This window comes from Lissotriton vulgaris, chromosome 11 (assembly GCF_964263255.1).
Source record: "Lissotriton vulgaris chromosome 11, aLisVul1.2, whole genome shotgun sequence".
Lineage (NCBI taxonomy): Eukaryota > Metazoa > Chordata > Amphibia > Caudata > Salamandridae > Lissotriton > Lissotriton vulgaris.
In genome coordinates, this window is record NC_141699.1 from 459,412,759 (window position 1) to 459,484,847 (window position 72,089).

The following is a 72,089-nucleotide window of genomic DNA, read 5'->3' on the forward strand; positions in this document are numbered from 1 at the left end:
TATATATATATATATATATATATATATATATATATATATATATATATATATATATATATATATATATATATCCGTTCCAACTCCTACTCCTCGGCAAAGGTACCGACTCCTTGATGTGCGCTTATTTTCAATTCAAGGGTGGTTTATTGTTCTTCTGTCCCCAGCATGACGCGTTTCGGCTGCAACACGGCAGCCTTGATCACATGACTTAAAAGAACCAATAAGTGTGCTTATATACTGTGAATGTCCCCTTTGAGACTCAAGTACAACATGAACATGGAAAAAATACTTCGTAAACGGAGCTGCTCTCTAAATCCCATTAACAATGTACAATGGTCCATGTGCAAAAGGCAAGTTCATTTTACATTCATATATACAAATGTAAACACTTAATAAGGCAAATTGATATATTTACACATTATCTACAAATAAATAAATCATTTCATACTGATGCCTATGGAATAAAGTGCATTGCCCATCAAATTCATGATTTACTCCAAATGCTGTATACAAAGATTCAAATTGCAACAGGAAGTCTCAAAATTAGGGAACGTGCAAAATATGCTATTAAAAAAGTGCAAAATAGTGCTAATGTGCAAAATTGTGCTTATTAAAACCGAGTGTCATACTCAAATGTTCTTGGGGAGTACATTGGTGGTGGCACGTTGATTGGATCTCTATTAATGAAGAGTTACATGCCACCCCCTAACAGAAGTAAATGTGAGTAACAGTCATAGTAACGCTAAAAACCAATTTTAGACACCGCTAGTAATGTGGCACAACGGGAACATCATGGCATAGTGCCCAATACATGAAAAAAACTCGCTACGGGAGGTACGGGGATGAACAGGGGTAAAAACTCCGGTAAATATTGTGGCATAGTGCCCTTTTCAATGCTACGTGGACAGCTTGAAAGAGTGAGGTTCTTTACAGGGGTACCCACCATAAGTAAGACAGAATAGCCATTCTTGTCCCCTTGGTGTAAGATATAACAAAAAGCTTCTACCCCTGGCTTTATCCAAACGGATACATAATCGTAGGTGCTTTGACAGAATGCCTAACAAAGCTCACTATGCTACATCCTCTAGAGGAAGCAGTAAAGGTCCTCCCCCGTATTTAATCCGTTTGGGATTCTGGTATCTAGTAATACGATGTACTTACTCTCAAGCTGCCTTAACGCTCTCTCCCTGTTCCCCCCTCTGATGTTTTTTGGCACCGCATCAATGATGAAATATCTTAATTCGTTTAGATTTTTGTTGTGGACCAATTCGAAATGCCGGGCTACCGGATAATTGCCATCCGAATTGACCACAGCTCGTAGGTGTTGCAAAATGCGGTTAAAAGCCTGCAGTTTTGTGCTTTTGTATACTGTGAAGTCCGTGCGGCAGGTGAAATGATCCCTAATCTTGATAGGATTAGGGTCAAAAGCAGAGCAATACTCACTGGTGTTTACACCAAACTTGCAGGCCCTGCAAGATATACATTTGAAAAAACCGCATTTGTTAGAGATTCGATAAGGTTTCATTACTACCTCCGGACTGGATTTAACCAGCATGTCCCTCATGGACGGAGCTCTTCTAAACACCACCCCTGGTTCAGCTGGTATGAGGGGGGCTAGAGTGATATCTGTCTTTAACAGGGGCCAATGCTTTTTCAAAATTCCTCTCACTTTTTTGTGATCTTCATTAAATGTGGTTATCAGACTGATGTTATTCATCTGTGTCTCATCCTCCCTTTCAACTGGACTAGAAGTAACATCCACATTAATGGAGGCTAGATAATTGTCCCTGTCCAGTTGGTTGGCTCTGTCTTTCGCCTCTAATAAAAGGGCGACATCATACCCCCGAGCACAAAATCTTTCCAACGCCTCATTCTGACATTTTTCCAAATCCAATGAGGTGCTGCAGATCCTCCGCATATATATATATATCCAAACGGGTCCTCACCAAGGCACTCAGAGCAACGTTCAGCCACGCTACCTTGAAGAAAAACAGCAGGACCAGGTATTCCGTGAGTTGATATTTTTTATTTGGCAACAAACGGCAGCATAACGTTTCGGCCTCTCACAGGCCTTAATCACATACTCAATCTCGTAATGGTCAGTCAGGAGCGAAAACATACATATATATATCACCAAAACACCTCCGTTTAGGAAGCCCCCAACCCTGCAGGGTGGCCTCTTCAAACCGGGCTCGGAGATTCCCGGCAAATTCCACAACATGAAGCACCAAACAAGAGGCCCATTTCAGTTGTCAGAGAGCATTTAATCGAGCATAAGGCACAGCAATCCTGTAGTCCCAACTAGTTTCGGCACAGTTAGCCTTGATCACGGGCAAGGGATAACAGCGATAGTGCATGTGCCTACAGTTTTATAATGTTTTTTGGTCACCTGACAGATAAGGCATCCAGCTCCCAGAATGCATCATGACATACGGGTAAGTATTGGAAAGTTTGTCATGTTTGCTGTTAGTAAAATGCACTGTTCAGCACCCTGATGCATACGTAGTAATGGGAAATATATATATATATATATATATATATATATATATATATATATATATATATATATATATATATATAACCTACTGGCGGTCGCCAGTAGGTAGTTATAGTTAGGATTTTTTTCAATACAAAATTTCAAAATTCTATTTGGAATAACTTTGGCGCCGGTTGACGAATCTGCCTGAAAATTTCTTCAAATTTGCCTCGCGGAGCTCCGGTACTTCCTTTAAAGTTTGGGGGGGATTCGTCAAGAGGGGTCCGAGATAAAAGGGGGGGTCCCAAAACGTGTTTTCCCCATGTTAATTTCCCTAGGGCGGTCGACCTCACTTTTAGCCCGAACGGCTGAATGGATTTCCTCCAAACTTGGCAAAATTGTAGGGACGGGTAGCCCAATGTGTCTTTGCTATGTCTCAAGATATGTGCTCCAGTGGTTTTTGAGTAATTTAGGTTCAAAAAAATATATATATCTATGGCAGCGCCCCGGTACGCGCACCGGGCGCGCCACGCGACTTGCACACGGAAATCTGATTGGCTCTCGGGTGTCTGTAAACATTCCAAACAGTCCGGAGCGGCCGCCATCTTGTGTCTCGGTAAAATCGAGACACAAGAGGTGGCAACAACAAAGGGGGAAATGACCATGAGGGGGCAGAGTGGACTCCCGCTGACCCTCTAGGTTTGATGTGGGGGCCATAAAAGGGCCCCGCGGGAGAAAAATAAAAATATTTTTTTTTCTCGATTTTTCGCGGGGGGAGCGTCCGGTACGCACATCGGGGAGCGTACCGGGGAGCGTACAATGGGGAAAAAAGAATGACAGTTTTTAAAAAAAGTAGCTGTTTTAAAAAATACATTTTTTGGTTGTTTTTTATTTAAGTACCTACATGTAGGTACCAATGTAGAGACTTAAATTTAATGTACACCGTTTCCTCTGTAGATATCTTGCATGTTGTTATAGAAGTTATTGTGGTATATGGAATCCATAACATAGTCTGTCAGGAAAGCAGAAACAGATCCTTAAAGCACTCCCTGAGAAGTCCTAGGGTATCATGGGTAGTCTATCCTGCTCCCTTATAATGAAAAAGAGATGTAAAATACACATTGGAGATAATATAGTGGGAGAAAGGTAGTAACTATGAGTAAACTTAGTATGTAACACAAAAAAAGTTGCACAGTATACTATAAGTCTCATTTTATAATATAATCATTTTGGTACTACTTCATGAATTACATATATAAATGAATAATATCTCAAACAATTTTTAATTATTAAATATAAATGTATTCTTCTGATTCTTTTTCAAAATGTAATAAAACTTCTAACATAATATTGTCCGGAATTTCCTCATAATTATTAGTACATGATTCTATTTGTTGCAAGCATTCTATTAACTGTTGGTCCAAAGATTCATCTATGAAATCAAGTTCTTCTTTTTGTTCTTCTGGATTTTCCACCTTTATTTCGAAAGAAATAACAGTTGATTGTTTTTCTCCTTCCATTTTCTTTCTGAAAATTGCCTAAAAATTAACTATATTAGTAGAGTTAGGGTACTGTTGGGTTTAAGTTCAGACAGGTACTTCTGAGTTTTTAACAGTGAAGTAATTTTTGGGCAGTGTATGGTTTCAGGCAGGAAGTAGAACTATTAAAAAGTGCATGTGATGAAGCCTAAGTAAATTCATAATTATACCAGAGAAGTCTAACTCAATCCATAATTATAACAGAGAAGTCTATCTCAATCTCTAACTCTTACAGAGGGACAGTATGTAACTATCAGAAAACGTTTTCCTAAATTAACTTAAAGTGGGTGTTGGTTTGAAAATAGTGAGGGGAGAGTTTTGATTGGTTGAAAGGAGGCATATCTGTGTAGAATTAGAGGTTTTCTGTGCCAGTCATGGTTGCAATGTGTGGAGTGCATACCTTTTGCTCTGCTAAAGAAAAATTGGTGTGTGTGTGTCTGATATTGTTCTCTATCTCCTAAAGCATTTGTAAAGGTAAGAAATGATTCATTTAATTTAGATAGAGACTTATATGCTCTATGGAGAAGATTTGGAAGCAGATTGTTTTTTTAATGTTGTTTTGTGTCATGTTTTTTGGTAATGCTTGGTTAAAACATTTTAATGCATAGAGGTATTGTATTTTGTGAAATAGTGAAGTTTCAGTAGTGAAATTGAATGCTTGTACATTGGACCTGTGCTGTGTTTCTAAAATGTTATTTAAAAAACGATTTTGGTGTAAATGAATGCCTTTTATATTTTTGAGAAGGAATTATTAGTGTTTGCCTCATTAAAGAAATATATTTGATCCTTTTAAAATGATGTCACCTGCATTACCTCAGATTAGGATGCAGATTGAGCTTCTTTCTGGTTGGTTTGTGTCATGTTTTTGGATAATGCTTGGTAAATAGGTTTTGCAGCATAGGGGAATTGCATTATGTAAAATTGGGAAGTTTCTCTAGTGACATGGAATGCTTGTACATAGGACCTGTGCTGTGTTTCTAAAATGTTATTTAAAAAACGATTTTGGTGTAAATGAATGCCTTTTATATTTTTGAGAAGGAATTATTAGTGTTTGCGTCATTAAATAAATATATTTGAACCTTTTACAATGATGTCACTTGCATTACCTCAGATTAGGATGCAGATTGAGCTTCCTTCTGGTTGGTTTGTGTCATGTTTTTGGATAATGCTTGGTAAATAGGTTTTGCAGTATAGGGGAATTGTATTATGTAAAATTGAGAAGTTTCTCTAGTGACATGGAATGCTTGTACATAGGACCTGTGCTGTGTTTCTAAAATGTTATTTAAAAATCGATTTTGGTGTAAATGAATGCCTTTTATATTTTTGAGAAGGAATTATTAGTGTTTCCCTCATTAAATAAATATATTTGACCCTTTTACAATGATGTCACCTGCATTACCTCAGATTAGGATGCAGATTGAGCTTCTTTCTGGTTGGTTTGTGTCATGTTTTTGGATAATGCTTGGTAAATAGGTTTTGCAGCATAGGGGAATTGCATTATGTAAAATTGAGAAGTTTCTCTAGTGACATGGAATGCTTGTACATAGGACCTGTGCTGTGTTTCTAAAATGTTATTTAAAAAACGATTTTGGTGTAAATGAATGCCTTTTATATTTGAGAAGGAATTATTAGTGTTTGCGTCATTAAATAAATATATTTGAACCTTTTACAATGATGTCACTTGCATTACCTCAGATTAGGATGCAGATTGAGCTTCTTTCTGGTTGGTTTGTGTCATGTTTTTGGATAATGCTTGGTAAATAGGTTTTGCAGCATAGGGGAATTGCATTATGTAAAATTGAGAAGTTTCTCTAGTGACATGGAATGCTTGTACATAGGACCTGTGCTGTGTTTCTAAAATGTTATTTAAAAATCGATTTTGGTGTAAATGAAATCCTTTTATATTTTTGAGAAGAAATTATTAGTGTTTGCCTCATTAAATAAATATATTTGATCCTTTTACAATTATGTCACCTGCATTACCTCAGATTAGGATGCAGATTGAGCTTCTTTCTGGTTGGTTTGTGTCATGTTTTTGGATAATGCTTGCTAAATAGGTTTTGCAGCATAGGGGAATTGCATTATGTAAAATTGAGAAGTTTCTCTAGTGACATGGAATGCTTGTACATAGGACCTGTGCTGTGTTTCTAAAATGTTATTTAAAAATCGATTTTGGTGTAAATGAATGCCTTTTATATTTTTGAGAAGGAATTATTAGTGTTTGCTTCATTAAATAAATATATTTGATCCTTTTACAATTATGTCACCTGCATTACCTCAGATTAGGATGCAGATTGAGCTTCTTTCTGGTTGGTTTGTCTCATGTTTTTGGATTATGCTTGGTAAATAGGTTTTGCAGCATAGGGGAATTTCATTATGTAAAATTGAGAAGTTTCTCTAGTGACATGGAATGCTTGTACATAGGACCTGTGCTGTGTTTCTAAAATGTTATTTAAAATCCATTTTGGTGTAAATGAATGCCTTTTATATTTTGAGAAGGAATTATTAGTGTTTGGCTCATTAAATAAATAGATTTGAACCTTTTACAATGATGTCACCTGCATTACCTCAGATTAGGATGCAGATTGAGCTTCTTTCTGGTTGGTTTGTGGCATGTTGTTTGGAAATACTTGATATCAACATATGCAAGATAGAGGATTTGTGTTTTGTGAAATAGTGAGGTTTCCGTAGTGAAATTGTATGCTTGTACATAGGACCTGTGCTGTGTTTCTTAAATGTGATGCTAAAAACGATGTTGGGGTAAATGAATAGTTTTTACATTTTTGAGAAGGAATAAATAGTGTAGATGAAGTGAGGCCTGTCCAGGGGTATAGATGAGGTGAGGCCTGTCCAGGGGTGAAGATGAGGTAAAGCCTGTTTAGGGTTGTAGATGAGGTGAGGCTTGCACAGGGATGCAGAGGAGGTGAGGCCTGTGCTCAAGAGTGTAGTGGGAGAGAAGTCTGTTCAGGGATGCAAAGGAGGTGAAGTCTGTGATTTAGTATGCAGTGGGGGAGAGGCTTCTTGAAGTCTTGTCTATTGCACACTTCGACACAGGCCTCACCTCCTCTGTTCCCCTGGACAGGCCTCATGTGCACCCTATCACTTTTAATTATACCCAATACATTGAGGTCTGTGAAGGGGGCACATAGGAGGTGAGGCTTGCCCAAGGGTCAGAGAAGGTAAGCCAAGTTCATTGCACTATTGGACACAGTGCTGAACTCCTTTGCACCTCTGGATAGGCCTCACCTCATCTGCTTAATCTGTTTACTAATCTGAGGAAACACAGGTGACATGATTGTGAAATGTGTTAATATATTTATTTAATGAGGCAAACACTATTAATTCTTTCTCAGAAATATAAAAGCCATGCAGTTACCCCAAAATCGTTTTTAAAATAACATTTTTCAAACACAGCACAGGTCCTATGTACAAGCATTCAATTTCACTACTGAAACTTCACTATTTCACAAAAGACAATTCCTCTATGCAGCAAAATGTTTTAACCAAGCATTATCAAAATATCAAAAAACATGACTAATCTGAGGAAACATAGATGACATGATTGTGAAATGTGCTAATATATTTTTTGAATCATGCAGATACTATCTAATCAACCTTTTTCTTTGTAATATTCTCGCCTTGAGTTACTCCCTATTACACCTTTTGTCAGTTTTATACCGTCTCTCTCCCTCTTTATGGTTTTTTTTTCTCTTCCTGTTACACCTACTTCTTGTAACATCCTGTCTCTGATTTAATTCCTCTTACACCCTCTCTCAAACTTACTCTCTATCTCTTTCTTTAGAGGCTCTCTCTGTTTTAGTCTCTTTTACAACCTTTTCCATTCTAACACCCTTTCTCTGTGTTACTTCCTGTTACACCCTCTCTCTGTTTTACACCCTGTTACATCCTTTTTCTGACTTACTTCCTTTTTTTGATTTACTCCCTCTCCCTATTACATCATTTTTCTGTCTTTCAACATATTATACACTCTCTCTGTCGTAGTCTGTTTTACTCCCTCTTCCGGTTTCTTCGGTTGAGTCTCTCTGTGTTTTTGTGTTACTCCCTCTAGCTGTTTTTCTTTGTCTTACTCCTAGTTATATAGTTGCTGTGGTATAAACTTAGATATGTTGCAAATTAGTGTTTATATCATTTGCTTATTGTCATTGCTTTGTTGTTTGCTGATAGTGGTCCATAATGTGTTATTTTTTACTTTACCACAGATTGTGTCGCGTTCTAATCTAGGACCCTGATCAATACTGTGACCTTATGCCCCTATACAGCTATAATCCATTTATTCCCCTATATTGGCATAACCGATCAAATGCAATATTCAGAAACTCGTCTCTGGCCTCACACGATCAGAGCCACTTTTCAGAATCACTTCCTCTGCAGCTTCATTTGCAGCTCATTAGTGCAAATGACACAGCAGAAGCCACTATCTAAGATTCCAAGATTACACTCCGAGTTCTTCAACAAGATAAAACTCAGCAACCTGGGAAAACCCCGCTTGGTATGTTGTGATTAGTAATAGAACTCTAATGAGCACTGAGAGACGATCACTTCTTAGTGACATCTTTATTGACGTCTTATGTCCTAAAACTTACGTCAAACAAGGCACCTTTCAGGTATAAATATTACCAATGTTGCCCTAAGCAAACGCTGCCTCGATACTATCGCTGCCTCGCTGATACTGAAGCTACCGCTGCCTCAACTGCATCAGCGAACGATGGTGTGGTGCACATAGGAGCAGAACAGCTGTCCCCTTCAGAGTCCAGCAGATGCAAGCTGCCCACGGACGCTGCCCCTCCTCTTCCTCGACGCGCTGAGAGAGACGCTGTCTTTTCTCCTGCCGAGAAAATCCAGCTCCGGCGTTTCCAGCCTACTCTTGCGAGTGACTGGGATATCGAGTCCTGGAAGGAGATACAAGACCTCCAACATTCTATTCCAGAGGTATGGTGTTGACTAAACCCTTGGAGAGAATTCTTGAAGCAAACCTTGGCAAAACCAACTTAACTTAAAGCTACTTACTTACTCCCCTCCCAAGTATTATGCTTAGGTCAGGTACACTGGGGTAGGCGTAGTTAGAAGCACCAGTTGAGTATGTTAGCTAATGTATATATGAATGTATATATGTTTTATTCATTTTAAACCATTGTATGGCTAAGAAACCATATCAATGCTATTACAGTATTATTTCGCAATACTCATCTTACTGTACGCACTTTTTATAATATCTAGTCTTGCAATTGTGGCAATTCATTTCTCTTGTATGAGAAGAAAGACTGTTCAATAAATAATACCTTTTTATTGAAAACGCCCGTCTCTCTACTCTCTGCACTTTGGTGAAAGTAATCTGCACAAAACTGACTGAGTAAAATAACTGTCTATTGTTTCACACGACTCTAGAGATTGACTCTTATTCTAAGGAGCAAAGTTGTCATGTTTATGCGGTTGTTGGAAAACTGAATCCCTTCTTGTCTGTACCAGGGAAGCTGATCACTTCCTATTCAGTCAAGAAAGTTTCCAATGACCTCTGAGCTAGTTGATAACAAACCCAATTAAGTTTAGCATAGTCAGTGGAGACCTGGAAGATTAGCACTTCTACGTCCATTCTACTGTTTATGTTATTCCAATGCGCAGGGCCTATTGGGAAAATAGGAACTACACTACATGGCGCCCAACCGTTTGGTAAGGCGATAAACTAACGCAAGACGTTAAAGTAACTCAGTCGTGCATTTTTCACACAGACCCCTTTCTCCCGTAAATACTCCAATAGACGTCTGGAGTGGGTGAAAGGTTAAAATCCGCCCGACCTTAGTAGGAAGAGATTCCTATGTAAAGCTCTAGTTTATTCAACTTTGAAGTGTTCCAAAATATTGTGCACCTAATCTTTGTCTCCTTGGAGACCTGCTCTGCAAAACCTGCATTTATAAAATGTCAGTAGAAAACAACGGAACTGATGCCGCAGTAGATGCGACTCAGCAGGGTCCCGACGGGACTACTGAACCGGGTGCGATAATCGTCCCGGCACATTTACGAAAATCTATAACGTCAAAACTTATAGAAAATGGACTGACCACACAAGGTGGCACAGTCGTCTTCGGGATAGAGGCACACGAATATCGGCAGACAGAGGTATTCTATTCATGGATAAAATTTCCAGCAACACACGAGTTCCACTATTACAAAATAGGGGATCCACCGGAAGAGTACGCTCCTTTCGAGGAGATTGAAATCCCATTAAAATTCCAAGAGCACCTGCTCTGGTTTAAAGGCGCCCTAAAACATAATGATCATATTACCAGGCTCGGTCCACTAGGTAGACCAGGAGCAACGTGGCCGGTTCTAGCCAGCTACACACCACATCCAGACATTGATAAAATGTCAAGTGAAGAACTCATAGTTAAAATAAGAGAATTAACAAAGGCATATAGAGAGTTAGAAAAAATTATTTATTAAAAATAATTCAAACACTCCTAAAAAGAGCTGGGATGGAAATAAACAATCCACTCCGAAGGAAAACGTTGTCCAGTCCAGACCAAGGTCTCCTTGACGGAGGGAAAGAAATCCGACTCGAGAACACCAGTCTCCCCAGAGGGAGCTCTCTGAGAAAATATATAACCTTAGAAATAGGGATAATTTAAAGAAGCCTGATAGATATCAAAGTATTAATACATGTCCCTCTCGATCAGAAATCGGAAAGAAGAGGACGGTCAGACCCAGGAGAGCATACTCAGTCCAAAGACAAGGAACCTGCTCAAAGTAAAAAGTTACAATTTCCGAAAAAAGAAGGTAGCCAGTATTAGAGTAATCGAACATGCCGAGAATACTGAGGACACAGTTGAAAAACGGGGAGTGGACACAGACAGTGCTAGACAGTGCAGCAGAAATCAGTATAGCCCGCAAGATCCTGATGAGTCATCTAGACACAGTGGACACGAATGAATACATTCAGGTTGAAACTGCCGACACCAGAGTTAGCGAGCCCCATAAGATATACGAAATAACACTGCGTATAGAGGGTGATAAGACTAGGAAAATAAGGGGTCTATTTTGGGATAAACTCTCAAAAGACTATGATATTCTGTTAGCTGAAAAAGATTGGCCCCCGGAGTTTGTCAGGGAGTGCCCTCGGGGCGAAGAAATGATTATGCCTGCCTTCTCGAATCACATTCCTATTCACAAAAAATATACTTATGCAAGGAAATGGGAAGTAGCCCAGGCACCAGCATTATATAAAAATCATGTAGGATGGGATGAGGACTCTCCTCCTCACAAAATCCAGTTGAAAAATCAACCAACTGTACAAAGGCAGTATCCCATTAAGCAAGAAGCTAAAAAACAAGTCAGGGAGATTTTAGATCAACTTGAATACCAGGGGGTGATTGAAACATGCACCTCTCAAATGAACAATCCTTTGTTTCCTGTCTCCAAACCAGACAATTCATATCGTCTAGTTTTGGACTACAGACACCTTAACGCATGTTGCAAAACATTTGCAGTACAAAATTCGCATAGTGCTGCACTAATGAATAAGATAGTTAGGAAAAAATATAAAACGACATTAGACATATCTAATGGTTTCTTTTGTCAAAACATTGCACCAGAAAGCAGATACTTGACCGCTTTCTCAGTAATGGGGTCTCAGAAACATTTTTGTAGGCTCCCACAGGGATTCAAGAACAGCCCAGGACTTTTCTTAGCCAGAGTAACAGAGTTACTACAAATATATGATGATGAGGCATTATCTTACATAGATGATATTTATCTCACAGACGACGACTTGGAGACTCACTTTAAAAGAGTGAACACCATTATACTTGGGTTCGCAGCAAAGGTTTACAAATTCAACTTTAAAAAGTCTTGAATTGCCCATCTGACAGTATTATTTTTAGGATACGAATTATCAAGTAAAGGGAAAAGCCTAGCAGACAACTTCTTAGAGAAGTGGGCTCTACTCCAAGCACCGAAAACACTGAAGAACTTACAATCGATTCTAGGCTTTCTGAATTTCGGTAGAACTTACATTCTAAATTCTAAACCTCTCTACGAACTAATTAAACCTGATTTTAAACCAATCAATTGGACTCAAAAACACACAGAAATTTTGAGATCACTGCAAACAGGCATGTTAGCAAAAACAAAATTAGATACACGTGACAACACACGCAATCTTGTAATCCGAGTCATCCCAGGAAGATGCGGATTCACGTACCTGACCTCTAATGAGGGAGAAAAGGTACCAATTTCAATTAAATCTCACTTGTACACACAAGCAGAAAAAACATTCAGTCACACAGAAAATACTGTGAAAGCAGTAGAAACTGCATTAGCGAATGAACGAGAACTAGCACATGGCAAAAGGATCAATATCCTCACAGCGGAATCCGCCTTCGAGGCGCAATTCACCCAGTAAACCTGCCTACAGTGTCACTGGATCCAAAATGGATACAGTGTGTAGATTCTCTTGGAGCGGAAGATGTGAAATACTATTTCACCCCGCAATTAAAAAAACTGAATGATTTAGAATATGAAGAAGAATATCCTCTGCCAATCAAACTTCTGCCTCTCCCACAGTACGCCTGTTTAATCTATACAGATAGATTTGTACAGCATTTCAACGTAGAGAGCAAATCCTATGATGCAGCATACGCGATTGTTAAAGGTCGCTGGCTGTGCGGTAAATTCAGACCGAAAATAACAAAAACTGAATCAGTGAGGTACTGTTCGGCTCAGCGAGCTGAAATCAGATCTTTAAAGATGGCGCTTGAAAATGCAGAATGTGAATTCCCGACACTAATCGTGTGCGATTCTCTTTTTTGCGTCAACTCCTACAATAATAAGTTGCAGAGCTGGATTGAAAATGATTACAAAGATGACACAGGTGCCACAATAAAGCATAAATTGCTCTGGAAACAGGTAGCTCTTTTCCTGAAAGAACTACCAAAGACTCACGTGATACACACTCTCAGTCATCAACGTGATGGAGTTCACGTTGCAGGGAATTCATTGGCTAATACAGCCACAGCGGAAGCAACTAAACCGGCTTCCGTAGCCACAAAAAGGCGTTCAGAAAAATACATAGACGGGGAAACCATGCTGGCAGTCAAAACGTCAGTTAAAGGCGACTGTGCAGCACTACCCGTGAACTATCCACTCAATTATGCATACGTAATTGATGCAAACTCCGTTCCTTTTGCTCAAATCCCTGGAGTGCGGGATAGGGTAATTCCAAACATGAACCGGAGAAAGTTATTAATAGCAGACGCACACATGGGTGAAGGTCCAAGGCACAATGCAATGAGGGAATCTCTGACCGAATTACAGTCAGTGTACTAGTGGCCAGGAATGAGCCTACACCACTACCAATATGTAAAGAACTGCCCGGACTGCGACAGGGATCGCAGCAATGAGTCAAGCGCATTAATGCCATGGTAGGCATAATACTGTCTACATGCCATCCAGCGTCCTATTAATCATTAAGGCTAAACACACTTAAAAAATGTGGCCCCAGCGCTCGGCTGACACCAGAACGGTTATAAAAGATCTGCGAGTCTTTATCGGCACATACGCAATTGCCATGTTCCATTCTGACCAGGGTCCCGCTTTCAGCTCTCGAGCTTATAAGGAGGCCATGGCCAGCATGGGCGTTGGATTGCGGTATTCTTGTCTGTCACACCCCGAAGGGAACAGTGTGGTAGAAAGAAAAAAACGGGACATAAAGCAATCTATAACAGCGAAGGTATTAGGTTCGGGTGCTGGGTGGGTCAAACATTTAATAAGTGTCCAGTTAAGTCTAAACAACTTGCCAAGAAATTCTCTAAAAGGTTTCAGCCCATACGAACTATTGTTCGGAACTAGAATGCGAATTCAGGACTTAGATAGTCAGGTATCAGTGGTACAAGATAAGAAAGCAGACTTTGACATCAAAGATCATTTGGCTGTTTTACAGAACTTGAATGAAACAAGAAAATCCTTAAGCAACATAAAGTTAAAGCAACAGCCAGCTACCACTGACGAGGCACCACCAGCCCCAGCAAGGCCTGTCTGGATTTCAAAGATTGGGGATCTAGTCAGAGAAAAAATAGCGGTGAAGAAGGAATTTGGGCCTTCTTACAGAAAAGCAGTACCTGTCTTAGCAATCAACGAAACAAGATCAGTAGTACTACCGCCCCTTGCTGGTAAAAAGGAGAACAGCGTTCTATCAATCGACCTGGAAAAACCACAAGCATGTGGCCTATAATCAACAGTAGGCCCAGTGGACTCCCGAGAAACAACAGAATACCCAAACTTGCAACAATCCAAGAGGTTCAAACTGAAAGACTAATCACATTCGATCAGCCTGCAGTGCACAGAGAGGGACTACGCAATAATGCCATGGAACTCATGCCTCTTGAAAATCAGATTGAAACAGTTCGTCAAGAAACACCAGTCTACAATGATGTGGCATCTGAATGTGATACCGAAAGACAAATTGAAAGAACAATCCCAACAATTGACAGAACTGCCTCTGGCTACTTCATCAACTTTGATAACTTTTCCGAGGATCAAAGCAACCCCGAAGTGATGCCAGAAACAAAAAAGACTTTTAAAGAAAAAGCAACAGAACTCTTTCATCAACTCAAGGAAATTTACCCTATTTCCCCATGGTTAGAGTTCTGGTTTGGTCTAGGTGTATTTTTTCGCCTGCTTTGGCTCATCATGGTACTTTGTTTGGGAAAATTCATTGAGGGAAAATATAGTACAATGGACACAGCAAGTCAGAACATCAACTTAGTCCTCAAACCACACAGATCATCGCACATGAAGAAAAGAGAACTGTCAACAGTAAATGTCACAGCCATTCCAATACCCGGAGGGGTAGTATGGGAGAAAACTGACTATGAAATATATGGTCCGGTCGAAATCCTGAAGTATCCTCATCAATTCAAGGTTTCCTTAAGTGACTTTGTAAAACCTAGTACATTCTCTGATGATTGGGACTTTGACAGTATTAATAATATGATGTCTGATTTAGTAATGTCAGCTAGATTCACAGATCATGATTATTTACAAGGTTTGTCTAGTTATGAACAGATGTTCTGCTACACACACTATGGTGATCATTACTTGCATAAATCTGCACAGCCTAGAAATGTTTTTAAGTATAACCAATGGGAACATTGTGCTACATCACCTAAAAGAAGTTCTAAAACATTCTATGAGAAATGTCAGTACTTCTCAGGGTTTAACACCAGTGATGCAGAAACGTTTTATTAAAAACTGTTAGATAAAACAGGATTGAAAACAATGCTGACAAATACTAAATTGATATATTCAGAAGCATTTTATGAAAAACTGATGACATTTGGTTTTGATTATTGGAAAAATAACATTGAAACAAAAACAATCTGGGGTACAAAAGATTGGCAGGTACAAGGCCTAGAAGCACTATTTCGAGCCTGCATGATCCCAGAACAAATAATGTTTTTAAATGAAACAATTCAACAAACAACTTGTCTTGGCCTAGCTAAGATCAAAGACCTTAACAAACCGTCTATTCCAAAGCCAATACCTGAAAATGCAACAACAGATATTGAGATAGACGTACCTAAAATTTTACATTTAAACAGAACACATCCTGATTGGAAAAAGTGGTTAATCTGGCCTACTGACACAAACAACTGTCAAGATAGATTCCTGAATAAAACACAGGGGTTAAAAATGACCAGACAAGACCCTAGATACTCCCAGAGACAACATCCAGGGATAGTAACAACATACAATGTAGGGAAGCTGTGCCTTGAATGGCTAGAATCATCCACACTGGCTGAAATTAAGCAACACTTGTCTTTACTTAAAGATGGTGCTGATTTGCGCGATTTCATTATGGGACCACGCAAACAGCGTCAAAAGCGTTTCATGGCGACCAGTATCTATGCGGTATACAACGAGGCTTGGAAAGTCACACAAATTAAAACAGCTGAAAAAATACGAGAAACTGATCGTATTAATTTGGAAAAATCACTTTCTGTAGTGGACAATGGGTTAATGACTCTGTCCTCCAGAATATATTCACTGGACAGCATTGTATCATCTGCCATTGATATAATAGACAAAGACTTGCTAATGTTACAGCATGGTCAGTCGCAATTGCGTTCTATTGTACAGTTAGGCTGGACGCTGCAAAATCTTCGTTCAGGCTACGTGCCTTGGTGTGTAATCAACACAACGTCATTGTTTTCCATCTTTAACCTTACTGATAAACAAATCAGCTTGGCACAGAAAGGAGCAGACTATGCAATTCTGAGCATTGAAAAACTTGAGAGATTACCTTTGACAATGTCAGAAAGTCCTGTCATTGAATGGATAATACACGGGGTTATCACAATGCCTTGAATACATACCTACTGGCTAGTATGACCGATTGGGTAAAGGATACATTAAGTCAACATGGAAATTACCATACACACACACATGCTATAGTGACAGCAACAAAAATGTATTTCTTAGTGGTGAAAATTGTAAACGTTCACTAAGCGGTATACTTTTGTGCCAGGGTATTAATTTACACGGAGCCTGTGAAGGTAATTCTAATAACCTTTCATGCCACCAACATGTCACACCTGCAACGCAGATAGAGCCTTTCTTTATGCAACTCGCAAATGGGAGTTACATTCTAATAACGGATCACAGCTGTTGTGGTCTTTTGCCAGGAAAAGCCTATCTCGTAAGCGTAACATCCATGGTATGCAAGCATTGTTTCCAAACGGCCCTGGAGACACTGAGACTCCCATTTGGCCTAGTTTGAATTTCTCTTCTATACGAATTGATACTTTAAGCAGAATGAAGTCTGTGCTTTTGCAGACAACAGTGCCCATCACGTCATCAAACGAGACGTATGATCTCCTAGTTGCAAGGACGGCTACGGAGATACATGACCTTTTATCAACAAATTGCCCTGTGCATTTCATAGAAATGCTTAGCCAAATTCTTAACATGTCTAGTGCCATAGGCATCCCAAGCGTATTTAAGACCATTTTTACGGGTCTATTATCACCATTCAGAGCAATTCTGGGAATCATTCCCAATTTTGTCCATTCAGTCTTTGGCGGCATACCCCTTATTTTGGGACTTGTAGCAGGGATTTTATTTTTGACCCTCCTGCTCCGATATGGCAAGCCAAAGCTCAGACATGACTCCTACAAGGATGGAAGAAACGATCCTAGCAATCCGCTACCGGGACAGAATAACTAGAGTCCTTGGATTGGCCAGGCTGAGAGATCTAAACATGACCTGGTTTCTTTCATTCAGACCGATATGGCAATCCTGCATCTTACCTGTGCTTCGATGTATGCTATGCGGAGATGAGTGCATGTTAGACATCTGTCTTGCACTTCCATCAGCAGTACCAATGGATATCGATACTTTGCTAAGTCCGATAACGGCTCACGCATTGTGTTGTCCCCAGCGGCTACTAATCCTGATGACGGCATTCGTTGAGACTCCTTTGCTATGACTAGGTGGTGACAGTGGAGCGAGAAATAAAAGCAACATCACCCAGGTACGACCATCTGTGAGCATTGCTGATCCAGACTTTGATGATAGCAATCATTCTCCCACCTGCCAAGTTACAGCACTATTGAACTTGGTAGAACTGTCACCTGATTTTGTAGACCAATTTTTTGAGAGCCTGTCTGATATGATGTTCTCACCCGAACAGAAACAATAATTTTAGAAAAGCATTCCGACACACAGCGTTCCCATGAACTCTGAATTCGGCCTTCAGTTTTGATCAACAAAAACTGCTGAAAAGCGTTGGAACTCTATTCCCCCGTTCAACAAGAATTTTTTTTTTAATTGAACACTTTTTAAATAAATATTTACCTTTTCTGGCACGAAATTTCTTTGCTTAAAGTAGACCTATTCATAGAGAACAGAAGCTTCTACTTCTATTTTTAGATAAATCTAGAGACATAATAACTTTACATCAGCCTCTAGCACATTTTACTGCAATGCATTTATATGTGATGAAATTATCTCGCCTTTCGTTTCTGTATTAAGAGATATTTCACGTGTAATTTTTTCGCAAAATCGTTCATTGATTACATATGCTATAATTTTGAATGATTTCTATGCTTAAAGACGTACAGCACCGAAATTACCACGTATTTCAGATACGCCATTTCAAATGCATATATGTATTTTGGGGTGGGTAATGTTACACATGCATCTTTTGCTACATAGTTTTAGTAAATTGATGGACATAAATTCGTGGAGTGGGTGTCGCGTTCTATTCTAGGACCCTGATCAATACTGTGACCTTATGCCCCTATACGGCTATAATCCATTTATTCCCCTATATTGGCATAACCGATCAAATGCAATATTCAGAAACTCGTGTCTGGCCTCACACGATCAGAGCCACATTTCAGAATCACTTCTTCTGCAGCTTCCTTTGCAGCTCATTAGTGTAAATGACACAGCAGAAGCCACTATCTAAGATTCCTAGATTACACTCCGAGTTCTTCAACAAGATAAAACTCAGCAACCTGGGAAAACCCCGCTTGCTATGTTTTGATTAGTAATAGAACTCTAATGAGCACTGAGAGACGATCACTTCCTAGTGACATCTTTATTGACGTCTTATGTCCAAAAACTTACGTCAAACAAGGCACCTTTCAGGTATAAATATTACCAACGTTGCCTTAAGCAAACGCTGCATCGATACTATCGCTGCCTCGCTGATACTGAAGCTACCGCTGCCCCCTTCAGAGCCCAGCAGATGCAAGCTGCTCACGGACGCTGCCCCTCCTCTCCCTCGAAGCGCTGAGAGAGACGCTGTCTTTTCTCCTGCGGAGAAAATCCAGCTCCGGCGTTTCCAGCCTACTCTTGCGAGTGACTGGGATATCGAGTCCTGGAAGGAGATACAAGACCTCCAACATTCTATTCCAGAGGTATGGTGTTGACTAAACCCTTAGAGAGAATTCTTGAAGCAAACCTTGGCAAAACCAACTTAACTTAAAGCTACTTACTTACTCCCCTCCAAAGTATTATGCTTAGGTCAGGTACACTGGGGTAGGCGTAGTTAGAAGCACCAGTTGAGTACGTTAGCTAATGTATACACGAATGTATATATGTTTTATTCATTTTAAACCATTGTATGGCTAAGAAACCATATCAATGCTTTTACAGTATTATTTCGGAATACTCATCTTACTGTACGCACTTTTTATAATAACTAGTCCTGCAATTGTGGCAATTCATTTCTCTTGTATGAGAAGAAAGACTGTTCAATAAATAATACCTTTTTATTGAAAACGCCAGTCTCTCTACTCTCTGCACTTTGGTGAAAGTAATCTGCACAAAACTGACTGAGTAAAATACCTGTCTATTGCTTCACACGACTCTAGAGATTGACTCTTATTCTAAGGAGCAAAGTTGTCATGTTTATGCGGTTGTTAGAAAACTGAATCCCTTCTTGTCTGTACCAGGGAAGCTGATCACTTCCTATTCAGTCAAGAAAGTTTCCAGTGAACTCTGAGCTAGTTGGTAACAAACCCAATTAAGTTTAGCATAGTCAGTGGAGACCTGGAAGATCCGCACTTCTACGTCCATACTACTGTTTATGTTATTCCAATGCGCAGGGCCTATTGGGAAAATAGGAACTACACTACAATTGAAATCAACATTTCAAAAGTAAGCAAAAATGCAGTGAAGGCAAAGGAGAAGAAAAAATACCATACGGAAAAGAACGAAATCAGCAACAGAATTAAAGGAATCCTCTACAACAAGTAGTTCAAAAAACACCAAAAAAGCTCCTGGTAAGACAAGTAAGTCTTTTTTTCGCAACGTATGTAGAACAAAAACAAATGTTAACGGGAATGTGAAGATCCAGAAGGAGAGAGCAAATTTGAAAAGGAAGGAGAGGCCCTCAAAAAAATGTTCTACTGGAGCAGGAGAGAAGAGTATGGATAGCAATAGAAGGCAAAATCAATTTAGGGACATTCGTAGACGAATGTTTCGCAATAGGGTAGTTTTAAATTTACTAAAAATTGAAAAGAAAGGTAAACAGAGCTGCTTTTTTCAAGAAAAAGAAAAGTGTAGAGAAGATTGTTGATCAGGCTTTTGAAGTTAAGAAAAAATTATTTATTTTAGTAATCAATAGAATTATACTACTTAACAAGGCAATTGATGTTTTCAAATCGAACAGTAGATGGAAAAGAATAATTAATCGGACTAATTTTTGTGAAGTATTTTCTGGAGAATGGATGCATAGTTCAGGTTCTGAGCCATTTTTTAATGAGGAAAGTTACTTTCAGGAAAATGATTTGGTGCATGCAGTTGACACCAGTAGACGAGCATTTGAGGTAAAAGATGGTTGTCCGATGGAAAAAGAGAAACTTGTCTCTAGAGATGCAGAAGAGGTGTTAGCTGATGAAGTTTTAGGGAGACGTACTAAGGGTCCAGTGTACACATGGAAGTGCAGTAGTATTTGTAGTGTGCGACAGGATTCAATCGATTTGCTTCGAAAATTCTTACGTAGATATAGTAAGAAAAGTGTAAAACAGAAAATGAAAATCTTGCAAGAGTTAGATCCTTGCAGAGTGAGAGAAAACACAGGTTTGCATGGGCATTCACTGACTTGTCTTTCTAGAAAAGTATGTCAGAGTGTTTTTCATCATTTTAGGATGTTAGCAGTGCATCTTAATAAGGTGAGGAAATTAGTGAGAAGGTTGTATTATGCAAAAAGTCCAGCACTTAAGCTTAAACAGTTAAACAGTGCTCTTTTGCATGGATCTGAAGTAGATGTGAATACTATTTGTGAAGAAATTGAGTTTTATTATTTTGGGAACAAAGAGGACAGTGTAGAAATGGATATAGTAATGGATGGTAATGTGGAAGATAATGTACAGATTTCAAGTATAGAAAAGTTTGACGAGGAAATTACCAAGTTTAAGGTGAAATCAAGTGAATGGCCTAATTTAACTTGTGTGTGTTGTCGACGGACTCATTATAGGATTCAAACTAGGTTAGTTGATTTATATGCAAAATGTGAATTGGAAAATAATAGTGAATGGAAGGATTTTGTAAGTTATTTGTTGGTGGAGAATTCTTTAAATTAGAGTTTTGAACAGAGTATTTGTAATTATTGTTTGAAAAAATTAAATGAAAATAGAATGCCTGCTAGAGCTGTTCATAATAATCTTCAGTTGATAGATATTCCTTCTGAATTGATGGATTTAAATACTTATGAATCTATTTTGGTTCAATGTGTCCATCCTTTTCAGGCTATTGTTCCATTGGAGCCTGATAGGGAAATTACCTCCTAGAGATTTACAAAGAGGATTAAAGGGAAGATTTGTTTATTTGCCTCTAGATGTCAAGAAAAATATTGATATAATTGGTGTAGAAAGAGTAGAAGAGAATCCTCTGGTTATTCTAGTTAATGGGGTTCCGACAAAGAGTTAAAAAATCTGGCAAGATTTAGTGGATGTTAGGAAAGTCAAAAAGGCAACGTTGTATTTGGTCAAAAACAATGAGTACTACAAAGATGTAAGTGTTGGAGCAGAGGAAGCAGCTACAGAAGAAGACAGTGATTGTTCAGTTGGCCAAATCGAAAAAGTTGATGTGTCTAGAAGTGAAGAAATATATGAACATTATACTGTTCATCCTTTGCATTCCAAAGAAGTAATGGGGAATGCAATTGACTTGTTTCAAATGAAAGCAGCAAAATGAAGTCCTATTAGTGTATGGGAAGAAAGTTTGGAAGCTCCTTGTTTTCCACAGTTATTTCCAACAGGTCGAGGTGGACGATATGACGATCAACCAGTTCAAATTCCTGCAGCTGAATACCGGACTTTAAGATTATATGCTGAAGATCCAAGGTTTCGTCAATGCATTCCGTATTTGTTTCATCTACTGTATGAAAGTGATTTGTCTGGGCTTTCTTATGCAGTTAATCATATACTGAAAAGTGGAGCTGATCTGCAAAATGTTTTGGCGAGGGACTTTATGGAGAAAGTCAATCTGCAAGACAGTTTTTTGGAATCTCAGTTAATCAATCTCATGGCATGTCAGCGTGGAACAAACGAGTATTGGTTCCGTCGTCATGGGGAATTGAAAGGTATGCTAAGAAACTTAGGAAGTCCTACATGGTTCCCTACTCTTAGCTGTGCTGAGTATGCATGGGACGACTTACTTCAATTTCCATGAGAGGCAAATGGAAAGATCCAAAATATAGAATTGAAAACACCTGGAGAACTGTGTTCTTTGGATCCAGTGAATGTTTGCAGATATTTTAATCATAGATTTGAAGCTATGATGTCTTTTATTACCAACAAAAAAAATCCTCCCCTTAGAGAGGTTTTGGATTTCTTTTGGAGGAAGGAGTATCAAGCGAGAGGTGCTCCTCATATACATATGTTGTTATGGATTAAAGATGCACCCAAATTTGGAACTGATTGGGATGACACAGTGATGAGTTTCATTGAAGAATATTCAACATGTGCTGTTCCGAAAACTACTGAAGAAAACAGTTTAACAGTTTACGTTTTCAATCTCATTGTTGTGGAAAGTACTGTCGTCGAAAATTTAAAAACAAGGACAAATCCTACACGAAATGTTGTTTCGCGTTTCCACGACCAGTGATTTCTAAAGGAAGAGTAAATAATTTGATGTCTTCTCTGCGACATACTGTGACAAGGAAATCACCAAAAAATACATACAATTTAAAAAGAAACGAAGAGTCCAAGTATATCGACTACAACCCAGTGATTTTATCCATGTGGAATGCTAACATGGATATTCAGTTTGTTGCTGACATCTCTATTGCTGTGGCTCGATATGTGACGTCTTACATCACAAAAAAATAAAAGACTGAACTGAAGGAAATGTGGGAAGACATTTCACATGAAAAGTATATAAGTAAAAAATTATACAGTTTCAGTCTGAAGATGTTGTCACATCGAGAAATTGGAGCATATGAATGTTCTGATCGGTTATCATCAGCAAGTCTCTATGCCAAATCAAGAACAATCATTTGGGTGAGTCTAGGTATTGCTGCAACACGAAACCGAGTTTTGAAATCTGTACAAGAAATTGAATGTTTGGCGGAGAAAGAACCAAACAGTACAGATATTTTGAAGACAAACATGTTGGATACATACAATCCAAATAGAAGTACTCACCTTGAGAACACTTGTTTATATGAAGTTCTGCAAAACTACAGTTATAAGAGGAACATCACAGAAGATATCAATAATGGAAAATATGCTGTCATTGGGTATGAAGGATCTCTAGTGAAGCAGAGAAAAGGCCAATTGATTAATCATCGAAAATTGAGTTGCGAAGCTCCAGACAAAAGAGAATTTTACTATTTAGCTCTTTTGCAACCCTTTAAGCCATGGCGTACAGAAGAGGAACTACTTGGAGATTTTTTCTGTTATGAAAACTCTTTTAATGCAACCAAGGATACCATAGAATGTCCTGTTTTTCCAAATTATCTACAAATGTTGAACGAAGAAATAGAGCAAGAAACCACGATTGCTGAAGAGATTGCTAGTGACAGTTCTCAAGACAGTCAGAGTTCTACTTCATTGAGTCAGGATCCACTAGGAGGACCAATTATCCAAAATGAAGCTGCAACTGCCATGGATGAGGTAGAAAGAGCTATGGAACAAGCTCAAGAGGATGTAGTTAACTTAAAGGATTTGGTAAAGCAACTAAACGTTGAGCAGAAAAAGATATATGACAAAGTCACAGAACAGATTGAACAAGGATTCGGACATGAGAAAAAAGTGTGCTCATATACATCATTTAAGCCTGTCCGACTGTACGTAAGTGGAGAAGCAGGAACAGGAAAAGGTTTTCTGATTAAAGCCATTGCAACTTATTTGCAGAAAAGGACTGAATCACCACTGTCTTGTGTTGTAACCGCTCCAACTAGACTGGCAGCACATAACATTAAAGGGATTACTCTACATCGTTTACTGATGCTGCCAGTTGAGCATGATAATAAATTGCATTCCAACAAGGTATCTGGAGATGCGTGTTCTGAAGTTTCCAGCGTCCTGAAGAAAATGAAACTTCTTATCATTGATGAAGTAAGCATAGTCTCAAATCTAATGCTTGCTTTTGTGCATTTGAGAATGCAAGAAATTCTTAGAACAGAGTATGATGTGTTATTTGGAGGGAAACACATTATTGTTTTTGGAGATCTACTGCAGTTGACTCCAGTAAAAGGACAACCAGTGTTTAAAATGCTCACGCATGAAGATACCAGGAAGTCCCTTGGAAGCATTGGAAACGTTAATTTATGGTTAAATTTTAAATATGCAGACCTGCTTCAAAATATGCGACAGGCAAAGGATGAAGATTATTAAAAATATTCTACAAGATGTAAGAATCGGAAAAGTAAGTGAGCTTGGGAAAGAAGCTTTACATGCTCGATTAATTTCAAATTTGTATCCAAATGAAAACATTCTTCCAGAGAATATTTTTAAGAAAATTACTGAGAAGAAATCTTGGATATACTTGATGCCAACTCTGCAAGAATGTTCCATTTTCAACAACAAAATGTTATAGTTAGAAAATGAAGAGATTGTGAAACTGGAAGCAATAGATAAAATAGAGCATATGGGTGCAACAATTGTTTTGTCAGAAAATTTGAAAACAAAATTGGATTCATTAGAGAAAATTATATCTAAAACAGCTGCTTTTGAAAAGACTCTGAATGTGTGTTTAAATTGTCATATCATTTTGAGAAGGAATTTCAATGTTGAAAGAGGTCTGGTAAATGGAGCAATGGGTCATGTTGTTGATTTTGTGAATTATAGAAATAGAGATGGAATTGAATTTTTAAAAATAAAATTTGATGGCATTGAGCAAGTACAACAAATCAGTCATTGTTCTGCTAGATTTTTGCTTGTAAAAGACTTATATGCTCGCCGAAAACAGTTTCCTGTTTGTTTGGCATATGCGGTGACAATTCATAAATCTCAAGGTTTAAGTGTAGATAGTGGTTTGGTGAACATTGGAAGTTCTGTGTTTAAAGAGGGTATGGCATATGTGGCATTATCACGAGTCAGAACTTTATCAGGATTGTACTTGATTGAGTGTGATGAGACAAAGATTTGTGCAGATCTAGATTGTGTTAAAGAATACAATAGGTTAAGAAGAGAGTATGTTCCGCATTTGCCTCAATACCCTCTGTTTGAAAAACGTGTGGTAGGCCGAAAAAGAAGAAATGAAAATAATTGCAGTGAGGTAGTGGCAAAACGGCAAAAAGTAGATGAAAATGTAATTGAAAACACAAAGAAAAAGGATTCTGATGAAAATGTTGTTGGAATTCAGTTTGAAAACAGTTCTGGTGTCAACTTCTATGCTAATGTAGTGGTTAATGTTGTTTTTTTTCTTCAAACTTTACAAGAACAGATTGTTGAAAATCGGGATCAAAGATTGTGTGTTTTATTGAATTCTGTGTTTGAGAAATGTAGCAGTGATACAGCAAAAATAGAAAGTGTAACAGAAATTCGAAATATTTTAGACATGTGTTCTGGTCAAGATACATTTACACAGAACATTCAGCAGGATTGTCAGGAATTTTTAATGTATATGTTTGGTGTTTTAGAAGATGAAGCTGTAGATGTAGAAAATCTTTTTAGCCTTTCTTATCAATGGCAGCATGACTGCGACAATTGTAGTTTATCAAGTACTACTAGAATAGACACTGCAAGATTTATATATTTGACTTTACCAGACTGCAAATCAGTGTCATTTAATAATCTAGTTAAAGCAGCTGATCATAATATGGTGTGTACTCAATGTAAGTGTCCAATGTTGTCCACAATATTTATACAAACTTATGGTCAGTATATCATTTTAGTTTTCCAACGATGTAGACCTGATGGAACTAAATTGACAAATTGTATCAAAAATTTTGTGGCTTCTCAGTTATCAATTTCAGGAAGAACCATTACAACTGTAGCTATTATTTATCATGACGGTTCTTCGACAACATCAGGACACTATACATGCTACTTAAAATGTCAAAAAGTTTGGAGTTACTGCAATGATTCTCATTTGACTTTTAAACAATGTTTGCCTTTTGACTTAAATTCTTACCTAGTGTTTTTAGAACCAAAATTTTAGTAAAGGTAATTGGCCTATGAAGACGGGAGCAGTTAATAAAAGTTAGTTACTTAGTTAGTCTAATGTTTAAAATTATTTATCTCATATAGGTACTGTAAGTGGATCTCATAGTAAGTGATATCAGTATTATAGGAAATGTTGAACATGAGTGATCAAAAAAGGGAATATGAATTTTTAAACATTGTGAAAATGTTATATGAGCTTTTCTTTGAAAACTTTGGGTAAACGGTAATTTCAGAGTTTAATTAGAGAAATTGCAAATTATACTCATATATCTGACACTATTTGGCCATAAGGAAAGTTGAAGGTATGAGCAATAAGTTATAACTTAACACAAGGAGGAAAATGAAAACGTTGAGAATTATTTCTGATGTTCATAGAGCTTTTTTTATAGAAAGTCGATGAAATGGAAGTTTTAGAGAACAGCAGAGTATTTTCCAACGAAAAGGACCGTCAGTATCTACTATTTGGCCTCAAGGAAAAGTAAGTGAATCAAAGATTAGTGTACATATATGATTTGTAAGTTTATATGGGTTTTTTAAAACACAATCTTTTAGATTGTGTTTTTTTTCCCGCTGTTATATGATGAAGAGTTTGAACTCACTGTTTTTAGTGAAATTCAATATATTCTGAGAACAGCAAAAATAAACTATCTAACATGTTGTATAAGTTATTCTATAGTTTGCATTGTGTAATTTATATTGTATTCCCATTGTCTCACACTCATTTTCCTTTTTCCACCCTTTTTCAGCTCTCTTTACTCACTTACACTGCCTTTTTTCACTTTGTTTCATCGCTGTTCCTTTAATCCACTTCTTTCACAACCCCTCAATCCAATCTCAACTGTCTGAATTTCCTCTCTCCCTTCCACTACTTTTCCTCTTTCTCACATTCTCTCAGTACCACTGCTTTAGTTCTCTTCCCCACTCTTTCCTTGTTTTGCTCCTTTTCTCTTTTTCCTTTCTTCACTCATTGTACTGCACTTCACTCAGTCCTTCCCTTAGTCTTTCTGTGTACTTACTTCCTCACTCCTTTTTCCTCTATCGTCCTACATTAACCTCATTCCCTTCATCCCTTCACTCTGTGACTCCCCTTCACTCACTCTCAGTCATCTTCCATTCCTCTTTATTGTAAATGGATCCTCATTTAGACTCCTTTCCCTTTCACTCATTCTCCTTTTACTTACTTCTCTTTCCTGATTTCGTTTTGGTATCTCACATTCTTTTAGTATCTTATAACCCTCAGTAATTTACTCTCCTTCTATTTCTTTTTCCCTCTTTTTGTCCTTGTACATTACTTTATTTCCGTTTCTCTATCCTTCACTCTTGTTTTATTTCTTAGTACATTTATTTTTTATTTTTTACCTCTTGACCTGTTTCTTCTATTTTAAAATATATATTTTACTAATTATAACTTTTTTTTTCTTTTGTCTTTCACAGATACAAAGTGTAGTTTAAACATGCAATTAAGTTTACATTAATTTTATGGTAAATGTGGCTAAAAAATGTAGTTTGTCATCACCCTTTGTTTTAACCTCACTACTTTTCTCTCACCCTACCTCACTCCTGTTTCCTTACTCTGCTTCCCTCACTTATTCTTATCCTCCATGTTTACTTCTCTTTTCCTTACTTTCTTACCACATTCAACTTCTTTCAGTGCCCCTGCTCACCCACACTCCCTCACTTACCTTTTTTTTCTGGTTCACTTAGTGCCTTTCTGTCACTCCTTCCTTTACTCTCTCTGTTCATTCTCTCTGTCACTCCCCATGTCTTACCCTTACCACTTTTATCTACCCTCTTTCACCCCTCTTTACTTACACTCACTGCTCTTTTCTTTCCCTCTGTAACCGCTGTTCCTTTTCTCTGGTTCCGTCACTACCCGTCATTCCCCATCCTTTACTTTTCTTCCTTTTACTTTCATCAGCCATTCACATTCTCCCAGAACCTCTGCTTTAGTCTTCTTCCTCTTTCTTCTCTTCTTTTGCTCCCTTATTCATTTTCCTTTTCTCAGTTACTTCCACTTATACCTTTTCTCTGTTTTACTATCTATTACACAGTCCATATGGGTTCTTCCCTCTAGCTTTCTTTCTCTTTACACCACTGTCTCTGTCCCATTTGCTCATGCTCACTCCTTCATTATTTTTTTTTTCTTTATTTTTTTTTGGTACGCTCCCTGGACGCACCATGGTACGCGCACCGGGGCGCGACAATTTACTGCGCACACCGGTGCGCTCACCTGTACGCGCACCGGGAGCGCTCCAGGGTGAAACATAAAAAAAAATGAATATACTTAAAAAAAAAAGTATTATATTAATATACAATATAGGATTCATTTTTAGAAAAAAATACCTTTCTTACCTATAGACATTTGCTAATAAATAACCTTAGAAATTCAATAAAAAACACATAGGTATAAGTCCCTATATAAAGTTAGGAATTAGCATTTAAAAAACCTATGAAATTCACTGAAAAAAACATAGGTTTCACACCAGTTATAGTTAGGAATTAGTATTTAAAAAACCTATTAAATTCATTGAAAAACCATAGGTTTCACACCAGTTATAGTTAACTGGAAATTTTACTGACATAAAACCATTAAAATTCCACGTTATAGTTAGTTGGACTCACTATAACTTGCGCGCCTGCAATGCACTGCTGATGACGTCACATATTACATCACTCATGACATGGTCAGTGACATCACTCATGACATCACTGATGACACCATCCGTGTGACAGAGTGACAGACCCCCTTTCAGTGTAAAGTAACCCTTAAAACACATATTCGCAAATAGAAATTAACATTTTCAAAAAAATGGAGATACCCATACCAGTTACAACAACCAATTCAGTAATTCCACCATCTATATACACATTCTCTCATTCACCAACAGTTCTATATAGTCACTCATACATATACTCACTCATCATATGTAGTGATACACCTATGGAGAAGTGTGGCTCACGGTGTGTGGAGAAGTGTGGCTCACGGTGTAGAGCAGGCAGACCCGGAAGCTGAGGTCAGACCCGGGACCAGGGTTCAATTCCCGACGCGGCAGGGTCTTGAGCTCAAATGTCCACAGACTCGATAATTCTCGCTTCGGTGCCTGCTCTAATCATGGGTTCTCACTCTGCAACTCTGGGCATTAAGCTTGCTTAATCTCCACAACGGCCCCCCTGCGGCGGGATGCCTGGCTTTCACCTTGGGGATGCCCTGTAGGTGCTATCTCACAGGGAAAAGCCAGGACGGGTTCCCAAGGCAAGCGCCGGGAAACCTCCGGGTAGCTGTGCGCTCAATAAATGCAATAATAATAATAATACAACCTGTTACACACCGACAGTCATCCAAAAGTTACTCAGACACATACTCACACATCACAAATAAACTATTGAACATCCATTTATTTGCATATACAACTATACACACACTACCACCTTACTTCTAAGAAAACTTACACATACTTACTCTCTTAAACAATCACTTATAGAAACACATACCTATTTAAACAGGAATTCTTACAATCTCACATATACTCACTTATATACATCAATACTCACATATCCTAGATTAAAACATATGTTGTTACTGATAAATACACTAGTGAGACAGTCATTCACTCACTAACACACACATATACACACTCATCCACCCATACAGTCCTGCACATATGGTGTCTTCAAAACAGATACAAACAGTGAGTCAGTCACTGATGCATCTATGTGCTAAGTAATACCCCCATCAAACCATACAGACACTCATACTGATACTAAAAAACAGCTAATAACCCATATACACACACATGTAGCTACTCACCAACCCATGCAGCCACTTATACACAAAGTGAAACACTGATACATATATTTAAATATTTAAACTTTACTCGCTAATATATGTATTCACTAAGATACACTTAATAAGCCAGTTAACCAATCATTTTTTTTTTTTAAAACATCCATTTAGACACTTACTTAAACATTTATTCTTCCATCGTCTTTTTTCATATACATATATAAAACATATTTATTTTTCAGAAAGACACACATTCACTGGATGGTGTCATCAGTGATGTCATGAATGATGTCACTGACCATGTCATGAGTGATGTAATATGTGACGTCATCAGCAGTGCATTGCAGGAGCGCAAGTTATAGTGAGTCCAACTAACTATAACGTGGAATTTCAATGGTTTTATGTCAGTAAAATTTCCTGTTAACTATAACTGGTGTGAAACCTATGGTTTTTTCAGTGAATTTAATAGGTTTTTTAAATGCTAATTCCTAACTATAACTGGTGTGAAAACTATGGTTTTTTCAGTGAATATATATATACATATATATATATATATTCACTGAAAAAACCATAGGTTATAAACCATATATAGTTAGGAATTAGCATTTACAATACCTTATTTTACTCACACAAAACCATTGAAATTCGCATATATAGTTAGTTGCACTAACTATATATCGCGCACCCGCAATCCACTGCTGATGATGTCACATAATACATCATTCATGACATGGTCAGTGACATCACTGATGGCATCACTGATGACAACATCCAGTGACTGTATGTTTCTGTAAAGTTAAAATATGTCTTACATATTGAAGAATGAGTGGATGTATAAGTGTCTGGATGAAGGATTTAGTAGGTGCATGACTGACTGTATGAGTGAGTGATTAAATGTGTCTCACTGAGTGCATGGGTAAGTGACTAAACTGTCTTAATTTGTGCATCATTATGTCTGTTGTTCTGTAAACTGCTGCATGTGTTGATCAGTAGCTATATGAGTAACTATATGGGTTATTGATTGGTTGCCAAGTATTTGTATGGGAGAGTGAGTGTATGGGGGTGGCTGGGAGGTGTGTGACTCTGTGCATAGATGTGCGAACAGTTGATTCACTAGATGTATGAGTTCAAAAGTGCATGTGGAAACAGCTGTATGGGTGGTTGACTGTGTGCATGAGTGTATTGGTGAGTGAATGGATATCTCAGTGCCATATTTCAAAGTAAGTACATATGTAAAACACAGTACATGTGAGAGTTGACATATATAAATTACTGTGTATAAGAGCCAGTGAATGTGTGAGGGGCTGCATGGATCATTGAAAGAGTGTATCAGTGATTGTTTAAGAGAGTAAATATGTGTTAGAATATGTTTCAATAAGTAAGGTGTGTATAACTGTATAGTTGAGGAAATGGAGGTGTGATTGATTCGTTGCATGACTGACTAGGTGTATAAGTAACTCCATGGATGAGTGACAATCTGTGAGTGTCTATTTACACTGAGTGTATCTAAGGTTATATTAGAGTCTGAAGAGGTTAATTGTATTATCACATGAATGATGTCATCAGTGATGTTGTCAGTGATGTCCTTTGAGTTGTCAACAGTGATGTCATCAGTGATGTCACTGACCATGTCATGAATGATGTAATATGTGACATCATCAGCAGTGGATTGCGGGTGCGCGATATATAGTTAGTGCAATTAACTATATATGCGAATTTCAATGGTTTTGTGTGAGTAAAATAAGGTATTGTAAATGCTAATTCCTAACTATATATGGTTTATAACCTATGGTTTTTTCAGTGAATTTCAATGGTTTTTTAATAGCAAATATCAAAAGTTGTAAAATGTATTTACAAGGACCTTGCATCACCTTTAAAGTCACTTTTAAAATGGGGAAAATGACGTGAATGTGGCTCATAAGCCTTGTAAATATGCCCCCATGTTGACTATGTAACTCTTGCAGAACATATTGTGAAACCTAAATGACTTCAAGAAACGAGTTTTTAAACCAACAAACAAGCAAATTATTCTCCCATATTCATGGTGGGAAGTGAAATATTTATTTAAAAAAAGCAGACACCATGTTGTCCTTCTCATAAATGTAAAAAACATTTTTTGTTTTAAAAAACGATTTTCTGGTCATAATTTGAAAACACAGCACAGCTCCTATGTACAAGCACACCCTGTCAGTACTAATATGGCTGAGATACCCGCCACCCCCTCTCGACACAATCCCCAAGGATGGGAAACCGGAAACGGTTCTGAACTTTTGGAAGGCGGGAGGGAGTGACCCTCCCGGCCGTATTTATTAAAATATGAAACAAAATCAAAACATTAAAATAACCGTTTCATATTATGTACAATTTCATTTCCACATTACGATGTTTGGCTAACCTTAACATATTTCTAATACAAAGGTTCTCCTAGCCGAACTAACATCCTACAAAACATTTAACTTGAAATTGTACATCCTAACTTTTAAGGGCCAACGGCAAGGTCGTAACCGGTGTCAGATCCCTAACCAGAAATACCCCCCCCCACTTGGGAGGGGCGACCGCACAGAGGCGTACCTCAAGTGCATCTACCAATTTCCCTTGACTTGACGGGGGCCCCAATGAACTCGACGCCATTTAAAGGTCGTCCGAGGACTCGTGTGAGGTGTCTAGAAGGTAGCGTAAACCCCCTCCCCACCCCACACAACTTACCACATCTGCCGTCGCAGGTGTCCTGGCCCCGGGAAATTCCCCAGGAGGGGCCCGTAGCCCCTCCTATCCAGGAAGGGGCCTTGACCGCCTTTCCTTTCCTTTCGGCGGCCCATCCTTAGAAGGGACCGCCTCCCCGTTGAGGGGCCAATGGCCACCTCCCCCGAGCGCTCCCATCCGTAATGGGTGACGCCCCCCCATAGGGATCTTCCAATTACTGCTCACCGATCATGACCTTACCGCCCGACCAAAATAAATACGACAATTTAACTAAAATTACTAAATTACTAAACAACCATAACTATTTCACGTATGATTACTGATCAACACTAGTCCAGAATTACTTTATTTGAAAAAACATACTGTAAATGACCATTCTTTATTGCATACTCAAAATAACACGACAATCATCACAACCTGCAAGAAATAGAGTTACCACATCAAAACTTTATTTAAAACAACTGGCTGTCCTCAGGGGCTGGTGGGTGGGTCAAAATTGGCTCTTCGTTCCGTCTCGAGCTCACGTGCAGCGGGGAGGTGCAGCTTCAGAGCACCGGAACAAGAGGATGCTTTCTTGGCTTGTTGCTCCTTTTATCCGTCTTCGGGCGGGCGTAAACCCGCCTCCGCCTGCCTCCGGGGGCGTGGCCAGCCGCGTCAGTGTCTAGGACAACCCACTCCAGGGCGGGAAAAGGCGCGCCCCGGCTACGCCGCTTCGGGCATACCAGCCGAGACTCGCCTCCCGCCCAAGATGGCTTCCCGGGGGGATCGGGGTACTCCACCATACGTTCGGGGGGACCGAATGGTCGCCCCTTCCATATGGCTGAGATACCCGCCACCCCCTCTCGACACAATCCCCAAGGATGGGAAACCGGAAACGGTTCTGAACTTTTGGAAGGCGGGAGGGAGTGACCCTCCCGGCCGTATTTATTAAAATATGAAACAAAATCAAAACATTAAAATAACCGTTTCATATTATGTACAATTTCATTTCCACATTACGATGTTTGGCTAACCTTAACATATTTCTAATACAAAGGTTCTCCTAGCCGAACTAACATCCTACAAAACATTTAACTTGAAATTGTACATCCTAACTTTTAAGGGCCAACGGCAAGGTCGTAACCGGTGTCAGATCCCTAACCAGAAATACCCCCCCCACTTGGGAGGGGCGACCGCACAGAGGCGTACCTCAAGTGCATCTACCAATTTCCCTTGACTTGACGGGGGCCCCAATGAACTCGACGCCATTTAAAGGGCGTCTGAGGACTCGTGTGAGGTGTCTAGAAGGTAGCGTAAACCCCCTCCCCACCCCACACAACTTACCACATCTGCCGTCGCAGGTGTCCTGGCCCCGGAAAATTCCCCAGGAGGGGCCCGTAGCCCCTCCTATCCAGGAAGGGGCCTTGACCGCCTTTCCTTTCCTTTCGGCGGCCCATCCTTAGAAGGGACCGCCTCCCCTTTGAGGGGCCAATGGCCACCTCCCCCGAGCGCTCCCATCCGTAATGGGTGACGCCCCCCCATAGGGATCTTCCAATTACTGCTCACCGATCATGACCTTACCGCCACAGGCCGGATAGTTGACCGGCTATCCGGACCCCCCACAACAACTCCTGCCTAAAGGTCATGTTTTAAGCTCTTTAGCCAAGCTATGAGGTCTCCTATGAGTAACTCATTCCCCACCTGGGACAAATGGACCCCATCTCCCAGATACATACTGTCCCCCTTGATACAACCATGCGGAATAGAATGCAGTGTACTTGAACGAAACAATCTACCCAATTTGTTATTTACTTTCTTCACTGAGTGATTCAGAGCAGAAACCGAATTCGCCCCCCGCCACACTTTCCGTGGAATCATATGGGACCATGCAATTGTGCACCCTGGAACTCTTCTCGCCAACCAACTTACTGTGGAGAGTATTGCCTCGAGAAGAAGTCGTCTACCAGTGGCCACCAAATCGTTGCCCCCAAGATGGACTATGATTATAGACGGCGGTGACCTCGTCCGCCCTAACAAACCCTCGAAAAAGGATTGAAACTGGTCAATACAGAGCCCGCCCCTTCCGTAGAAGGTCACCCTGTACCCGTATTCCCCAGCCATGTGAATCATGTCACCTGCTTTGAATACGTCCGCGGCACGCCTCACGTATGAGTGGCCCACGACCCACACCTCTCTTTCCGCAGCCGGTGATGTCTGACCGCTGGTTCCCAGGTGTCGGGTCGACTGCACAGTGCGCCCCGCCTCGTAAGCTTGCGAAACTGTAAACCAAACAAAAACAAGAAGCGTGAGTACATCATTACAGCTTCACAACATGTGCAACCGCACATACCTTTTGTAACAATTCGAGGACCAACGTACCAAACGTTTCACTTTTTCCACACTCAGACTCCTGGCTGTAGCCTCAGTAGCAGCCCCTATCCGAAAGGAATGGGTCCCGAACTCGCCGGGGTTCAAGCCCGCGGCCGAAATTGACATCGCAAGCACCCGCTGGAACTGAAACCTCGTCAGTGGGGTGGCGTCAGCGTGTCTCAACAAAGTCAAAAATGATGCCACCCTCTGCGCCAAATATTCCTCTACGCAAACAACAGGGCACATGGGAGACCCGGGAATCCTATGTATGACTATGCAGTCCCCAATCGCACCCTGATCGGTCTTGGACCTGACAAACGAGACAGTCATCGTCTCCACCTTAACCTGAATGTGCTCTTGGCACAGTCCCCCCACCGTATCCAGTTGTTCTTCGCCACCAGTTCGCTTACCCGCATAGCCCCATGGAATGCTAGCGCAAAAGCGGCTCGGAATAACACTGTTTCATACTGGGATGAACATGTCGCAGGGAGTACAGAAAATAACAGGGCCAATCTATCCAGACCTATCGGGTGTCTCTCATCTACTCTGCGACCCTCCAGGCGTTGCCACCCACGTAGCGCTTTCTGTACCACGAAAGACGCTGTCGGGTCCTGGATCCCATGAGCCCTTGCCATAAAGGAAATGGCGGCCCGATGCCTCTGGGCCGTAGCTACTGATTTGCCTGCCTGATGTAAAGACAGCAAAAATTTTACGACAAGCTCTTCCTGGCCCCAAAGCTCCCCCCTAGCAGAACCCAAAAAGGACCAATATGAACGAAATGCCCCTTCATATGCCTTCCTTGTCCTGGGTGCTAAACTCTCTCCCACGAGGTTTTGTAGTTCGGGGCACCGAGAGACCAGAGAGCTTCGGGAAAGGGTGCCGCCACCGGGTCCGCTGTGGGCAGAAAACCCCAGAAGGCCTGCATACCGAAACGAGAAAGCGCATCAGCCGCTTGATTCAACACCCCCGGGACATGTCCCGCCCTAAAGAGCACATTCAACTGCATACACAATAACACAATTTCCTTGAGCAGTCTCAGAATCCATTTGCAACGTGCTGCCTGACCATTGATACACTCAAACACGGTCATGTTATCAGACCAAAACATCACAGAGTGATCCCGGAACCCCTCAGGCCATGTTTTCAGGGCCACCAAAATAGGGAAAAGTTCGAGAAAAGCAATGTTACTCGTCAGCCCGCACTCGTGCCACCATGACGGCCATTTTTTAGCCGACCATTGCGTACCGAATATGGCGCCAAAACCTATAATCCCCGCCGAATCTGTCCACAGCCCCAGCTCCTCGGAGGACACCGCCGGTTTGTTCCAGACAATTCGACCATTGAAATCCACCAAGAATGCCAGCCAAATGCGCATGTCCTGGCGAATCTCTGCCGAGAGCCTTGTGCGGTGGTGTCCCTCCTTAAGGCCGACCATGGCTTGTGCAATCGAGCGGGAAAAGGGGTGGGCCATTGGCATTACTCTGAGGGCAAAATTCAACTGGCCCACCGTTTGTTGCAATTGATGCAGGTTTACCTTAGACTCTCGAATACAAGTTTCAAGTGATGCCCTGAATTTTAACACTTTTTCTTTGGGTAACCGAAAACAACCTTCCTCCGAGTCGAGCTCGATCCCCAGAAACTCGAGTGAAGTCGAGGGACCCACAGTCTTACCTGGTGCCAATGGCACACCAAAATGATTCATTAGAACACAAAATTCCTTTAACGCCTGTCCACATTCTGGATCCCCGGCTGCCCCCAGGAAAAGAAAGTCATCGAGATAATGCATAACATGCTGAAAACCCGTCTTTCTTGTGAATACCCATTGTAGAAAACAGCTGAACTTTTCAAAATAAGCACAAGATATAGAGCATCCCATTGGCATAAATCTATCCATGTAATAGCGACCCTGAAACATGAAACCAAGAAGACGCTGATCGTCTGGGTGTACCGGGAGCAACCGGAACACTGACTCGATGTCTGATTTTGCCATCAGCGCCCCGGGCCCCAGGCGATTCAACATGGCGACGGCCTCATCGAAAGATGCGTACCGCACCGAACACACTTCCGGGTCTATCGCATCAGTCACGGAAAGACCTCGTGGGGCTGACAAGTTATGTATTAGCCTAAATTCACCCGGGTCCTTCTTGGGGACCACCCCTAATGGGGAACAAACAAAGTTAGCAACCGGTGGAAAATCGAATGGACCGGCAACACGCCCTCGAGTCACCTCTTTCCCAATCTTTACCTGTACCACCGCCGTATGCTGCAGGACCGACAGTTGGTTCTTACAACTTGCTTCACCCCGAAAATCCCCCACTGGAATGCGGAAACCATATGAAAAACCGTCTCGCAAGCCCCCAGCGGAGACATGATCCGGGTATTCGTTGAGCCAAGGAATCATTGCCATGGTATCAATCGGGGTAGGTAAAGGCGCCCCTCGGACTATTTTAGACCTGTTTGGCGCTTCCCCTACCACCGTTATCACCCGTTTTGGCTCTGCACATGGTCTCAGGATGGGAGGACTGTCCACACCCCCCACATTCATGTCTAAACTTGTATGACCCCTGGGGCCTCGTACATTTTCCCCTGTTAAAATTCCAACAAATCCCCTTTTTACCTGCGTTGCCACTCGACTTCGAATGGTGCTCGTTACCTGTACCCGTCCGAAAGGGTGTCCCAGAGGATTGGCGGGAAGACTCACCCCCGTTACTCCCCGACAATGGTCCTTTTAACATGCCTGAATTCTCCATTTTTTGCCAAGAAATGGAGTCATAACAATCCCATGTTAGAGCTGGGTCGTGCTCCTTAGCCTTCCTAAAAATATTGTTATAACAAAACCACTGATTGCCCTCGTACGCTAGAGAATACTCCATGATACGTGTCTGATAAATAGGCAACTCCGTCAACAACTCAGGCCTTCGCTCACCCATAATGGAGGTAAAAATGCCAAACGCTCTGCCCCAAGTACCTATGTTTTCGTCGACCTTAAAGGCGGCCATTTTTGCGCGCCAAACACTCGGATGCATAAGCTCTTTTTGGCCCTTCACATGCTCCATCTCGTAATGGTCAGTAAGCAAAGAAAACATGTTCACATACTTATCGGCCCAAATCTTTTCCTTAATTTCAAGTGGAACATGCAGGGCCACTTTCTCCCTTCGTGAGGGTACAGACCCCTCCCCCGCAATCGGCAGTAGCCGCTTACCTGAACTAGGTGCTGTACTTGCTGCTGAACTCGCGCCTGCTGCAATCTCAGCCACCGGAACCTGTGGGGGAACAGAAGATGGTGCCTTCGCAGCCTCTCTAGATTCCCGCAGTTGTCTCATTACTGCCCTGGCGTCGTCAGCCGTGGTGCCCTCACTATCTTTTCCCAACCACGCTGCCAGTTGTGCCGCCAACTCGGGAGGCATATCTTCCCCGTTCACGGGGGTGACCACCACGGGGATCGGATGACCCTCCTTCGGAACCGGGGTTGGCTCCTCTATCGGTGTATCGGAACCGGGGCCTCCCCCCCAGGTGCCCCCCTCTTGGACCTCTTGCCTCTCCCGCTAGGGACTACTCCCGGCAATGCTGGTCCGACGATTCGCTTCGGTCCTCCCTCCCCGTTCTTTACCGCCATCTGCACCTTCAAATCGGCTACCTCCTTTATGAGCATGCGGAGCATCTGATCGGTCCCGACCCGCTTTCCGACCTTCTTGCCCGGCATTCTCAAACGAAGATATCTGTAAAACAAAAACAAAATTACAACGCTCAAAATTGGCTCTTCGTTCCGTCTCGAGCTCACGTGCAGCGGGGAGGTGCAGCTTCAGAGCACCGGAACAAGAGGATGCTTTCTTGGCTTGTTGCTCCTTTTATCCGTCTTTGGGCGGGCGTAAACCCGCCTCCGCCTGCCTCCGGGGGCGTGGCCAGCCGCGTCAGTGTCTAGGACAACCCACTCCAGGGCGGGAAAAGGCGCGCCCCGGCTACGCCGCTTCGGGCATACCAGCCGAGACTCGTCTCCCGCCCAAGATGGCTTCCCGGGGGGATCGGGGTACTCCACCATACGTTCGGGGGGACCGAATGGTCGCCCCTTTCCATACTTCACATAATCTCCAATTACAATTTGTCAAATAAGCAAAATCTTTTTTGAAAAGATAATGAAAACACTTGACACAAAACAACATTTTAAATGCACAGCTGGCTTCCTTATTTTCTCCATAAACTATACTAGTCTCTATGTAAATTAAATTAATTTTTTCACACCTTAGCAAATGCTTTTTGAATTTCAAAACAGTCTCAGACACACACCAATTTTTCTTTAGCAGAGCAAAGGGTATGCACTCCAGAGGCTGCAACCAACAAAGGCAGAGAAATGCTGTATTTCATCACACATATCTCTCATGTCACCCAATCAAAACTCTTCCCTCACTTTTTTCAAATCAACAGCCTTCTCCCCTCTGCCCTTTCTGCCCTTCCATAGCAACTACCTCCTGAAAGACCTCTCATGTTTACAAGTTCACACAACAATGTTTCAAATGAACTCTGAACTCTCAGTACACCTGCTAATCCACTGCAATGTTTCTTAAAATCGTTTTTTCTTAACCATTCAAATTACATCTTTCAAAGAACACATCCATGTACCCAAACTTTCTGTTTTCAGAAATGGAAATCCACCAATCGCTGCTAGTGAATCATTAGCACTGAAACTCCACAGTTTTTTTTCTTTACAAACTCTTACTGTTTCAACTGCCATTTCATTCCCACACTTCTTCTGACTGCAGCAGAACCTCTTCTCACCATGTTTTCTGTCTGGATTTTTGGACATAGCTACATCCACTGGGCTCACAGGTATGCTGATAACAGAAATTTACACAACCTCAATTTACAAAATGTGGAAATCAAATGGATTGGCCACAGAGGATTGAGATGTCACAAATTGATACCATTGGTGAAAACCTTTTTGCATTTGCCAAACCCTGACCTCATAATAGTGCACTGTGGAGGAAATGATTTGGGCACTTTGACTGGGGTAGGTCTGGTAATGCTTTTAAAGGACACCTTTGAGCAATTGATGGCACTTTTTCCTCAAACTGCCTTGGTATATTCCAATATATGCCAAAGACAGAAATTGAGGTGGTCCAATCAATTTTGTCCACAAATTGAGAAAGCGAGGAAGCATGTAAATAAGTCTGTTTCAGCTTATATGAGAGACCATGGAATGGGCTCCATCTTCAACAATAACTTGCGTTACTACATGCAAGATATCTACAGAGGAGATGGTGTGCACTTCTCAGATGAGGGAAACAGAGTTTTCATACAAAAATGTAAGACTGTGTATTGGTACCTACTTATAAGTACCTAGAACTTACACAGAACCCAAAAGCTCTTTTCAGAGCTACCTTAACTATAATTACTCTTTTAAAATTTCGAATGTACGTTTTTTCACTAATTTTCACTTATGTTCGCTTCCCGGTTTGCTACCCGGTTCGCGTACCGGCAGCTAACCGCGCGAAAAATTCAAAAATTCATTTTTTTTCCCGACAACTATGAGCCTCCTCAGCCACCCTCAGAAAACCTAGGGGGTCAAGATACGTCTCCCGTGCCCCCTTATACCCATTTCCCACATTGTTTTTCCTCCATCTTGTGATTAAATTCGACCGAAACACAAAATGGCGAACTCCTGTTACGCTACCGGTGAGCTACCCGGTTCGCGTACCGGGTAGCGCTTCTACCGCGAAAAAATTGAATTTTTTATTTTTTATTTTTTGCCCCACGGGACCCTTTAATAGCCCCCACATCATTCCTAGGGGGTCAGGAGGGGTCTACCTTGCCCCCTTTCATTAATTTCCCCCTTCGTTTTTCTCCACCTCTCTTCTCCCGATCCTACCGAGAGACAAGATGGCGGCCGTTCCGGACTGTTTAGAATGTTGACAGACACCGGAGAGCCAATCAGCTTCGCTTCGCGAAGTTCCGTTACGCGTCAGGTACGCGAACCGGGGCGCTAACCGGAGCGCTATCACAGATATATCTGTTTTTTAAAACGTTAATTTCTCAAAATCCACTGGAGCACATATATTGAGACATAGCAAAGGCACGTTGGGCAAACCATATCTACAATTTTGCCAAGTTTTGTGGAAATCCATTCAGCCGTTCGAGCTAAAAGTGATTCCAACCGCCCTATGGAAAAATGAATGGGAAAAACGTGTTTTGGGACCCCCCTTTTTTCTCGGCCCCCCCTTGACAAAACCCCCACAAATTTTAAGGGGCTGCTCAGAAACAAAATGTGCCATTTTTCTGATAATTTCAGCCAATTCCGTCCACAGACGCCAAAGTTATTCTACATAGAATTTTCACAAATCCCATAGGAAAAAAATCCTAACTATATATACCTACTGGCGACCACCAGTAGGTAATACATATATACATAAATCTGTAATATAAATATGAAATTCAAAATAAATATCATAAAAAAAACTAATTTACACTACAATACTATAACAGTAGGTAAAAAGTAGGATAGCGTAGGGGATACAATTTTTTTTTCATGTGTTTTTATTACATTTTCAAATACAAAACATAAGAGAAAAGACATAAACAATACATATCTGGAAAAAATTAGACAAAACAATAAACACTAAAAAACAAACCCACTCCAGAGAGTGCAACAATAGGGAAAGTGTTGGATAATGGAGGGGAATAATTTACTATTCCCACTCCACAGAGTGTAACAGTAGGGAAAGTGTTGGATAGCGGAGGAGTTAAAATTACTATTCCCACTCCAGTAATTGCAACAGTAGGGAAAGTGTTGGATAGCAGGAGGGTAAAAATTACTGTTCCCACTCCAGTGAGTGCACCAGTAGGGAAAGAGTTGGATAGCAGGTGTATAAAAAGTACTATTCCCACTCCAGCAAATGCAATAGTAGGGAAAGTGTTGGATAGTGGGTGGGTAAAAATTACTATTCCCATTCCAGTGAATGCAACATTATGGAAAGTACTGGATAGCGGATAGGTATAAATTAATATTCCCACTACAACAAGTGTAACAGTAGGGAAAGTGTTGGATAGTGTAGTGGTAAAATTTACTATTCCCACTCCAGTGAGTACATTAGTAGGGAAAGTGTTGGATCGTGGGTGGGTAACAATTAGTATTCCCACTCCAGCAAATGCAACAGTAGGGAAAGTGTTGGATAGGGGGTGGGTAAAAATTACTATTCCCACTCCAGTGAGTGTAACAGTAGGGAAAGTGTTGGATAGCTGGGATGTAAAAATGTATATTCCCACTCCAATGAGTGCAACAGTAGGGAAAGTGTTAGATAGTGGGTCGGAATAATTTACTATTCCCACTCCACCAAGTGTAACAGTAGGGAAGGTGTTGGATAGCGTAGGGGAATTTTTTACAATTCGTACTAGAGCAAATGCAACAGTAGGGAAAGTGTTGGATAGCGGAGAGGAATCATTTAGTATTCACACTCCTGCTAAATAATTAACAGTAATTAAGAAATAATTAATTGGTGAAAAATAATTTACCTCCCACCATATTCCCCTATAAACAACACCATCAATATTGTAAAAAATAACACAATGAACAAAGAAATTAATATTTAATGTATTAATTAATTACTATCAATTAATAAGCAATTTAAAAACCATCAAAAATAAATGATATCACACAATTAACACTATAAAGTAACTTTAAATATATATTATATAACAAAATAATAAATTGTTTATTTAAATTGAATTACTTCACGCCCTACTCCCCTATCAACCCACAAGCCACTCCTAAAAAAATTACACAATTAACATATTTACCAATTCATTATTAATTATCAATATCCAAGTAATAAATAGGTAATAACAGAATAACACAATCAATAATATAAAATATTAACTACATAAATATTTAATGACTAAAATTATTAATTAATTATAATTAAATTACTTTCCACCTTACTCCCCTATAAAACCACAACCCGCTCCTAAAACAATAACACAATCAACAAACTTACCAATTAATTATTAATAACCAATTAAAAATTAAATAACAAATTAACACAATATAAATTATTAAAAACATATATATTACTTAATAACATTATTAATAATTGATTTTAATTGAATTACTTCCAACCCTTTTCCACTATAACCCACAACCTGCTACAGAACTAAAACACAATATTTGTCTAGCCTCTTCTATGCTCATGACGAGCTCAGCTCCTCATGAGGCACAGTGCAGCTGCACTCATGAGGAGCTGAGCTCGTCACGGCCGTTGGAACGTTGGAACGTTCGCACGCTGGGATAATTTCCCCGCTGTGCTGAACGTTGAAAAACGGGAGCTGAGCTCATCATGAGTGCAGCTGCACTGTGCCTCATGACGAGCTGAGCTCGTCATGAGCACAGCGGCGCCGCACGCGGCTCCCCTCCCCTCTGGCACAGCTTGGGAAAAACACACTACAGCGAAGGGGTTAAAAAATGAATAACTTCTAAAAAATTATCAATTAATATTATCTAATTAAATTACTTCCCACCCTATTCCCCTATAAGCCCACAACCCGCTACAGAACTAAAATACGCAAAGATGAATTAACATATAATTAATTACTTGTAAAAAATTCATACATACATTACAATAATAAGCTATACTTTTGACACATATACAAGCATACAAAACGCCCCCCCCAAAAATCAATATTATAAACAACTATATTTTTAATTACGATATTACTAACCAATATTAAGTAAAATGATGTTTCTAACCTGCATGTCGATATTCTTGTCGACGATATTCTTACAGGCCGATTTTCTGTCACATCAATCAATCAGAGCATTTGTAGAGCGCACTTAACACCCGTGAGGGTCTCAAGGCACTGGGGTGGGGGGTGTTGCTACTGCTCAAACAGCCAGGTCTTGAGAAGTCTCCTGAAGGTCAGCAGGTCCTGGGCCTGTCGCAGGTGGGTGGGGAGGGTGTTCCATGTCTTGGCAGCGAGGTAGGAGAATAATCTGCCACCGGTGGTCATTCTGTAGATGCGTGCAATGGTGGTGAGGGTGCAGTCAGTGGAGTGAAGCGGGCAGTTTGGGGTTTAGAAGGTATGTAATTTGTTGAGGTATACTTGTCCGGCATTGTGGAGTGCTTTGTGAGCATGGGTGAGGAGCTTGAAGGTGATCCTCTTGTTGACCAGGAGCCAGTGAAAGTCTCTCAGGTGGGCTGTGATGTGGCTGTGGCAGGGGATGTCGAGAATGAGGCATGCAGAGGCGTTCTGCATACGTTGTAGCTTTTCTGGAGTTTGGCCATGATTCCTGTTCAGAGGGCATTGCCGTAATTCAGTCTGCTGCTGACTAAGGCCTGGGTGACTGTCCTACTGGTTCCGGTGGAGCTCCATCTGAAGATCTTGCGAAGCATGCAGAGGGTGTTGAAGCAGGAAGAGGAGACGGTAAATGCCTATACATATTGACTTGTTGGGTTATTGAGAGTGATGAGTCCAGGATGAACCCCAGGTTGCGTGCGTGGTTGGTGGGTGTCGGTGCAGCCACCAATAGTAGTCCCAGGCAGAGGGGGTAGAGCCGAGGATGAGGACCTCTGTCTTGTCCAAGTTCAATTTCAGGCGACTGATCTACTCCCGTTTGGCAACGGCCTTCATTCCATCGTGGAGGTTGGTTTTAGAGGTGGCGGGGGCCTTGGTGAAAGAGGATCAGCTGGGTGTCATCAGCATAAGAGACGATGTTGAGGTTGTGTGATCAGACGATGTTGGAGAGCGGTGCCATGTAGATGTTGAAAAGAGTTGGGCTGAGGGATGATCCCTGGGGTACACCACAGGTGATCTTGGTGGCTTCAGATCGGAATGGAGGGAGGATGACCCTCTGGGTTCTGTCAGTGAGGAAGGAGGTCATCCAGTCCATTGTTTTGTTGCAGATCCCTGCCTCGTGGAGGTGTGTACGTAGGGTGTGGTGGTAGACGTGTAGAAGGCGGCCAAGAGGTCCAGGAGAATGAGGGCAGCAGTTTTGCCGGTGTCCAGCAGGGTCCTGATGTCATCAGTGGCGGCGATAAGGGCAGTTTTGGTGCTGTGGTTGCTGCAGAATACGGATTGGGACAAATCCAGGGTGTTGTTCTCCTCAAGAAAATGGGTCAGTTGCCTGTTGACAATCTTCTTGATGACTTTCGCTGGGAAAGGGAGCAGGGAGATGGGTCGGATGTTCTTGTGGTTCTTTGGGTCTGCCTTGAGTTTCTTGAGTAGGGCGTTGATCTTGGCGTGCTTCGAGCTCTCCAGGAAGGTGGTAGTCTCAAAGGAACTGTTGAAAATCTTCCGGAGTTGGGGAGCGATGATGGAGTTTGCATTGTTGAAGATGTGGTGAGGGCAGGGGTCGGATGGTGAGCCAGAGTGGATGGTGTTCATGATTTTGATGGCGTCATCATCAATGACGTGGGTCCAGGAGAGTAGGAGGCTGGTATGGCTGGGGGTTGGTGATTCTGCGGTATCGGTGGCTGTCGGGAGGGTCTGGGGGTTGAAGCTGTCATGGATGTCTGCGATCTTGTGATAAAAGAAGGTGGCTAGGGAGTCTCAGAGGTCTTCTGACGGTGGGATGTTATTATAGCTGGAGCTGGGGTTAGAGAGTTCCTTCATGATGGTGAAGAGCTCTTTGCTGTTGTGCGCGTTGTTGTCAATACGTTCCTTGAAGGAGGTCCATTTGGTGGTAAATGAGTTGGTGGTGCTTGTGGCTGGGTTCTTGAGGGCTACTTTGTTGTCCAGTGTCTGTTTATGGCACCACTTTTTCTCGAGTCTTTGGCAAGTCGGCTTGGATGCCTGGAGATTGGTGGTGAACCAGATGGCCTTTCTGTCAGTGCGTCTGTTTGAAGGTTTCTTGATCAGGGTGAGAGTGTTGGCGCAGTCGCCGATCCATTGCCTGAGGTTGTGGGCGGCTGTGTGCGTGTCAGTTGGTGGGCCTCGGCGAGGGTGGTGATTAGCTAGTCTTCAGTGACCTTGTTCCAGCTGCTGTGGGGGATTCATTGCGGGTGGTGGTGCATTGTGGGTTTCTCGAAAGTGAAGCGGATGCATCAGTGGTCAGTCCAGTGGAGCTCGGTGGTGTGGCTGAAAGTGACATGGTTGCTGGCTGAAAAGATGGGGTCCAGCATGTGTCCAGCGGAGTGGGTGGGAGTTGTGATGAGCTGTTTGAGTCTGAGGTTGGCGAGGTTTTCGAGCAGGGCAGTGGAGTTGTTGTTGGTGTTCTCGAGGTGAAAGTTCAGGTCTCTGTGTAGGATGTAGTCTGTGGATGCAAGGGCGTGTGTGCTGACAATGTCGGCGATGGAGTCGCTGAACTATGGCCGGGGCCCGGTGGGGGGGTCTGTAGATGAGGGTTTCTCTGATGGTGGTGTTGGGATCGATGTGGATCTGGAAGTGCAGGTGTTCGGCTGCGTTGGAGGTGTCTTCGGTGCTGGTCAAGACCCTGAGGGTATTCCTGTGGACCGCGGTGATTCCTCGTCCTGGTCTGTTGGTGCGGTCCCTTTAGGTGATCTTGTAGCCGTCCGGGATGGCTATGGCGCTGTTGAGCACCAATGAGGGGTTCATCTAGGTCTCCGTTAGGAAGGCAACGTCCCAGGTGGATGAGTTGAGTAGGACCCAGAGTTCAATGCCGTGCTTGTGGATAGACTGGGTGTTGAGTAGTATGCATCTGAGATGGTTGCATCCTGCCATGGTGGGTGGGGCAGGATGTACACGTGTTCGGTGGCTGGTGAAGCTGAAGCTCCGGCATGAGAAGCGTCCGTGGGTGAGCTTCGAGGTGGCCTGGAAGCAGGTAGATGATCGCTTGGCATTGTGTTCATGGAGGATGTTGGCGTTGTTGTGACGTTGGGCGTTGTGGAGGTTGCAGAGGGTCAGGGGGTCAGGCGCTGGGCATGGTCCAGGCATGGACGGGCATAGACGGGTGAGTGAGGGGTGCAGGCCGCAGGGGACGCAAAGGCAGGAAAGAGGAAATCGCATTCCATCGTGGAGGTTGGTTTTAGAAACAAAAGAAGAATGAGGGCAGACACACAGTTCTGATGGCAAGAACTCGTGGCAGTAGCGGGCGGGATACGGGCATAGTCAGGTGGAGCTATGCAGCATGGGAGTGACCTGCCTGGTAGATCAATATGTAAACATCGATATTATGGCATATCGATATTTAAAACACAATATTATATCTGCATACCATGCATTGATATAGTTGAGATATGCAACACCAGTCTATGTGTTTTTGAATTGTAGATTTATTGTAACAAATATAAAGAAATTAATCAGGGTGAAAATGAAAACGCAAACCAAAAAGTGAAGAAGTCAGTCGTGGTGAATGAAACTATAGATGCAGAGCAAAATTGTGAATGGTACCCTCACACTGGAGAAATTAGGATCGAGGTCCTGCCACCCTCACCTCCTGATTATCTGGGTGGATGTTCACTCCTGTGGGTGAGGTGGGGATCCACATTTTCTGGGCCTGGGGTAGCTTTAGGTGGTTCTTCTGGTGGCAGGGCCTCCCTTTCTGTGGCAGATGAAGATGGGCCAGTTGTTGTAGAACCGCAGGAAGGGGTAGATGGTACTGGTAAAGCCATGCACATATGGGTGTAAATGTCCTGCAGCACCCCAGTCCGGGAAACCATTTTGGATTGTGAGCCTCAATCTGATAATTGAGCCCCCTTAGCAACTGCTTCATCTCCCATAGTTCAGGGAGTACCTGGACAATCATCTCTTGAGACTGATGATAGGTTACTAAGACTTGGTTTCCAAGACTTGGTTAATGGTGGTCTGGGTGAGAGTGACCACAGTGGCCTAACTATGCTGGCCAGCAGAATCCACCCACGATTCCTAACCCTACTACTCTGTGCCCTTGGCCCAGTGTACCTCATCCAACTTGGTCCTGGGTGAGATGGTGCTGGTGGTGCAGTGGTCTCAACATTACCCAGGTCTAGGGGGCAAACGATCAGTATTACAGTGGCAGAAACACAGACAGTGGAGGCTTCGGTTAGCTGAGTTGTTACAGCTGGGGTGGTGGGTGTAGATGTGGGCTCAATAACACTCACTGGAGCCATCTTCTCATGTTGATCAGATAGACCAAGATCCATATTGCCATCCAGATTACTAAGAGTGTTGTTCTCACTGAAGGCTTTTTGCCTGGGCTAGAGTAAAGTACCCTTCAGTGGCAGATTCCTAGCAATGTGCTCTGGGAGTTGAATCTTTTGAGAAACTGAGAAAAATTATATTACTAAAATTGTGTATTATACCTCCACATCTTTTGAGACAAACAATGTAGATACCTAGACAAAAAAAGGTAGAGATTATTATGACAATAGCTTTAAGTTTTGCGATTGCAAACAGTACAACTTCAAATAAGCAGGTAATATGATGGCCTGAAACGTTTATGAAGTGATTAGGAAGTATACCTAACATTTCCTAACCTTCACCCATACACTGTGGAGAGGTGAAATGTTTAATTGACAAATTTAAAGGCCTAGCATACTTCAAGGCAGACATTTACACAACTTGGATGGATGTTTGGCATTAGTTATCATGTGAACAGTGCAGAGTACATTTCTGTAATTAATACTAATATTCAGCATAGTAATTTTTATACCTTACAATTTTTTGGTCAACACAGTTTGATTTATGAAACTCATGACATCATTCAGAAAACAATACAAACCATGTTCAGAAGATAGCATGAAATAGGGATTGATCACTACATGTCACTTTACCATCTGTGAAAATCTGTTAGGGAAGAGAGAATTAGCAATATGACACAATATTATTTTCACTAAACAGAAACAGGGTGTCATGGTAGTTGTAGTCAATTCAAAATCAACTTCCAAACACTTGCAAAATGGTAAGTGGAACATATCTGTGGACAATATGCAGTTGAAATGGGACAGACACTTACAATATGATACACATATGGGTAATAGGTTATTTGGTGTTGTAAAACTTACAGGCACCGTATCATCATTTGACATGTACTGTAGATTGACACCTGTAATCCTAGATTCAACGCCATATATTCACACAAACAATACAAATTATCTGATAATGATAGTGTTAGGTTTCTACGTTAGGAAATGATGTGTAGGACACATTGTCAAAGGCTGAGTTGAGAACAAACAGGACATTGAGTTTCTGTGAGACTTTGTAAAGTTTAACATACCGAACTCGACTCCACCAGGTATCCCTGTCAAGCCTTCAGGATGTAGGTTCTGCAATACCATTGCATCCCAGGGTATACATTGTAAGGGAGGCCTGGGAGAACCCCCATCAGTCCTCTGGACACTCCAGGTAACGCTATGAAGCCAGGGAATGCACTCTCCCCTGCATGTCATTCCACCTCTTCCTGATTTCCTCCTATGTGCCCAGGTTGTTTGCTACAGCATTCCCTCTGTTGACTATTCTGTCCCACATTTGCCTTTTCTGAGCTAGGGGTGCATTTTGGTCTTGAGCTCAAACAATTGTGGTTCTATTCTTATGATTTCATCCACCATGACTAACGGTTCTCCCTCAGTAAAATGGGTATATTGGGGGCCTGGCATTGTGCAAAGAAGTATGAAGAAATACAATAATTAACCATAAGGAATTAAATGAAGAAGATAAAGGGACAAGTAATGGAAAAGCAATATAAAATCCTAGGTTAAATGGCAATAGATTTTCTAGAGAATGTGGGGCAGTGGAACGGCAAAGGATCATGGTCTGAAATAGAGTGTAGTACGCAGGTGTTTCCATTTATCCAATGGACATCAGGTGTGTTCTACTAGCATCTATCCAAAGACCACAGTGATGGCGCATTGTAGAGCATATAGCGCAACAGACTCTCTCGATCAAGATCCATCACTAGGAGACCGCCAGCACAACTGTGAAATCTAAATCTGCTCTGTGGAAACCCGTCACCTTGATAATGATGGAGTACTATCTGCCTATGTTGGAGTCCACCGCGGCAGCAGTGGTGAGCTGCAATAGCGGAGGGAAACACTTTGTCACTGTGGACAGAGAGTCATCCTGCATGCATCTAAATACTGCAGGAGAAAAACTGTTGACATGGCAGAGTATTTGGGACCACCACCAGTGGTTCGGCAGTAAGCCCGTCAAGATCTAAATCAGGCTCATAGTGCCAAATTACAATGTTTTATACTTCAAAATTCATTTGGATAGAAATGCTACTTCACTTGGAGGAACAAAGTGCTATTAACAAATGTAGCAGATTTTTGATGAGCACAGTTGGACAAGATAAACTACTGCACAAATATTGAGGACTGTACTGGGTTCCAAAGAAGGTGGAATGATGTCCTACACAGGACAGATAGTAAAATTGGCCAGGGAACATTCACAAATGTTTATCAGGAAGTTCGTCATTGGAAAATGGGGAACACTATATCTTCCTCCTCTGATGAGTGTTCCGCCTCCCCTGGTTGTTGTGGTGTTGAGATGGGAGGCACCAGAGAGATGTTAATAGACTCAGACACACAAACATCAGAGCCAGATGATGTAATTCCCATGTTCCCAATAACAATTGTGAAATCCAGTAAGGCAGCATGGTAGTTCCTGGCAAGGGTTTGCTGGTTGGCCAGCAAAGCAACAAAGTTGCTATTGAGAGTATTCATGTTATGTTATGCTTTATGAATTTATTTCATGCACGGATACTTGACAGAGTGTCCCGGCGCACACTTGGGAAAAGGAAACATAAACCAGGGTTTTTAGCTTTTTTTAAACAATTGTAATATCTTGAATGCCGAGCAGCAAAAAGGGTAAAGCATTCCATGCCAAAGCAACTTTCCGCACAAAGGAACTTCCACCAAGCCTTTGGCGTTTGAACCTAGGGGTCTGCACTAGAAGTTAGGAAGAGGACAGCAACTGTCTGACATTATTGTAGAAAGCAAACCTCTTCTGTGGGTATGCAGGACCCAAATCATGAAGAGCCCTATGGGCAATATCCAAAGTCCTAAATTTTATTTGTGACTCCACCGGGAGCCAGTGTAAGGAGCGCAAATAAGCTTGCACATTACACCTGCTAGATAACCCCAGCTACAGTCTGGCAGACACATTTTGGACAACCTGTAATTTGTTCAAGAGGTAGCCGGTCAAGCTTACAAACAGTGCACAGTCTAGGTGGGACAAGATCAGGGCACGAACAACCGTTTCTTTAGCAGCTTTTGGAAGAAGAGGAAGAAACTTCCTCAGAGCTTTCAGAGTGACAAAGCAGGTCCCAACCAGCTTCTTGACCTGTGCTGAAAAGGACATGTTCTCATTGAATCAAACCCCCAGATTTTTAGCAGCATTTCCCATAGCACTAGGCAAGGGGAAGCCGGGGGGCCACAACCTCTCTCTGAAGTTATCAGGAAAAACGCTGTACAAGAGGACCTCACACTACACTTCATTACACTTTAGCTGCACCTGAGCAAAACAGCGAAAAACAGAGGACAAATAATATTGAGCCGAGCAAACTGAGTCATCATCCCTGTTGCGCAAGCAGCCACAGCGTTCCAGTTGTTTCCTTCTTGAAGTTGTAAGGTCCCAATTCCCCCATGAACCAGCCGGCCCAACAAGGAGGTGAACGCTTGATGAACCGACTGTTCCGCAAGGGAAAGGGGAAGTGGAGAGAGAAACAAACAAACACTGGCTCTTCTTCTCAAGGGATCGAAAAGGTTTCTCTAAAGTGTATGGAGTGTTCAGGACCTACTTTGATCAAACCTTCAACGATGCGAATTTTGACCTAGTATAACAACATTACCCTGACACAATCAGTATTATATTGACTTTTCTAATATTACATTTGTTATTCCTCATTTCTCATTAGCATACCTATAGTTCGTAGATCCTTGCTAACACTCCTATGGCTTGACAGATGAATTCGACAAGACTACCGCAAGAGCTTTATCACCTTAAATGACATAAACACTTCAGTTTTTCTGTAAAACAACGCCGCAAGTGTTGAACTGGTTAATAAATGTTAGTCTTTAAAAACAATGAACTTCCACACTTTCTTCGTACTTTTAAGGCATATTTTAGAGTCTTCAATTATGGGGTTTTGGAAGTTGACAAATACCTTTTGCCAAATGCCCAACTCTCATTTGTTGGTTAGCTTAATAAACTTCAGCTCTGTAACTCTAGTCCGTTTCCCAATACAGTATTGTGAAAACCTAAACATTTATGTGCTCTAATTATGCCAAAACATTTAAAACATTTATAACATTTCCAACACAGTGTTTAAATTCAGCAAGTCACAACAAACATCATTGTCTAAATATCATATTCTTTATGCAAATAGCAAATGAGAATATCTTGTTCTTTCTCTGTCTAAATATCAAGAGCTTGCGCAATGTTTTCAAATCTTTGAATTTCTGATTCAATAGTGTTCTAGGAAGTCTAAATAGTCTTACCGATATTCATCGCTTCTTGAACTAGCGTCCAATTACCTGGTAACAGACTGTTTCTTTGTCCTTTGTTGTTTTCAGGTTCACAGGAAGGAGGTTCAGACTCGCAGCAAATTGGGAAGATGTCCGGTATCCCGAGAGACAGGTAAGGGGGAGAGAGGGAAGGCAGGGAGGGAGGGAGGAGAAGGGAATGCAGATGAGCAGAGAGTTGCTCCGAATGTAGCCCAACCATGGGAGGTGACAGGGACGAGCGGGAGGAGGGAGGAGGAAGACAAGGAGAGTGCAGCTCCGAATGTAGGCCGAAGGAAGGAAGGCAGAGGAAGCTGCAGGATGTAAGGAGCTGGAACCTTCAAAAAAACAGAAATTCGTCGGCTGAAACTGGTTCTGAAACACTCGTGGAGATGCGTTGTATCCAAACGAAGCGAATCGCCTTTTCTCTCCAAGGCACGTCTTTTATAGCTGCAACAGGGAGCGTCTTCAGCAAATTTGCATGCGCCTCACGTGAAATGCTAACAACCGTTCAGCGGTTGATTCATGTAAGGCAGGTGACAGAATTCAAGAAGGCAACAAACGTTGCTAGCCACAATCATACTTTATAAACAAGCATTGCTAACTACAAATGATTTGTTTTGGATAATAATTACAACACCACTTACACCACTGATGTCTAACAATATTTCAAAGACGGTCATGTTCAGGAGAGTGCGGCAAAGAAACCCTTAACAATCCCATCCCCAGGAGAACAGGAGCTGGGTGTCTTCAGCGTAGGCAATCACCTTAACCCCTAATGACTCCGCTAAATAAATCAGCGGAGTAACATAGATGTTAATGAGAAGGGGACTAAGGGATTACCCCTGCGGGAGCCCAGTGTCCACCCGCTGGGGCACCGAGGCACAAGGAGGCAGCCAAATCTGCTGCGAGCGGCCTTCCAGGAAGTACCTGAACGGGCCCAGGCAGACCAGGGTAAGCCAATCTCCGAGAGGTGATCCAGAAGCAAAGAATGGGGCACAGTGTTGAATGCCTCCGAGAGATCTAGCTCTCCTGCCGGCATCCAAACACTTGCGAATAGCCTCTGTTTCCTCCAGCAAAGCTGATTCCATGCTAAACGGGGCCCGGAATCTAGATTGAGTCGGATGAAGCAGACCCGAGACCTCGACGAAGATGGTCAGTTGATTTGTGACAACCTTTTCACAGAACTTAGACAGACTTGGCAAAAGTGAAATAGGACAATCGTTTCCTGGAATCAGTGGATCAAGGGACGGCTTCTTGAGGAGGGGGAGAATTTGTGCCAGCTTCCAGTAAGCTGGGACAAAGGCTTCCTGCAATAAATTGCTAACAATTTGGTTAACTTCAGGGTTGATGGTATCCGCCACAGCGTCAGAAGTCTAGCAGCACAGGGATCCATTGGAGCTCCTGACTTCAAGTTTTTAGGAATTTTAAGAGTACCAGCCAGATCAATTGGCTCAAAGGCTGACAGCGTATTGGCAGGACCAGCTACAGACTGACCAGTTGGGGGGGGGGGGGGTAATGGGCTCTGTAGTGCAGGCAGAGAAAGAAGCTTGTATAATGCAATTTTTTTCCAGAAAAAACTTAGCAAGAGTATTGCACCAGTACTCCAAAACTAGTGCAGCAGGAGCCTGGGCACTGGGAGGCATACAACTTTGCACAATAGAGAAAATTTCTTTAGAATTATTGTTGGCCTTATCGATATGTGAAGTGTAGTAACTGCTTTTAGCAGGCACTATAGCTGTATAGTAGCTTTTTTGTTTGGATCTAAGTGTGTGTTTTGCCATAGAGCAGTAACCGCTAGATCGCCATGCCCTCTCCAGTATTTTACATTCATGTTTCAAGACTCTCGACTCTGAGGAGAACCACGGTTTGGAGGGGGGCTCTCTTGCCAGCTTAGGCTGGCCAGGCGCAGAAAGAGCAAGCACTGAGTCAGAGATCGAGTCCGTAAACCTGGACACATTCCCCTCCATGTCGTGCTGAAGATAGGGCAGAGATGCAGCCAAAGAACTGACTAAGTCGAAAGGGTCAATTTTACTAAAAGTAGTGGGGCAATGACAGCCAACTAGCCTGGCAGGCTGGGTAACTTCCAAGTAAAAACATATAAGTAAGTGGTCTGACCAGGAGACAGGTGAAGGCTTGACCACCTGGATAGTGAAGTTATAGCAAATGGGGTCTAAGATGTGGCCCCTTTGATGGGTGGGATGGGTGACCCATTGACAAAGATGAGCCAGTTAAAGGGCGCCAAGGAAATCAGCTGAGTCTCCGACCTCGAATTGATCGAGGTGAAAATTCACATCACCCAGAACCAAATAGCAAGAGAAACGCAGTGCTGGCTCAGCCACCGCATCCCCACAAGACTAAAGAAAGGCATCAGCCGGACCAGGGGGATGGTAGATGAGGGAGCCACTTAATGTGAAATGGGCAGAAAACTGAATGCTGAAGTCCAAAACTTCGCACTCGCCACAAATGCTGGAGGGTTCACTATGAAGAACCCAATTATCCCTATGCAAAACGGCCAGGCCACCCCCTCTACCAACTGGGCGGTCCATATGATGAATCTTATTGCCAGCGCAACAATGGGGTTGGATGAGGAATCCAGCCAGGGCTTGTGACAAACAGCAAGTCCAATGAATTGTCAGAGACCATGTCGAACACGTCCATATAGTGCTTCCTCAATGATCTAGCATTAATAAGGGTAACTCTAATGACCAAAGCCCTCAAGGGTTCAGTAAGTAAGTTGCTAGAGAGGTGCACTGGTGCCAAAGTGAAACCACAATCTGAGCAAACAGAGTCCTAATTAAAAGGCATGGCTCGGGCACCAATTGAAGGGCATAAGGGAGGCCGCAGTGATTTTAAAAACCCAGCTGATAGCTGCATAGCATTACCAGCAGGAGACCCAGCTTGGGCAGCATAACTGGCCCTGGCCGCTCACTTGGCACTGACGGGCACAGACAGGCTTGCTTTAGGTGCGCCTTCGGCGAGCCATCGGCGCGCCCTCTGCGCTCTTCCACTGTGCGTCTGAGTGGACGCCATTTAAATAGGGTTGAGTGGGAAAGGTGTGCAGCGTGCAGCATGCAGCGATCAGAGGGCTGACTCCTACAAAGGTGCCCTCTATAGTCTCCATCCCCACAACCTGACTGATTCAGCCATTCGCTGCTGGACTCCGACCACTTGACATTGCAATGTAACTTGGGGTCCTCAGAGTCCTCAGTTGTTGTATGATCACTTGATGTTCCATGTCCAGTCTGGGTTGGTTCATCTTTCCTTGCAAAAACTGAAGGAGGTGCATCAAAAGTGTCCAACAACTGTCAGAAAGTGTCCTCATTTATGGGGGGCCGGATGTTCTCATCCACAGGTTATGGATCACAGACAGGCTGTTCTCCAGAAGATGTTATTTGTGTCTCTGGAAAGAAATAGTAATATGTCATAGAGATTCCATGAGTGGATCTGACATGAATGTTTCTGTTACATTTGGACATTATTTGTTCTTCACTTTCAGGTACACAAGGTTATGTGATACACATGATTCTTCAAGTGAAGATGCCCATGTTGTACTATCAATTTACAAACTGCAATACATGTAGATTGTTCGCACAACCTCAATATTCACTAGAGTGGCTTTTTTCATTTGTTAGTCAATCATACATCTTTGTTTGGTTCAAGGAAACCATAAAAGTGAACAAGATAAATAATAAATGACAAGTCACAGTTCAAAGGTATAAAATAAAATTGAGTATGTTTTACAATGTTTCACTTCCAATAAAATGCCATTTGATTAAAAGAAAGACAACGAAAACATCTAGATCGTCCAGCCACAAGAAGGGTCCGCCATGTTGCTGAGGATGTCAGTCCAAAAAGAGTCAAACAAGGTTATCAATCGGTATTACTTGGGGCTTCATAGAACTGAAATGACAAATGCATACCACTTAGGCAAAATACATTTTATAATATGCTGCACACCTAAAACCTGTAATCTGGATCAATTAAAATAATACATAATAAGATTAAAAAAAGTTCCATGTTCAAAATGTTGTGCCCAATGTTAAAAATAAGGCAGTTGTGTTGAGACAATTCTTTGTCTAAGAATTTCTAATTTGCAAGGCCCCACCAATAAAACTAGTGATAGATATACAAGAAAATGTTGATTCCGTTCATTAAAGTCAAGATGAACCCGAATTACACCTTCTATCCATGAATTGCAGCAGGATGGGTTGAAGACAGGACCTTCTGGGTTGAGAATAAACCTGCAGAAAAACAAAAATTGGAAAGATTGTTTTACAATGCCATCAAAGGGACTAAGGGGTAAGCTGTGAAACTATGAACCCTGTTGGGGGAAGGCTACCAAACACTGAACCATGCCTAAGCTAAAATGGGTAAAGGAGGACCTATGTTCTATATTATTTACAAAAATGAGAAAGTTTGTAATCCCTGACTCTTGTTTAAAGCCTTAATAGCGCGAAACTGAGGCTGAAGATTGTTGATTGCGAAATCTCAGCTGGGTTCAATTATGATATATAGCTGTTTTCATCTCAACCCTCGCACTTCCAGAAAGTTTATTTGCAGAGAGAAAGAAATGGGGAAGATCTAGTTGCTAAAATGATTATTCTTACATATGACAACCATGGAATGGCTTTGACTTGTTCTAATTTTAGGCAGTCCTTCAAAATCCCCTTGGTGACGGAACAAAACAGGGAAGTCCAAACTTGAATTCACAGGAGCAAAGGGAAAGATAGAAATGCGTCTTCAAGAAAAGAAAAAACAGATTCCAGATGGGTTGTTAACCAGGCAGTGCTCCAGGGGGTGGATAACAACCTACAAAGAAACGTATTCTCGATTGTTTGTAAGGGACCAGTTAAAGTGTAGCCCATACTCCTGCCCTGTAGGTTCCCAGAAGAATGCACATCGACTTGTTCAAGGTGATCAACTTCTGAATCGATTTGTGACCTAATTTCTTTGAAAAGCTAAAATAGACCCTCTATTGCCCCCTCCATCTTACCTACTCTCACTGTCAGTAATTTCTCCCATTTAAATCTGAGGAAAACAGTATTTTTTTTTAATGTATTTATTTGAATTTTATATAGCACTGGCTAGACCCGGAGGTATCAGAGCGCTGTACATAAGGATAGGTGAGATTACAAGTTACATCTGTTACAAGAGCATAGTCAAAACATAAAACAGGAAAACAATGTTACAAAAATTAATCAGAGGGAGGAGGAGGAAGGAGGAAATAGCAGGGAGGCGGGGAGAACTGTGCCTAATGTCCGACTGGGTAGGTGACGGCCGAGGGGGAGAACCAAGGCTGATCTCCTCTATAGCTGTCTGCCAGCTCCGCCAGTCATCAGCCAAGTTGCTGAGGTCACCACGGTGACGGATAAAGAACAAGAGCAAAAGTTTGAATAGTTACATTAGTTACAGTTGCATATTCAGACATAGAAGAACAAGTCACCAATAGAGCATAGAGGGAATGGGGGCGGGGAGTAGGAATAGGGGGATGGGAGGATGATCAATTCTGGTGGATCGGCAGTGGCAGAAACGTACCTCATGGGGACCGAAAATGTTTGAATAAGAGGGTCCATAAACCAGGTGGGATCAAACAGTCACTAAGTCCAGTGCCAAAATTCAGTCACCGTGCTAAGTTATCTCGGGATCTTATTTGAAATTGCTTGAAAATGGGACCTAGGGGGAAGTCTTTAAGATGAGGAGGCCAGGCAAAATACTTTAGGAAGAACTTGGGGTACAGTACAGCAACTGCAGAGTCTTGCAGCATTCAGTAAATCAGGCCCCGGGCATGGCTCCATCCCGTCAGTGTCAGCCCAAGGCTATATGGCTGAAAATGGATGGGGATTAACAAAGAGCGTCTATCTGGTATGATTAGTGCCTGAAATGGAGGACCCCATTTGAGGAAATAATGTTACAGGGCGGCCATCTTAAGGTCAGTCAGTGGCTATGTATGCCAAGTATGCCAAGATAATTAGAATGTTGCCCTTTTCATTTATTGTCACACAATGCAATGCAGCTTGCTGGCCTGCACTGCCTGAAAGAGTGAGGGCAGGATTGACACATATTTAATATGTTAGGGTGTATTACTGCTTTCTGCCAGCACCAATGAAAATATTGCTGCCTAGCACTGCTGCTGGGACCCTTAGACCATGTAGCAAGGGTGCTTGCATTTGGTCTAGCAATCAGTTTGCACCCCAGCACTACCCAAGGGATGTAATGCACCATATATTGTTAATGAGCAAACATTTCTGCATTATACCTTCCATGTAGTACAACACACCAAGCTGCCTTGCTGTACTAGGCTGCATCCAATTTATGCATTATTGTGCCAGAGGGGTCATATTTCACAAACATGCACACAACATTACCCAGCAAGCCACCTTGCTGTACTGCATGAAAGGGGAAGGGCAGGTATATATTGTATTTCACATTTTTCAGTGAAATCCTGTGCTTTCCTAGCACACAGTCACCTCCAGACGTCACAACAGAAAAATCCAAGAACCATCTCTAAAGTGGATAGCCTTCCTCATAATTAAATTAATGTAACAGGCCATGCTCAATCCATTCCCTCAGAACTCAATGAGCTCACCTCCAGAGTCCTGCATGTTTCTTCACTCAGCCCCACTCTTTTAAAAATATACATGACTCCTCTATTCAGCATCATTCAGACCCAGGGACACTTCATCATCTCTAACACTGATAACACCCTGATCATCCAAAAATATCTCAGGAGACACCAACACCACCACATGTGGTTACTAGATTCCATTGACCACCATTGCCAACTCTGTGTGAGATAAGTAGCTCATACTCAGCCTAACAAGACAGTAGTTATGATATTCAATATTGACTCACCCTGAAAGCCACATGGTTGGCCAGAGAACTAGGCCCGACCCCCTCACCCTCCAACCACCCCAGAAACCTGTCCATCATCCTGGAAACAAACCTTATCATGAGACATCAAATTGCCACCATTAGCTCCACCTGCTTTCACATATTTTGTATGCTTAGAGATTTCTTTACATGGCTCCCTCCTGACACTTGCAAGACCATCAACCAGGCCCTTATCAGATGGAGATTATATTACACAAATACCCTATACTACAGCATCTCTGCACACCTGCTACACAAGAGGCAAACTATCTAACACACCACTGCCTGTCTATTACCTGACCTACCTTACGGCAAACACATCACACCACACCTCAAACAAAGACGCTTGGTCCCCATTCAGACACACTGCCAGTTTAAGATCTTCACCCACGCCTACAAGGCACTACACTACCAGGGTCCCGCCCAGCTCACCGTGTCCACGCCGGGACTGATCGCACCGCTGCCTGAGCTGAATGGATGATTTGGATCCCTGGGGCAGACGGGGCAGTTCTTCTTCACGGAGCGATCTGGATTGCTGGCGGCATCTGTTGGACCTGTTGCGCGGCACTCCGCAGTCCCTCACGGAGCATCCCTGTGTGAGTAATACATGACTGCAATTGCCGAGGCGAGCGGGGCTGCAACTGCCCAGGCGAGCGGGGCTCTAAACTTGGCGTGCCCCCCTGACTTTCGAGCAGCAGCCCTGACCCCGCCGGTTGATACATGGCAGCCCCTGATTTTATCGGCGACTATTTTGTGTCTTAGAGCTAGGCTGCACGCCGTCTGCACAAATGCTCCTGACTCATGTATCACAGTTCCGCCCTCGACCTGAGACATGTTTCCGCTCCTCTTCTTCTCAACGCAGCGCTCACGATGCCCCCCTGCTGCACCTGAGATCATCGTGAGCAAAATCGCAAATCGTCCCAGAAGCCAGTACACACAACATCGTTTCCCACGACGATTTTAAAAAAAACTGTAGTGAACACCAGCACATTGGATGCTCAGGAATATGACAAAGTACTGTTTTTCTGCTGCGCTTTTTAATTTCAGTTTTGAACTATTTACTCCTTTGAGTTACTTTGTCCAAAATGGCTGGGGTCATAAACCTGCAACAACAAACAGCCTCCATTTCTTCCAGACCCTCACAAAGCCTATTACTTTGCCTGGCACTGTGATCCTTAAAATAGACATAGGACTCTCCTCTCCCTAACTCATCAAGCTTGAAATGGGACTTCCTCGGTCTGCCCTGGATTAGAAAGTGAAACAGATCTCAAAGCTTACAATCAAAAAAGGACTACAAAACTTTTCACTATCTCCCCTACTTGGCAGCCATCTTTGACTAGTCAACCCTATTGATTCTACCAGGCCTAAGGAAGCGGCCATCTTAAACTAGTCACATCCTCTACTCCCTCATGCCCACTCTTTAGACTAACCACTCTACTCTACTCTCACTTACCTTAGCTCTTTCCTACACCTACCCACACAACATCCCTCACCTACCTACACCCTACACCCAACATGGAACCCACAGGCAAGCACACATATAAAATGAATTACCCCACAGAGCTTTCTAAAAATAATGCCAAACGTTTTAAACACAACTTCATGAAGTCCCACCCTGAAACCCCCTTTGTAGACACCTACTTCGCAATAAACAACGGAGCCAAGAACACCGATATCATCTTTTACACTACACGCAGAGCACAATAGAGAAAAGCGTTCCTCACCTTACTCACCATCTCCGCCACCAGGAAATCCGCTCATGGCTTTACATTGTCCACCACACCTTCCCAACTCTTCCCAGCTAGAGCAACCATCACCATTTACAACAATGGCATTATCTTAACACAATTCACAGACAGGAACCTTGACCTTTTCGACAACCTGTTTCCCACTTTCAAAGACTATATCGCCAACCCCCAGACTCCAATCCAACTGTCCTCTGAACCTAACAACCGTGACTCCACAGCGCCTCCTACCACTAACACACACCTCCCCTCTCCCCCCCAGCACTCTTCCACATCACCCACCCGATACAGTCACTTCATATCCCTCAATCACAGGCATAGATCACTCCTCTCCTTACACCCTACCCACCCCCACACCATCTACCCCCCAACATAACCCTCCCCTCTCACTTCCAACTAGTCGATCAGAACATCCCACCTCCCTTAACTGCACTCCCCCTCCACCTCCCCACAACAGGACCATCTCCCATCCCACCTCCCCCTGCATTCCCAGCCCCCACTACCTCTCCTGCGCCCCCCACCCCTAGCCCTCACTCATCCATCAACTTCTCCCCCCCATCCTCAGTCCCCACTACTCCACCTGCTTCCTGGACACCTCTAGCCCTCACTCATCCCTCAACCTCTCACCCCCCACTCTCAGTCCTCACTACCTCACCTGCACCCCGCAGCACCCAGCCTACAATCATCCCTCAACATCCCACCCCCTTTTACCACTTACTTCCAGCCCCATAACACCAACACTCATACTAATCCTCTCACTCCACTCCCCCCAAGTCTCCTACCCCTCCTACCACCAACACCCTTATCCATACCATTAACATCCTCCCTAATCCTTACTCAACGACACCCTTCCCCCCCAACCTCCCTATCCTTCCGAACAACAACCCACCCACTAATATCACCAACGCCTGCAATAGCACCACACCCCTCCCCCCCACCTCAGTAACCTAGACTCTTACTCACCTTTAGTGCCCATCCCCAACCCCTTTACTAATCCCACATGATTATGTCCACCCTCCTCCAAGTCAAAGAAGATCTACACACCCTCAAAGTGTTACTCTTCACACAATCCAGACACCCCCTACCCACTACCACCCGCCCCCCAAACAAATGCCCCACCAATCCTATTCACCCTCTTGCACATATCTCCCCACACTGGACCTCCATCCCCACTCGCAATCCCACCAACCGCCCCCGACGCACCATCAATCCTCTCTCGGACCATGACATATGCACCCTCCTCCGCTCATATGACTCAGTTCCCCAAAACCACTTAGCCACCACACACCGTTTCATCACCACGATTCACTCTAACCCCCTTAGGCATTCCACACATAACAACAACAGAGGCTCCGTCGCAAATAACCTTAGAAAATTCCCCCTCACTCTAGAACCATCTATCACCCTATACACCCCCAGGCTCAAATGCATACTTCTCAACTGCAGGTCGGCCCCTAGACACTCCTCCGACATCGCTGATCTCATCAAAACACTGGACCCTGATCTAACCATTCTCACTGAAACCTGGTTAACCGAATCTTCGTCACCTTTCATGGACATCCTAGTTCCACCCAACTACCACATCATTAGACTTGACAGGTCAATCAAGACAGGCGGGGGAATCACATGTATTTATAGCAGCAACCTTGCAGTTACTAGAGCCACCTCCCCCTCACTCACTTCCTGCGAATACATCTGCCTCGATGTCATCAGCGAGAGCAAACCTGGATGCTCTCTACACGTCATCTACCACCCACCTGGGGACAACCTCATCTTCACTCAACAACTCATGGACACAATCTCAACCTTTTCCGGACGGCAAAAGACTCAAATTTTTCTTGGTGACTTCAATCTCCATTGGAATGATCACAATGACGCATTGGTAAATAGTCTTAAAAACTACCTCAATGCTCTTGACCTCACCCAAATCTGCAACAGCCCGACCCACGATAAAGGCTCTATCCTAGACCTTATCATCTCCAAAGAGAACTCTACCCAGCTTGGATCAATCCAACCCTGTGACTGGTCAGACCACCACATTATCACATTCTTCATCAATGAAAAAGTTAAACTTAACCCGGTTCAAACCACTAAATCCAAGGTTTGGAAAAGGGACCTGAGAAAACTCAACCCAAATTCCTTACCTTCCATCAGCTGCAATCTCCTCCTTCCCCTACCGGCACTCTTGACGTTCAATCTTTGACTGACCACTACCTCAACTCTATGACCTCAATAATCAACGAGGCCACCCCTTTGCAATTGAAAATAGTCTCCACTAAGAACTCCAACCCATGGTACGATGGTAGACTCAATGAAGATAGACGAACCATGCGTATGGCAGAGCGCACCTGGAGATCAACACCTTCGGCACTGCACCTTAAAACTCTGAAGAAAAAAAGAAACGCCTACTTCAGGAAAATCAAGCGCACAAAATCAGATTACTTCAGCCTGCAGCTCGATCAAGCAAAAAAACGGCCAAGAAAACTATTTGAATTCATCAAAACACAATCCAAGGAACAACCCCAACACTCACATAGCACAATGGGCGATATACCATCCTGTGAAGACTTCTCTGCTTTCTTTAATCTAAAGACTGACAACATAAGGAGGTACCTCCGTAATGACGTAAACCTTTACTCCAACCCCCACATCATAACACCCACTGTACCAAAGAACAATGCTGCATGGTCATCCTTTGACACCTACTCGGAAGAAACAATTGTCAAACTGCTCAGTACTTTGAAACCCTCTAATCACCTCACAGACCCACTTCCTGCCAATGCATTAAAGGACTTCATCCCATTACTCCTCCCACTCTGGACCAAAATTATTAACAGTTCTCTACAACAAGGACTCATCCCAGACTCCCTCAAAATTGGACAAGTTACACCTATACTCAAGAAACCAACAGCTGACCCTACTGACCTAAACAATTACCGTCCTATTACCAACATTCCCACCCTTGCAAAACTGTTGGAAAAATGCGTACAACTCCAATTGACAAAACACATCGATCAATTTGACCTCCTCAACCCTCATCAACCAGGCTTCCGAGCAGGGCACAGTACTGAAACTGCCATGACACATATAATTGATGATGCACTCCAAATCCTAGATCAAAACGATACCTGCCTCCTCATCCTTCTTGACCTCTCCTCAGCATTTGACACTGTCAAACATGAGAACTTACTTGAGCTGTTACACACCAGAATGGGTCTATCTGGGACTGTTCTCAAATGGTTCACCTCCTTTCTGCATAACAGATCCCAGAAATTCAAGAGCAACAACGTGATGTCCTCACCAGTGCCTGTCTTATTAGGCATCCCACAAGGATCTTCTCTATCCCCAACTCTGTTCAATCTGGTCATGGAACCTCTCACCACCTTGTTACAAGCATCTAATGTACACTTTCACATGTACGCTGACGACACCCACCTATATCTCAAAGTACAATCCGCCAAAGACATCAAACTTCTGAACTCAACGCTCAGAAACACCCAATCATGGCTTGCCGATAATCACCTCAAACTCAATGCTCTAAAAACTGAGTTCCTTCTGATCTCACCTCCCTTGAGAATCTCCACCACTCAAACCTGGCTTAAGCACCTAACTGCACTCAATGTCCAACCTACCATCGTGGACTCAGCGAAATCCCTAGGCATTACACTGGACGCCAACCTCAACATGCAGCAGCATATCAGCAAGGCAACGAAGGGAGCAAACTTCCAAATCAATACCCTGAGGAAACTTAAACCCTTCCTACCAGCCAAGGACTTCCAAACTGCAGTTCAAGCCCTAGTCATTCCTCGCATAGACTACGGTAGCATTGTCCTTTGTGAACTCCCTCTATCTACAACTGCACCCCTGAGAGTCTCTTTGAACGCTTCAGCAAGACTCATCACTGGATCAAAAAAACACTCACATATTTCCCCTGACCTAAAATCCTTGAACTGGCTACCTCTTGAAGCCAGAATACATCTGAAAATTGCCTGCATGACGCACAGAGCTGTATACAACAACTCACCCAGCTACCTCACTCAGAAGCTGGCAATATCTGGTGGCACTAGAACCACTAGAAACACAAAGAATCTTCTTCTGAAACCTCGTAGATTCCGTAAGGAAAAAACATATAAACGATCCTTTTCAGGAATGGCACCCTGGATCTGGAACTCACCTCCTCCATAAACCAGACTTATCTCCTCCACTACATTCTTTAAGAAAGAAGTAAAAGCTATCCTCATGACTAAATTCACCTGAACTTGTACTTTGGAGCTATTTGAGACTCTGCACCTATCTGCACTATTGTTTTTGTCTGATTGTCGATTTGTATCATCAGTTTTATGATTATTATGCCCCCTCATGTACCTTCCCTATATTGCTACCCATCTTGTACCTACAACTACTCTTTGCTCATAAGTCTGTTAATCACCCCTTGTTTCTTTACCCCCTGTTTTTGTAAAGTGCTCTGATATCTGCAAAGATCTTGTCCGCGCTATATAAAACTTTCAAAATAAATAAAATACCATCTACACTTCCACTAACTAATCATAATGCTCTGCTCTGCATCTCTTGCGCTCACCAAAACCCCTGCATCCATAGAAGCAAGTTGATAGGGTGTTCCCTTTCATGCCATGTTCTCCTATATGCCATACTATACCTGAAACAACCTCCCCACAACATCAGGACAGCGTTGTCATGTAGAGATTTTCACAAGAAGCTGTATGCCTGGCTTTGACTCTGATCCAACTTGCAGAGCATATATCACCTCAGCACCTGAATACCTCTTGGGTTTTTGATCAACCTCTACTAAGCTACATTACATTACATTAATGTGAGAAACAGGGCTTTTTGCAGTGTCTCCCACTTCTTGCCTCTATCTGTTTGTCTGACTCTGATTGTGCCCTGTTCTCCATAGGCTAACATGGATAGATTTTATTAAACTTTAGTAAAGTCTAACTACTAACAGGAGTGGGCTAAAAAGTTACGTCAAAGTGTCCAAATAATAGTTGGAATAAATCCATCAACTTGCCATGGTTAGATTTATCATAACTATGACAGAAAATAAGTTATAGGACTTGCTTTTCTGCTGTGCCAAAATTCAGCCTCCTAGCAACCTTTCCTGATTGGCCAGCCATCGATAGGCTGAGCCAAACTGTTCTAATGAGGTGTGACATGGCCTGCATTGAAATAAAGGAGACAACTGGTGAGAAGAGAACTGCTGCTGCCAAGCACAACACAGGAAGGGGGCTGGATAGCCAAACTGGTCTTCAAAGATTGAATGAGAGTTTAGGGCATGAGCAGGCCAACCCCCATTTACTTCAGCCCCGGCCAGATGGGAGCCCCAGTAATTGAACTAACAGAGGGGCTGAAAGGGGAGTGTTCGAGAAAGTTAGCCGCACTAGTAGGTTGGGTTAGCCAGAGCCTAATTTCCAGGAGAGATTATCTCCATTTTAGACTTTAAAGAACTGAGGGCCATATTTTCAAGAAAGGGCGATACATTATCGCTGCTTCTATCAGCAGGAAACTGCCGCTAAAGCAGCGATAATGGGCTTGATAATCTGCCCTTGTGAATTCCCATAGAAGCCCAGGTTAACACCAGTACCTGGGCTTCTATGGGAATTCACTAGCGCATATTATCAAGCCCATTATCGTCGCTTTAGTGGCAGTTTGATGCCAATAAAAGCGTTGATAATGTATTGCCCTTTCTTGATAATATGGCCCTGTGCTTTCTCAGACAAGAATATGCCACACTTTGGAGGAAGTAGTCATACTTGAGGGTGGCATTCTGCATCCATTGATCAGCGGTGCCCCCTGCTAGTCACCCCAGAAGCATGGATAAATATTGGAAAGCTGCCCAGCAACTCATATACCTACCTTGAAACTGAAAGAAGAAGAACTGCCCAGCTGGACTCATAAGGACTGCACTTGCAGAACCCTTTGGTCTCCAGGACCAAAAGGACTTTGCCTTGCTTTGAAAGTTGAAGAGTTGGGCTCACTGAAAGCAACCGGTTAAAAGAGCTCCATCTGAATCATCACCACCAAGAAGAATGCAGCTGATCAGCGTTCAGTGGACTTGTTTTGCCCAGGTGCATTCTGGGTCTTGTAGTCTCAGCATCCCAAGGACCCAAAAGAAACCTCTGGAAAAGAAGGACCTCCCTGCTGTACCCTAGGACTGCACAAGAGAGGGTTGCATTTGCTGCACCCACAAGGTTTCACAGAGTTAGAACCGGCTGTCTCTAGTTGGCAGAGGTATGCACTTCTGACAAATAGGGACACACCTTTTCTAGTCAGGGCAAGGGGATCACACACTTAGATAACCCCTGCTCACCCCCTTGGTAGCTTGGCAAAGCAGGCAGGCTTATCTCAGAGGCTGTGTGGTAAGCATTTATGACCACATACAGTAATAAAGTGAATACACTACAAATGGACACGACACAGTAGTATTATAAAAATAAGGATTTTTATATAAGGCTTAGCACAAGACCAAATAACGACAAAAATATACCACAATCTTAATAAATACTCTTGGAAGGAAAAATAATAGTTCAAGTGTAGTTTCTTCTTAGCACAAAGTCTTTAGTATCAAAAGCAAATCTTCTTCTTTAAAACACAGTTCTTGGCAACAATGTAACCCACACGGGAGTCACACGACGTCGAGGCAAAGTTAATCCAAAGGGTTCGACGTCGACCGCGAGGAGCGTTACGTCGAGCCCGGAGTCGCACAGACCCCCACAACACAGTTCCTTGGAAAAGCGAAGCACACGATGATCAGCGGCGTCGAGATGTCCGGCGTCGCGCCTTCGGCGTCGATTCGGCCTCAGAGTCTGGGCGACCTGCAGCGGCGTCGACAGATGTCAGGCAGAAGCAGCGCTCACGAGGCGAAGCAGGATACGGCGTCGTCGTCGATGTCGATGATGATGTTGCAAGAGTGAGCAGCGCTCACGGCGTCGAGAGGACTCGAAGTCGATGCGATCATCAGCGGTGCAGATACGAGGTCACTTGGAGCTGGAGCCGAACTCACTACTCACTGGCGTTGCTGCTGGCGTCGATCGGGCCCGGCAGCCGGCGTCGAGGAAGCGGGACACTGGAGCCGTTACGCACGATGTCGAGCTGGATTCGGCGACGTCCGTCGGCGTCGAGATTGCTGGTTTCTTTCAGAGGTGCTGGATTCTCAAGTTCCTGCAACAAGCACTTTTTAGCAGATGAAGTCCTTTAGCCCTGTGACTTCAAGAGGAGGCTGGCACTCTTCCAGCCCTTGGAGATTTTCTTTAGCAAAGCTTGAGAGTACACACTCAGTTCCTCTCTCCTGGTTCCTTGGCAAAAATAAAGAAGCAACTGCAGGATTCCCCAAACAACAGCACACTGGCAGAAGGGGTAGGCAAGTCCTTGGATCAGCAGGCTTCTTGTCCTTGGTTCAGGTTTCCTTGTCAGAAGTGATCTAAATTCTTGGTTCAGGGGTCCTTCTCTTATACCGCTTTTTGGCTTTGATCCCTTTGTCCATGCAGGGGAATTTCCCCACATCCTGGGTCTGTTGTGGGTGTAGCTAGGCAGAGGCAACTGGCCTATTCACTGAGCAGGGCTGGGTCCTCAGACGCCCAGCAGGAGGTGGAGCCAGCATTGTCACTGGCAGGAGCAGAGCTATCGGCCTCCTGGTAGGAGGTGGGTCCAGGATCGTCCATGGCAGGCACAGAGCCATCAGTCGCCTGGCAGGAGGTGGAGCCAGCATTGTATCAGGCAGGGCAGGCTATCAGGAGCTACTCTTCCCCTACTCTCAATGCAAATGTCCCACTCATCCCACACTGACTCATTCAGACCTCTGTAGCCACCCAGCTCCTGTCACACACACACCAAACCAGCAGAAACCAGAAATAGTTAGACAAGAAAATAGCCACTTTCTAAAAGTGCTATTTTCAAACCCAGAGTCCAAAAACCAACCACACAAACGGATGCGTTATTAAACCCCGAGTTCAGGGATACCAAACTCGACATTGCACCATGCTCCCCGAGCCAGCTAGGATTATAGCATTAATAATCCTGGCAGCCCATTCTAACTAATGCAGAGCAGGTTACCTCGCAATAGTGAAATACGAATATGGCTGTAATTCACTATTAGGACATGCCAACTTGGTCAGGCCTGTCCTACCTTATACTTACAATGCACCCTGCCCTCAGGCCTACCATAGGGGTGACTAACATGAAGTTAAGGGAAGGTTTGGGGACTGGCAAGTAGGTGTACTTGCGCAGTCAGCGTGACAGCACGAGACTGCACGTAGGTCTAGCAATGGCAGACCTTCAGACATACTTTTACTAGGCCGCTCTTGTGGGTGGCACAACAGGTGCTGTAAGCCCACGAGCGGCATTTCTATTTACCAGCCCTGGCACTCCTGGTGCACTAGACTAGGGACTGACAGTAAACCAAATAAGCGAAACATGGAATTCAATCAATACAGCAATTTTACATTGGGAGCACTTGCACTGTGGCACTGATCAGCAGTGGCACAGTGCCCAAAGCGATATACCAGCAAAAACATCGTAAACAGAGGAGGCAAACAGAAAAAAATGGAGGAGAGACTCAAGACAATGATGTCAGGTCTAACACACAGCAAAATGACTTTGCCTGGATCAATGTATAAGGAGTAGTCCCCTGACCAGCAACAGATAGAAAAGTGATGGAAGGGCTACTTGCAACATCAACAAGGAGCACAACTCCAGCTGACATGCCTAAACCTGGTTTTTACTTGGATTGACCAGGTGCATTGTGGGAGCTGTAGTCCCAGACCCCAAGAGGCAAACCAAATCTTCTGAACCCTTGGTTGGTGCTGAGGACCACTTTCATGCATCAAAAAACACTTCTGTAAGTAAGTGTAGAGGTGTTACATCATTGGTGGCCTGAACTCTTGACATTGCCCCGGTCCTGCACGACCTTTTTTAACCCTTTGAGAGGTATTTGTCTCTATGCGCTAGTTTTACTTTTAATCTCTAAAATGTATATCTCTGGTTCCCTACATTGGGATTTTGCAATTTTGGTGTAATTTTAATCATAAAATATTTCCAATTTTTATAAATTGGTGTTTGATTTTTATTGTGTGTTGCGTCTTACCTATTTAATGTATTGTTGTTTTTAAATGCTTTCCACACCTGTTTCCTAAGTTAAGCCTGCCTGCACACAGCCAGCTACCACGGGTTGAGATAGGGAATCATTTATTGAGACCCTGATTGGACCTTATGTTGTGATTGTGCCTTATTACTAGTGGTAGGTTCCTACCAACACCTACTAATAAACCACCTTCCTACAATTACATAACATTACATTACACGTTTGACTGCCTTGACCCCAACACATGCACACCGGCATCATTGTGCAAGGGAGCATGCATTGGCACTGGGCTGCAAAAGTTCATACTGCCCAAGGCAAGGACAGGTATGTGAATGATGAGGTTACATTTGAGGCATTCCTGTCCTTTACCTTTCATGAAATACAGCATAGCAAGGTGCCTTGCTGTGTTGCACTGGATGATCATTTTATTGATATGTGTACTTGTGTTCACTCATCCTGTAATTCTTGTGGTCCTCTACATCAGCACTGCACTGACCGTCCACTCCAGCTATCAACTCTGTTGGAATGAGGGATACAACCTGCTCCTCCAATGCCCCTCCAATGGGCCCAAGTCCTTCTGGACATCAGGTCCTCCTCTAGTTCTCATGGCTGCTTTTAGGTTCCTGGACAGTTTTTCTTTGGTCCTTCGTTTGCAGTCATGCCATCTCTTCTTACACTCCAGTACTGTCCTTTTTGTTCATGCAATGCAGTTTATCTTGTCCACTATGGATTGCCAGATCGCATCCTTCTTTGATAATGGCAATCTGAATGTGACAAATAATAGGTGTTAATTTTTTGTCACCTCACTGATATTTGTGTCGTTCTCCTTCTGTGAAAAGTCAGACTTTCTCTTCTTTTTCCCCTGGGATGTTTGCAGGTCCTCAGGTTTGGTGTTGTTGCCATCCTGGCTTCCTGAACCTCCTTCAAAGCTTCTATGTAATGGTGGATATTGGTTGCGTACAATGTGTTACTCTGTTTGCTTTTTCAAGCATTCATGCCTTGCATTGCACTCCTGCGTGATGCAATGCTGATTTGCAACACCGAAAAGTGTTTTACGGCACGCAAATCAACTTTGCTTCAGATATGTAGTAGTTGCATTGTAGCACTCTGCGCCATTCCCAGCAAATTTGCATCAAAATTTGTGACACATCTCAGGACCCTGTGCCATGGGGCACCATATCCTAAAAATGCCATATCCATGGCGCAGGGAAATGCTGCAACACAGAGTAGATTTTTCTAATGCAACACTGTGCAATGTAGTGTTATGTCAAAATTGATAAACTTGCCCCTTTAGTTTGAAAAAAAAGCAATAGCATTATGTTATGTTATGTTATGTTAGGTGTGCTTGTAAAGCACACAACTCACCCAGTAGGGTATCCAGGACCTGAAGAGAAATGGCTGTTGCTGTGCATGCTCTCCTACACCCATATGAAGAGCCATAAGAACCACGGGTCAGATGTAGGAACAGTCTATTTTGAGAGTAGCAAATTCTATTTTTTTGCGACTCACATTTTGTGACTTGCAAAATTAATGTACAACAGTGTCTGAGACACTGTTTGCGATTCCCAAAGGGGCACAAGGGACCTGCCTCATTAATATTCATCAAGTAGGCGACATTTTGTACCCCATTGGAAATAGCATGACCTGCAGGGGTCAACAGACCACCGGGTCTGTGACAGCTTTTTTCATAAAGTACATTTTTTTAAATTTAACCCATTTTCCTTAAAGGAAAATGGAATGTGTTTCAAAAGGAAAAATGAAACGTTTCAGCGGCTCCCTACCCATTTGCGACACATCTACCAACAACTTTCCATTGGAAATAACATGCAAATGTTTTCCGACCGCATTTCGGTCGCAAATCATTTGTACCTGGCACTGTAAGTTGCTATTATGGAGGGATGCCCTTGGCACGACCCTTCCTAACAGCGAGTCCCAAACCCTATTTTGCGTGTCTCTAATAGGTTACCAACTCACAAAATAGGGTTTGTACATGCCACAGACCTATTTAGAGGTCGCAAACAGCCTGAT